Source organism: Lycorma delicatula, chromosome 8, assembly GCF_047948215.1.
Source record: "Lycorma delicatula isolate Av1 chromosome 8, ASM4794821v1, whole genome shotgun sequence".
Lineage (NCBI taxonomy): Eukaryota > Metazoa > Arthropoda > Insecta > Hemiptera > Fulgoridae > Lycorma > Lycorma delicatula.
In genome coordinates, this window is record NC_134462.1 from 27625147 (window position 1) to 27697235 (window position 72089).

The 72089-nt window shown below is 32.6% G+C and overlaps 2 protein-coding genes across 3 annotated transcripts; both read left to right on the top strand.

Annotated features, from left to right (window-relative positions):
- The first annotated feature begins 2288 nt into the window (after positions 1–2288).
- On the top strand, positions 2289–33821 carry LOC142328783 (cytosolic non-specific dipeptidase-like). Of its 2 annotated transcripts, none has more exons than XM_075372811.1 (9): positions 2289–2721; positions 6510–6684; positions 9660–9935; positions 12318–12541; positions 17649–17841; positions 20115–20216; positions 23545–23694; positions 26259–26360; positions 33075–33821. In XM_075372811.1, the coding sequence occupies exons 1-9, from the start codon at positions 2675–2677 to the stop codon at positions 33126–33128; spliced, it is 1323 nt and encodes a 440-aa protein (XP_075228926.1). In that variant the 5' UTR covers positions 2289–2674; the 3' UTR covers positions 33129–33821. The 2 variants fall into 2 exon arrangements, with proteins under 2 accessions (XP_075228926.1, XP_075228925.1); XM_075372810.1 differs by having other exon boundaries at positions 2291–2721; positions 20115–20336; positions 33075–33819.
- Positions 33822–43763: 9942 nt separating this feature from the next.
- Positions 43764–64919, top strand: LOC142328880 (cytosolic non-specific dipeptidase-like). The gene is made up of 9 exons (XM_075373013.1): positions 43764–43833; positions 47184–47358; positions 49584–49871; positions 51935–52161; positions 54549–54744; positions 56403–56624; positions 60912–61061; positions 61228–61329; positions 64762–64919. Exons 1-9 carry the CDS (start codon positions 43799–43801, stop codon positions 64813–64815), a joined length of 1449 nt encoding a protein of 482 aa, XP_075229128.1. The 5' UTR covers positions 43764–43798; the 3' UTR covers positions 64816–64919.
- Positions 64920–72089: the final 7170 nt, after the last annotated feature.

Genomic DNA, 72089 nt, shown 5'->3' on the forward strand with positions numbered 1-72089 from the left:
ACTGACTTTACTAGGGCTTGAATGATGGAACTCTCGACTTCCAAATCAGCTGATTTGAGAAGACGCGTTCACCACTAGACCAACCCGGTGGGTTCGCCCCAGCGAATCTTTTCTTTTTCCTGTTTAGCCTCCGGTAACTACCATTTAGATAATTCTTCAGAGGATGATATGTATGAGTGTAAATGAAGTGTAGTCTTGTACATTCTCAGTTCGACCATTCCTGAGATGTGTGGTTAATTGAAATCCAACCACCAAAGAACACCGGTATCCACGATCTAGTATTCAAATCCGTGTAAAAATAACTGGCTTTACTAGGAGCCCCAGCGAATCTACGAGCTTGTAACGTCACGTGACATCTCATTATATTATTGTTTTCCAAAACATTTTTGCGCGTAATTATTATTTTTATTAAATTTTTCGACTTAAAAACAATACGGGCGCCCAAATAATGCATTTATATTGTATGTTTAATTCTTATCACTTGGAAGCATGCTAAGAAATGTGTTGAAAATGGCGGACTCATTTTTGAACATTATACAAAAAAATAATTTTTCTAATTTTTCTTTGCTTTATTCAACTTATCTTAGACCATTTTTGTTCAGAATTAAATTCTCTACGAGTTTTGTTTAAAAGTTTTATTTGTTTATTACACATTTAACAAAGTTATTGTCCGTCAAACATAAAAAAACAGGGTTTTCCCCCAAATTTATTGGTTTTTACCCTAGATTTCTCAAAAACTGTTTCATATACGGTTCTGGGACATATTTTATTAAATATTTAAGGTCAATAACCATACGTAATCACTAATTTTGCCCCTTAATTAACGTCCTAAAAATTTCATTACCTCATTTTCCGGAGTAGCTGAAATTTGAGCGATAACTCGCAAACTAAAACATTTTAGGACATGCGTTTATATGAACTTTTTCCATTATTTTCAAGAGCAAAATAGTTTATGAAAGTCTCGGGAGAACTTCGTGATACTGTATATGGTTTACGAATTTTTCTTCCTTTCTTAAGTTTCTACTTTGTCCTAACTGCTAAGCATTTTGTAGATGTCTAACTACTGTATCCCTTAATGTCACAAATTGTGACACCTTTTATAAAAATTTTAAATGTTATAGCCGCTAGAATGGACTTCGCTCTCTTCTGTATTCGATCAAGATATTCAAGCTTCTTCTTTTTACAATATTTTTCTCATTCTACAGAATTTAGCTGTAATTATTAAATCAACAATTAATAAGTGATGATTCAAAATATAAAGGATTGAAATTTTGTTTCACTGAAACCAGACAGGCATTTTATTTTAATATGTATTAAATCAATATCGTATAATTTTACCTTTTATATATTGTATTTTTTATTATTACTTTTGTAAGTCATCAGTCAATTGAATAATGATTTACAGCAACAAAAAAATGATAAATTAAATTTTTGTTTTGTGCTGATCTTTCTACCCACGACGCAACAATGACTGTAAATGCGTTTGGGTAAGAGATTATGCGTGCGCGTGACCATTTCCCTCAAAGCCTACTGGACCGATTTTGATGCGGTTTTTTGCATTAGATAAGTACCACTTCAGAGCAGGTTCTTAGACATGTTTTACGGCTACAGGCCACTAAGGGGCGCTGCAGTAGATATGTTTCTCTAAAACGGTTGGGCCGATTTTGATGCGGTTTTTTGCATTACATAGGTATTGCCTCAGAGCACGTTCTTAGTTTTACGGTTATAAGTCGCCAGCGGACGTCGCAGTAGATGTTTCTTCAAAACGGCTTCGTGTGTTTTAAAATTTTTAATTTTATCACTTGTAATCTTAACGTAATTATTACATCCTACATTATCAAATATCCGTTTCATATATTCCATTCGTTGTCTACATTTAGGCAGTTTTTCTGCTCATAGATGCCCTTCTACATGGCATAATTTCTAAATTTTCGATTCGATATTTTGAATTTTAAGATTTAGTTTTTAATTTTTAAGTTTTCTCTTAAGAGAAAATAAACAAGAGATCTTTTAATTTGTTTTAAAATTCCTACATTATCTTAAAGAAAAAATTGAGGATTAATTAATTTAAAAAATTTTTTTTAACTTTTCATGTAGTTTTTCTTTTAAATAATTGTGGATTTGTGTTTACGTACTGTTATATGTAACAGAATTGGTTGACACTAAATTATTTATTTTACAGTTATTTTAGATCCAAAATTGTCTGTAAATGCTGTAATAATAAATAAATAAATAGCCTTGTTAAATTTAATATAACACGTAATTATTTACCTGCGGCTTCTGCAGGCTAAACAGAAAAAGAGTGAGGTTATTATTTATATGCTATTTAACAGCTGACCAAAAAACAGTATGAACAATGACTTGTCTATTTACTAAACAGATATCTTTACATCTTCATTTATAAAGATATCAAGTGAAGTTTTGTTTTTAATCATAACTACTGTATTTCAGTTAGGTTTCTGTAATTAGTATTTTTTATTCTTATGCTAGATGAAATACTTTACTGTGCAAACAAAAATATTGATTGATAAGCAACTGGTGACAAATGTTATTAAAATAATGTTCTAGGCCATGCGTACCTGTAATACTATTACAGTCAGCTACGAAATTTAGTTTGTCTTGTACTTCTGCGACTGCAAATTAAAACTTTTGTTTTAAAAAAAATATTTTTAAAATGTCAAAAACAAATGATATTCCAGAAATTCTACAACAGATATTTAGGTAAGTATATTTTGCATTGATTTTTTTAAGTTTTCACCTGTTTTTTAAAAACTATGGACACATTTTATCAGGATGCTTTTGTCATAAAAATATTGGTCTTAGACAGTTATTAAGTACTAAAATGTAATGTTTTTAGTAATTATTTAGAAAGATGACTTGCATTCAAAACTTAACAATCTTGATATAAATTGTTTACATCGTGTTAATTATCAATAAACAAGAAAAAAGTGTTGCTCTACCGTAGTTTTTAAATTTTATCTTTTTTGTAATAATAGAGATTGATTTTTTACCTAACGTACGAGAAGAGTGAATAAAAGATAACTGACACACAAATCATTATCATTATACATCATATTGTATGACAAACAAGTATATGTTTATATACTATGAGATAGTATATCTATCTATCTATCTCTAAAGTAGACAGTTTCATTGAAAAAAAAATTCTGAAAAATGAATATTTTTTATTTCTCTTAAACTACATACCTTATACTAGTTCTCTATAAAATCGCCACATGAATTAAGACATTTAACGTAGCGATACACTAGCTTCAATAATGCACTAGCTACAAAGTTGTGTTCTTCTGCCGCCAGTCCATTTAGCCACTGATTAAGAGCATTTTTAAGTTCGTCACCCGAGAATTGTTTACCACTCAAAAATTCTTTAAATTTCGTAAACAAATGGTAATCAGAAGGAGCTAACTCCGGACAAATGGACTTATATGGTGGGTAATTATAAATTTCCCATCCAAATGTTCTCGGAAAATCACGTATCGGACCCGCAACATGTGGACGTGCATTATCGTGCAGCAGTACGACGCCATCGGTCAGTCGCCAATTTTGAATGGCGCGTCGTAACTTACGTAGTTTCGCAGTAGGCTTCTGCATTTATAGTCGTTTCACGTGGCATGAAATCAATCAGCAGGGTGCCAAACCGATCCCAAAAGACTGTGGCCATCCAGTTTGCGTCCAAATGGTTGTGGCTTAACCTTTGTTGGTCTGGTTGGTGATTGAGAATGACACCGTTTTCGGATTTTTTCACCATACACAGCAACCAACTGCCTATGAATTTCAGCCGGCTTAACGCTTTGATGGTTTAAAAAACAAATGACCACGTATTTCACAGTCGGTAGCAACATAGATTTTCCTACTCATTGTAACTTAATAACTCACACGTAATCAAAGATAATCCAACGCGTAATCAAGAGATATCCCTCGTATAATCTTATGGAAATGACTCGCTTATTCGTTATACTACGTTAGACGTTATCCTCACAAAAAATTTCGTAATTCAGTATTGTACAAGTGTAATGTACATTATTTTCTGATTTAATAACTGGTTATTTTATATGATATTATTGACCCAGCGTATCAATCTGTCAATTTAATATTTAAGGTTAATTGGAATTGGTTAGCAAGCGCTAGGTTATGTTTCCTGATATCGCACGAACTTCAGAAACTCCTTTAATTTCATTTTTGAAATTAAATTCATTGACGTTTCATTACAATCAAAAAATGAAATCAGTTGACACAAATTTCGATGAAGTATATTTAATAATGTATAATAAACATTATATACTAATGGATTATAGATTATAACAAAATAAAAAAACTATTACCTTCGCTGTTGCGGGAATATGTAATTTTTTATTTTAATATCTAAGTCAAAAACTAAACAAAGCGACACGTTTTTTTGTGTATTTACTATCAGTGCGGTGAAAACAACATATGCAAAGATTATTGATTTTTGAATGCGCGTCATCTTAATAATAAATTATCATCTAAATAATTACCATATTTTTTCTTGGAGTTCCTTCAAATTCAGAAGAAGTTTTTAAGAGAAGATAAAAAATATCAGATCATGTTTGACGGCCATAAACTAAGAATAAATAGTGATATTTATTAATTTATGTTTACCTATATTATCTGTTTATTTATGAATGTGCTTTCTTTTTTACAAATAATTTAATTTATTCTAAATAAAAAGTAACAATATCCACTTACACCAAACTTTAAAAAGGATTTTTTCACCTAACACAGCGCAGTACTTAAAATTATGAAAAAGGATCTCATTAAGCTTCCTAAATTACTAAACTGAATTACTGACTTCTTTAAAAAACCTTTCCACCAATTTATTTAAAATGAAATGATTACCAGATATTATTCTGTAAATTTTCTGTATCCTGGTTTAACATGTACAAATTGTGTACTATATTTTAAGTTATTTCTATTAATACCTGCATTGTTTTTTTGCATTGATTTTATTTATTTAGTAGTCACATACTTGTTTTATTATTGTTCATATGTCATCAGGGTAATTTTTGCCGTCACCTTTTTGGACGTGACTGAAATGGCTGATGCTCATCAGCCATTTCTTGGGGGACGACGCTCGTCACCCCCAAGAAATTGGTAATGTTAAGCGAATAATGAAATGGCAGAGCGAAATGGATGAACCTACACCTTCCCTTGTACTTTCAACCTTCTTGTACCACCAAAGAAAATAAAAGTCTGTTAGCTATCAGTACGAGTACAACCTTTCATCTTCAACCCACGAGGATGTTTCAAATGTGAAAAATATGGTCTTAGTATAATATCTGGCTCGAAAAGACAATCCTAAAAATGTGTACCAAAAAAACACTTTCTTTTCCAGCCGCACAAAGGGAATATAAAAAAAAAAAACGCTTAACTTTCATAACCTGATTAAACTAGATGTTTCTTTTGTCACCGCAACATCAAGAAAAGCTTCTGCAAAATGGCAAAATTTAATATTTCTGTGCGTATATTTTGTACTAGGAAGAATCTTTTTAATGTAGTTGTTTTTTTCTTTCAATTGTTATAATTATGTTATTTTTTATTTTGTTATCCGAGAAGGGGCTCTTTATACGCTCTCAGACTTTGTTAAATTTTATTTATATATTTTTTTGTTTATTTTTAAATAAATTGATCTCATTGTTAAGATTCTGACTGTGATATCAATAAGTTTTTAATGATATTTTATCTGTGTTATTAATTTTAAGTTTTAGTTTTATAATAATTTAGTTTTAATCCAGTTTTAGTTTTTTCTTTTGTTATAACATGTTTCTTCCGGGCGATGATAACGTGAAACCGTTTTTCACCCTCAAAAAATAAAAATAACCATTTCACTAAAGAAAGTTAGGAGTGAAATGGTTTCCTGTTGCCTTCTTCACTTAGCTAAACATAAAGTTACATATTAGCCTGCCAAGGCTGGTAAAATGCTAATATTTAATTATACAAGGGACATCTTAACTCTGTTCTGTGTAGGAACAGGCTATGTATTTCTTTTATTCATGTAAGATTCTAAGCCATTGAAAAGCATGCTTTCAATTACTTTCCAAGAAAGATGAAAAATATACATGTTTATAATTTTCAGGTCTTATGATTGTACTCATATAAGGGCTTAATTTGTCACTTTTTAGTTGTTCAGGAGTAGTCTTGTTTGGAATAGATGTTAATGAATCTACTTTTTGTTTCCTACAATATTTTAGGATAACATATAATATTTTATCTGTACCATATAATTTATTAGTGTTTTAGAAACCTAATTATTAAATGATAATTTTACTTCCAAATGGTTTGGAGTTGGATTTCCAAAAAGGGTTTGGTATTTATTCCTTATGTTCACTGCCAACACCATCACATCATTAAAATACAAAAAAAACTACTTTTTATAACAAGGAAAATATCTGTTGTGACAAAATAAACAAGTTTTATATCACAAGCTTCTGTGTGTACTTCAGTTACTTAAATTTTATTAATTTTTTATGTAGATTCATAGATGAAAATAAGAATAACTGTATTGATAAACTAAGGAAGGCAGTGTCAATCAGATCTGTATCTTTTGAAACCAGCAAAAAAGAGGAACTTGTTACTATGGCATACTGGTTTGCTGAGCAACTTAGATATATTGGTGTCACTGTTGAAATAGCAAATCCTGGTTTACAGGTAATTGTGTTTGTATTGAACATATAATTTGATTTTTTAAACATGTTTTTTTGTAAAAATTTTGTTAAATGGGAAAAATGTGGTTATTTATTCACATAGACTGTTTAGCTGTTAATAAAATATTTCAGGCACATTATGGTTCCCAAATGGAGAACACTGGACTACTGGAGATAAGACTAAAACAAACACAGTCTTTTAGCGATGCAACTACAGTAAAACTTTTAATAGAGATTACTTTTTTTGTTTACTTTATCAAAGGTTTTATTCTGATAATGTCCTTATAAGTATTTTTAGAGATTTTTGTACACATATAAATGTGGACAAATACAATGAATGCATGTCGTTGATAAAATGATATAAAATTTGATTTTGTTGGTTGTAAAGATGGATTTGCATTAATTTTAGATCTACGCTATTCCAAACGTTAATTACAGAATTATTATGAGGCAAAGAGCAGTAATGAAAGTATGTGTGAGGAGTTAGGCAAGAATGCCTGCCTCACATTGATCCTGTTTAACATTTATATTGTACAGGGTGATTCAAAGAAACGGGAAATTTTGAAAATTGTGTTGGTAGCCGTGGGTGATTGGTACTACTTGATAAGTGGCGCCAGCCTCTCTAACCTAACCTGTCATTTAGTTGTCATGGATCGTTGGAATGGTGCGCAACGTGCATTTGATATCAAATCGTTTTACAAAAACAATGACAGTGTGCAGGGAGCGCGTAGAGAATTTCGCCGTCATTTTAATCTGGGACGGCACGACCGTGTTCCATTAGCACATGCAATTAAAACATGGATATCTAATTTTGAGAAAACTGGTTCGGCAATGAAAAAGAAACCTCCAGGCCGTGAGCGAAGCGTCCGTACACCACAGAATGTTCAAGCTTTACAAGATGCTGTCACACGAAGTCCACATCGGTCAATCCGTCGTCTCTCAGCATCTTTACCATTGCATAGTTCAAGTGTTCGAAGAATGTTAGTGAAGGACTTACAATTCCATGCATACAAGTTGCAGATCGTCCAGGAACTGAAACCGAACGATGCAGTTGTGCGAGCACAATTCTGTAATGTAATGCAATTTTTCAGAAGATAAATGATAACGAAGAGTTTGTTCACGACCTGTGGATGTCAGACGAAGTGCATTTCCACCTCAGTGGATTTGTTAACAAGCAAAATTTCAGATACTGGGCACAAGAAAATCCTACGCAGCTACATCAGCATCCGTTGCACAGCCAGAAAGTGACCATGTGGTGTGCTATGTCATCTTACGGTGTTATAGGCCCTTATTTTTTTGAAGATTACAACGGTCTTGCGATTACAGTGACGTCAGGTCGTTACGTAGCCATGCTTGAAACCTTTGTTGTGGAACAACAAAAGAGATTTCCACCGATTCTTAACACAGCCTGGTTTCAACAAGACGGAGCAACGTCACATACTGCACGAATATCGATGGCATCTGTACGCCGATTGTTTGGACAACGTATCATTTCACGAAATGGTGACATTAGATGGCCTCCAGATCGCCTGATCTCTCAGCTTGCGATTACTTTTGGTGGGGTCACCTTAAAAGCAAAGTGTTCCACAGTAGACCTGCTACAATGGAAGAACTGAAGGCAAAGATCCGAGAAGCAATTGCAGAAATTCCAGTTGAGATGTTACGTCAAACCATGAACAATTTAACGAAGAGACAATTTAGAAGAGGAGGTCACCTGCAAGATGTCATCTTTAAAAAATAAACTAAAATGTATGTATCCTAAAATGGCAACATTTGTACAATTACATGAAATAAAATTCATTTTCTAAAAAAAATTTTTATTAACGTTATTTAATTTTTTAAATTTCCCGTTTCTTTGAATCACTCTGTAGAAGAAAGAAGAAAGAGAAGGCATACGTATAGGAGAATTATATGGTAATTTTAATGGGGTAAACAACAAAGAGGATTTAGTGATAAGAACAAGTGAAGGAAGAAGAAAAAGCAAAAAAATTACACATATTTGGGAACTTAGGTGACAGAGGCCTTCAGTGAAGCCTTTAGTTAGTACAGGGAATTACTATGTAGTAAAACTCTGAACTTACAGTTAAGGTAGTGGTATGTATGGAGTGTTCTGTTGTATGGAAGTAAATCATGAACAATGAAAAAGAGGGAAAGGAATTGGATTGAGGCTTTTGGATATGGATTTGGAGAATAGAAAAAAAAGATGAGGAAGGAGGTTAATGATATGTAGGTTAAAGTGAGGTATGAAGAAGTAATGAACAGGATTAAGGAAGAAAGAGTATTTATGTGGAAAGAACAAAAGAAAATGAAACTAGTTAGGTCTGTGATAAGAGGAAGTGGAATCTTGACAACTGCATTGGAAGGGTCACTTGAAGGAGAAAGGAAGGAAGAAAGAAAGAAGAATGAATTAATAAATGAGATGAAGTGAAAATTATAAGGGGGCGAAAGTCTAGATTGAGAATGATAAATCTGAATTGTTCATTTATATGTATATTTGTGAGCAGTAGTCTCATAATTGTGGACTTATATAATTCAGTTTACAAAACGTTTTAGGATGTGTATAATTGTGAAATTAACAATGTTCATTACACTCCCCAAGCGGAACCTATTTGATCTACTTTATAATTCATATTTCATGTACTTTGCAGTATAAATGTAGTGATTCAACATTGTAGATTTAAGATTGCACAATATAATTTTTCAAAATTTACTGTTTACTGATTATACTAAGTTTCTAATAGTTAAAGGTTGTTTTGCTTTTATTATGTACATAAGTAAGAAAAGAAGTAAAGTTGATTCATTCATAGAAAGCAAAACAAGGTGAAATTCATTACCAGTAAATCACAACTTTCATAGTACAACATAGGTATTGAGCAAAAGGCTACCTTGTAAATGTAATTAAATAAAATACAATGAAAAATTTCTTTTATCCAATTTGTTGTAATTACCAAAAACTTATAAGCATATTTATTTTTTCAGACACTCCAAAATGGTACTTCAATTGAATTACCACCTATTATCTTAGGTGAAATTTGTAGTAATCCAAATAATAAAACTGTATTATTTGTTGGTCACTACAATGTCTTGCCTGCCAATATTGAAGATGGATGGATTTCAGATCCGTTTACTCTGGTTAAAAAAGGTGAACTGTTAGTGGGTCGTGGTGTTGTTGAACTTAAAGGACCTTGTATAATTTGGATTTGTGCCATAGAAGCTTATCTTAATGTGAATGGAAAACTTCCAGTAAATTTTAAGGTATGCAGTTTTATATTCGTCAGTCAACAGTAGAATTCATGTAAGTAGTCTCTTACACAAGTATATGAGAATTTTTCCAAACATTTACATATTACATGTTAGAAAAGTTAAAGCCAGTTGTTTTAGAACACCCACCGGGTTGGTCTAGTGGTTAAAGCGTCTTCCCAAATCAGCTGATTTGGAAGTCGAGAGTTACAGCATTCAAGTCCTAGTAAAGCCAGTTATTTTTACATGGATTTGAATACTAGATCGTGGATACCGGTGTTCTTTGGTGGTTGGGTTTCAATTAACCACACATCTCAGGAATGGTCGAACTGAGAATGTACAAGACTACACTTCATTTACACTCATACATATCATCCTCTGAAGAATTATCTAAACTGTAGTTACCGGAGGCTAAACAGGAAAAAGAAAGAAAGTTGTTTTAGAACAATTGGATTTCAGTAATAGAACTAAACACAATTATTTTAATCTTATCCGGAGAAACAGTCACCTGAGCACACCACAGAATCCTATCAAATAAACTATCAACATCAAATAAATCATTAATATTAACAATCAGACTAGGAATTTACCTTACAGTTCTACAAAAATGAGAATATTATCAATCACAAGAGACGAGCAGACAAGCAGACAGAGACGAAAAGACGGGCAGATAAACAGACAGACGGGCATACAAACAGACGGGAGGACAGAGATACGGGCACAAGCAGACGAACAGACTGGCAGACGTCCAGGCAGGCAGACGTGCAGACAAACAGTACGGCAAACGGGCAGACAAACAAACGGGAAAACGGTCAGACGAGCAAACTGGAAGACAGGCATACAAACAGACTGGCAGAGAGGCAGATAAACGACAGACGGGAAGACACATATTCACGTACACGTAAACGTATACACACATACACGTAAATATCTACGTACTCATATACACATATCGTACTCATATACTCATTTACATGTAACAGCCGCGTACACGTACAAATATACACACATGTACTTACACGTATACGCGTACACTTACACACACACACACGGGCGCGCGCGCGTACTCACGTAAACGCATACACGTACTTACATATACCCGTACTCACGTTCTCGCGCACACATGTACACGTACTTTTAAATGATCCTGATTTCGAACTTGAACGGAATAACTTGTGTTTTTACATAACCCCAAAAGTAGAAATCCATGGTCTGGAAGTTGTGGGAGCTAGGCAATCCACCCTTCTCGTCCAACCCATCGCTGAGGAAATATTTCGATTAGAAAATCCTGCATAATTGCGGGAAAATGTGGAGGAGCTCTGTCTAACTGGAAAATGGAATTCTCCGGTATTTGGGGTATTTGCTGGGTCCTTCTAACATATCTAGGAAGATGTTCCCCGTTATTGTTTTTTCATCAATAAGAAGGGGCCAATTTGTCCAATAGCACACTACACAATCCACCTTTTCACTGTCATGCTGATGTTCAGTCATGTGGAGGTTAGGTGCTCTATATACAAACATTGTGCCTATATACTCATCCTGAAACATTACTTCATCACTGAAAATGAACTTGTTTAAAAAATCGTCATTCTGCTTTAACCAATACAGAATATTTACAGCAAAATCAAATTGTTTCAATTTGTACACATGACTATATTCACGCCTAATACATGTAACAGGCTCAAACATAACAAGCCACAACACACACTGAACGTTCCTCTGCACCACAAACATGATGAATGATGTGCATGTACTGCTTGTGTGTACTGGAAACACCGCACGCATGCGCTAGCTTTTGTACACATGAACATGGGAGTGTTTCTCTTTCATTTAATGTACAGTTTACCTCTCTACAATGCTTTGATCCAAAGTTAAAACCCCACTATTATTTTACAGACACACTTGAGTGTATGTGCGCGCGCGCGAGCATGTGTGTACACTTATTCTAGCGTTAATTAACCAAAAAATGAGGTAATTATTACTAGAATACCAAAGAGTGCACTATCAATAGTATATTACGAAAGATAGGTAGATAAATAATTTAGTATATATTATGTAGTTAAATGCTCTGTGAAGTTTGCTGTAAAGAAGGCAGGTGTTAGTTAATTTGTATAAAAGATATATTGTTAATAATTATTATATGCTTAATTTCTTTAAAGCAAACACTAGTTTTCATACTGTTATATTACAAAAATAATATCCTTAAATTTTAATTTCATTATTAGTTATGACATAATTTTTATTTTATCACAAATTAATATACATATAACATAGAAAGTGACAGTACTACTAAGAGTTCTTTTATTGTAAAAAATATTATTATATTTATTATTATTGTAATGAAAAGGTTCTACTTTTATTTAAAATACAAATTAAGAAAATGTACATTTTTTTCAGTTTCTAGTAGAAGGAATGTCAGATTTTGGAAGCACTGAAATGAAAAAAATTATACAAGAAAAATCTTTTTTTAAAAATGTGAATTTTATTTGTAGTTGTGATTCATACTGGATATCAAGAAAAACTCCATGTATTTGTTATTCACATAGAGGTATTATATGGATTATTATTGAAATTGAATGCTGCAAGAGAGATTTGCATGGTGGTATCCATGGAGGGACAATGTTAGTATAACCTTACTCCAGAACTATTTCAGAAAAAGTTGTGTAACATTTATACAGTAGAAATCTTTGAAAAATAATTTTAATTTTGTTAAAATCATGTTTTTTAACTATGTTACTGTTTTTTGAACTATTTTACTCATCCCACCCAAAGAACAGGAACAATGCTTTCTCTTTCTGGTTCTAGATGTCCTTCACCTGATTCACCAAAACTCTGTACCTCGCCATCTTTTCATAATATTTTTCCCTGAAGGTGACATAGCAATGTCTATAAGCTAGGTAATCTTTTTCTGCTTGTGTGTTGCCAGGTGTGTGACAATATCTGGTTTGTTTTGTTTCACTGAGTTATCTATGAGGAACATACATTCATAATAAGCATTTTCAAGCACAGATAGAGTAGTATGCAAAAATACTGTACAGAATTTTCAAATATCTTCAGGTACAGAGAATTATGCTGGTAGTAGTATTTTTGTCATATTTTTGTGTGATTTTTCTCAGGGCAAAAACCTGACAACTGCTAATTACATGTATAATATAGATTCACCAGTTTTGACATACAGACAGTGCAGTCTAAGGTAACCATAGGAACTTTTTCACTACATGCTTCCTGTAACTAAGGAATTTCCCATCTTCCATGGCAAATACAAGGCCCTCAGTCTCAACACACTGTGAAAAAGGATGCATTATAGTCTAAACCCATTCATGAGTAACACAATTAATATCATGCATGAATAACATTTTACGAACAAAATCACTGCACTGAATCTCACACCGACGAATCCGAATATAAACTGCGTATTATCGATGGTCTCCCAGTCTAACCCCACCAACATTCCTGAGCATTACTCAGTTTATGTGAATACGTGTACGCACACTAACATAACGCTTTCTGTGGGAAAAGTTTGTTTCCATTGCGAGCATGATGTCATACTATGATAAAATTTATTTTTAGCAAGAATGTGCGATTAAAACTGAATCATCAAAAAGTAGTTTATTCTTATCTAATTATGCCATGATTATCCACAATCAGTCTTCTCTGAATAAATCCATTTAACCTCGCATTTTTAAAATCGTTGTCAACGTAATAGAAAATTTATAAAATAAAACGTATATAATACAAACAAAGTAACCAACTTAATTAAGCCCTATGAGCCTATTTTATTCAAAATTTATAATGGTTACAGGTGTAAGCTAAGAATGTATCTTTCTCTGAGGTTCTGCAGCTGTATTGCATGTAGCTCAAGGAATATATGACTCCTCTCCCTCCATTTCTTTCTAAGTAAATGGAACTGCTCAATCAAACTCCTTGGATGGGGAAGGAGAACTTAATAAACAACATGCACATGGTACAATATAGCCCCTCTAGATCTGCTTTTGTCCCACTTTATAATAGCGAAACTGTATGTAACTAGCGGAACTGCAAATGCGTTCATAGTCTTTTCTTTATTAGGACTGATAAATTGGGAACTCATGACAGCCTAAATTTGACTATGAAGCCAAATGTTAAAGCCTCTCTAATATGGACATGATTCAATTCTACATCCTGCAAGAAACCTAGGTATTGGTTTTACCATATTCCATAGCTGCCTTAAAACCAGGAGCATCCATCATATGCACTCCAACATCCCTCAATCTGTAGCTGCTGACCCCTCTTCATGTCATTGACCCAGCATTTGTCCAGACCAAACCCCTTGCATAGGTTCACACTGAACTGTTCAATCGCCTTAACAGCTGCCTCAAATCTGCTTCAACGCAGGATAGACATTTAATATCATTCATAAAATGAGATGGCTGAAAGTATATTGAACTATCTGAAAATCCTTATTAACAGAACTCAACAGTATGGATAACTGGTTCAATGCCAGGTAAAACCAAAAGGAACCCAAAACCAAAGGGAACCATGAAAGATCTTTTGATGCATGTTTACATGACCACTGCTCGTTGAAGACTTATTTAGGTTACACGGATTAAAACATGTTTTGCCACTGTCTTGTGATCCTCCCCTTAAAACTTAATGATGATGGAATCTACCTTATACAACAGCTCCAAAAGTTAGGACTGTGGCACTAATCAAAAGCCTTCTTTTAATCAATATGTGCTATATACAAGCCAATTTTCCTCTCCTTTGCTACAATCAATAACCAACTGCTTCTAGCAACCCCGATTACCCGGACAATATCCTTTTTTCTTCGCTATCACCTGGTTCCTTTCCAGATGTTATCTTGACCTTGGGATGCGAGAGGTATTAATATCTTATAAATGGTAGGAAGGCAGGTAATAGACGTTTATTCAAATGAGTCATCCAATGCCAGAATAGACTCTGGAGTCAAATAATTCACCTCGTTCATGAAAATTTCTGGCATTGGGCTTGTACCTAAAAGTATCTCTGAGGAATAGTTGGCAAGTTTAAAGTGTGCAGATGGAAAATGCTTCTACCAAAGGTTTTGAGTGCTGTCTATCCCCTGGTGGTTTCTAACTTAAATCAGTAGAAGTAACCATATATTACTGGGATTTTGTTAATTCTGTTTTCCTCACAGATCCAATTCACTCCAGCGCAGTGTAAAGCAGAATCCAACCATATTGTTCACCAATAATAATTAAATAACACCTTCGTGTTTGGAACCAAATTTTCCTGGTGTTTCTGTTAACATGGAATTTGCACTCAAATAAAATTCAGCTGACTATTACTAAATAAATGATTCGGTTCTCACCCAAGATTAATTTTAATGAATGTAAAGAATGGTCTCTTTATGCTGATCTCCTTATTACAAATAAACTTATAATAACAGATCCAGAGAGTAATTAAAAATAAATAGAAAAAATGTTACATATATATAAAAACATAAACACACACATAAATAACAGTAAATTTTGTAAATAATTCATTTTTTAATTTGGGCATCTGTCTTAATAGCTTTTAATTCAATTAAATTATAACTATATATATATACATATATATATTGTCGCCGAATAGCTTCGACGGCACATGGCACTTAACCTTGTAGTCGCCCTGAAAAGGGCCGTTTTTGTTGTCGATTGGCTTGGGCCGCTTTTTGCGTTAGTTCTGAGAAGAGCTGTGGGGTCCGGAAGCTGGTCTCCGGCGAAGTCGGGGAGTTGCGCCTCGTCCATTGAAATCAGATCGGGGTTCCCCTCAGCGGCAGTTGGATCCCCACTACAGCGTGGCAGTGGTGGCCCCCAGTGCCCCGCAGTGTCGGTCGTCTTTCGCCGGCGCGGCTGTCCCCGAACGATCCCACGCTGAGCCGGCTCCTGCTGCTGAGTCCGCTGGCCAGGGTGATTGAAGCCCTGCGAGCTGGAGCGGGAAGGTAGCGTCGGCGTTCAGCGGCTCCCTCGGCGGGCCGGCCAGGTCTGCTGCTCCGGCGGGGATGTTGGCATCTGCCGGGAGGTCCCACGTTGAGGTGGCTGAGGAACTTCTTCTGTCTTCTTCCATCTTCTTCTTCTTGGTCTTCTCTAGTTGGTAGTCGACGATGAATTGAAAATTCACTCTCGTGCATGCTCTTTTATTGGAGCCTGAGAGTGGTGGGGCCGCGGCGCCGCTATGGTGGGAGAACTACGCGGCGGGAGAGACGCTGTACCAGCGCGTACGTATACTGTGCGCCAGGTCACATCTGAATTGCTACCGTGTTCGTCCGCCGATATTAATTCAGGCATATGTATATATATATATTTGAATAAATATTGACCTTTTTTCATATTTGAGTGAGTGGTTTAAATTTTTCAAATAAATTTCATTAAACTACAAAATTTAATTAACCTCATAAATTTTATTATTGATTTAATTATTTTACACCCTTGTTCTAGAGATAATAAATAATTATTTTCATCTTATTTTATAGAGAATAATAATTTTTCTTTAGGTAATGAATATTTAACGTTTTAATACAACTGAGTAAATTTAAGCAAGGCATTTTTGTAGGTTAATAGGATTGTTATAAATCACTTAAGTTCAGAAATTAGAATTAACGTGAGATTAAATTTGAATAAATATTGACCTTTTTTTCATATTTGAATGGTTTACATTTTTTACATAAATTTCAATTAACTATAAAATTTAATAAACCTCATAAATTTTATTATTCTTTTATTTAATAATGTTTACAGAAGATTTAATTATGTATTATTTATCATTTACATAATTATTTTAAGTGATCATTGAAGTCTATAAGAAAAAAATTATAAATAATTAAATATAGACCATTATATTAATTGCTGATTTGGAAATCAAAATAAGTAACTTTAATATTAATACAACAATAACACTTGTAAATCATATTATCTTTGTTTATATTTTTTTTCTTCACAATATGGGTTTTTTTAAATTTTTACAATTTATTGAAAGGAGGGTTTATTCATTATGCCCCTAACCTTTAGGGTTGGCTTTTTATACAGCTAGCACATAAAAATCAAAGATCCCAGAAAGGTCTAGGGGCATTTCCTGTCTATGAATATCACACAAATATCAAAGATGCTGTAATTCTACAGCATTCTGCTGTCTATGTACCCTCCTTGTGTAGTCAGCAGGCATCTGTTCCAAATTCTTGCAATACAATTGGGCAACGAAGGAAGAAGGAAATAGTATGGTACCTACAAAGGATCCATGAAATGAGACAAATAATGCTGTCCAAAGGAAAGGTACAAGAATTTTTCCAGATTGTAGGTAACAGCATAAACCACTTAACAATTTTTTATTGAATGACTCAATTTTTTTATATAATTTTAATAATAAAATCAGGTAATGTCTTATTGAATGACTCATATTCTACTTTTTTTGTTTATTGTAATAATAAAATTAGGCTAGCTCAAGGACTTTTTGCCTATTTTGCAATTGTATGACCTGTGAAATAGCCACACATTGAGATTTGATCAGTCACTGAGATCTGAGGTAAAACTTAGTTAAGATGAGTTTACTACTGATAAAACTCCCAATCCCATCCTCTTATAAACATTGTTTTATTTTATACATATTATTGTCATTTTTTGAAAATCTTTTGTAAAAATCAAAAAACTTTTATAGGTTAATCCTTGTATCTATTTCTTACTATTATTATTTTATTTTGTTTAAACATTTTTTGACATGTATTTACTTTTATAGAATTGAAGCGATGCCAGATATGGCCTATATGTTAGATGGTCTAATTGGAGAACATGGATATTTATTAATACCAGGTATATATGATGCCGTGGATCCTGTGACAAATGAAGAAAAAAAATCATTTAATAAAATTAATTTTGATGTGAATCTATATGTTAGTCAGACTGGTTCCAATTTATTAACAAATGACAAGGTGTGTTGGGCAATTTAGTACTTAAGTGAAAACTTTATGCATAATTACATAATCCTGACACCATGTTATGGGAATTTGCCTTTCTCCTTGATATTTGATGTCATAAAATTATGCAAAAACTAAAATTTTAAAAATTAAAGTCTGGTCAAATTCATAAATATATTAGTGTTTTTTATGTTTTCAGTCATTTGACTGGTTTGATGCAGCTCTCAAAGATTCCCTATTCATTGCCAGTTTCATTTTTATACACCCCCTTCATCCTACCCCTAACAATTTGTTTTACATATTTACATACATTGCTTGCCTGCACAATTTTTCCTATCTACCTGTCCTTCCAATATCAAAGTGACTATTCCAGGATGCCTTAAGAAGTAGTCTATGAGTCTGTCTTTTCTTTTAGTTATATTTTTCCAAATGCTTCTTTCTTCATCAATTTGCCGCAACACCTCTTCATTTGTCATATTATTGTATTATAATATATTTAATGAATTTGTAAACTGTACTGTTTATTTGTAAATGGTTATGTTAACTGGTTATTGAAATAAACTGCAAAAGAAAATTTTGTTCAAAAGCTATTTATAAAACGTTTTTAACATAAAATCTAAAATACATGGACATTTCCATTATTAAAGTTAGCAGTAGACAATGAGAAAAAGTGTGTGTAAGAAAATAGGTAAACAAATTACATAATAAGTAGAACAAAAAAATAATAAATAATAACTGGCAAATAAATAGTACTTTAAAAATATAAAAAGAGATTATTTTAACATTATTTTTAAAGTAAGAGTAAAGTTAAGAACAGCTCTTGTTTCAGACAATCCCAATATAAATAATAAAGCCCATGAACAAAATTTAAGGTTAAGGACTGTTATGTGTTATTTGATTGAAAAGTTTCTCCAAAAAATGTTTAATAAATTTAAAATACTTAAGGGCTGTTAGATATTGATTCAGTTACATCACTGTTAAACAACAAATTTTTTTCATCACTATTCTAATTTTAATCTTCCTTTTAGGTTTCCCTTTGTGTAATTGTGTAAAATAATGTTTTCAAATTAGAAACAATAGTTTTTTTTTTTTTATTATAGTTTTTGTTCACCATGAAAATTTAAAAAAATGTCATAGTTTATATAGTATTTTGTTGGTCACAAATGTTTGGTTATATTAGTTTTTTAATATATCTAGATAAACTTAGGTAAAAGAAACATTTAACTTTGAATATTTTCCTATATTTTTATTAGAAAATATATTAGAATTGTATATAAGTTTATATATAATACTATCAATAGAATACTATCAATATCATGTTGTAGCCTGACCAATTTTCTCATTCTTTCTCTGTTTATTCCCTCCTACTACATTTACTTAATTACCAGCATTTGATGAATTTAAAAAGCTGACAATGCGTGAAGAATAAATCTTGGGAGTGGATGAGAAGGTGGTCTAGAAGGACCATGCACAATTAAGTTGATTATGTAGCTGAGCTCATCTTGATGGGAAAAAAATTCCAGGAGCAAGATTCCCCTTCAATCTAACAAAATATGTTAGTTTATTAGTCTCGGCTACTTTATAATGGTGTGAGAAATCTCAACACGAAATTATACTGAATGAATGGACAGTAACTGAAAACATAAAGTGTCAAAGATGAATGGAAAAAAACGGTTTGAGCTACTAAAAAAGCGTTATACTGAGAAGTATTTTGATGTATCCTAACACCTGGGATTTAACCACATTTCTATTTTGCTTTTTTGACATCAAGAAGGTAAGAATTTCTGATGCCACCTGTGTAATGACACAATACCTTCCAAGCAAACACCAGCCTACAGTTAGTCACAGCCTTAGCTTTGACAACTTCATTTTGAATGCCTATCAATGCATTTCTTACAGTTTACTGACTGGCCAGTAATGTAATATTGACTTTCCATCCTGACTGTTGTAGCACTTCAGCTTTCTGCAATTTTGCATTACCAGTATTCACATCCTATTAATTTCAAGTTATTCACAGGAGTTTCTGAATTGTAACTAAATTTTTAGTTATTCCATAATCTCCTCAGGTGATATTATTACTTAGCATACAAGTGTAAGGGTTGCTATAGCTTGAATTTCCAATATTACATACCTTCTCCATCTCTGTGGATGGTTAAATGAATGATCCTCCATGCAAAGGCTGTTCTCTTCTCCTTTCTACTTCAGTAATCTCTATCCAGTCTAATTTATAAAATAGAATTCCACATTTCTAAAATAATTTGATTATTATGTATTTCATCAATTTTCAGATGAGTTTACTTATGGCAAGATGGAGATTTCCAAGTCTGACAATCCATGGAATTGAAGAAGCATTATCTGATAAAGGAGAAAATTTTGTGATACCCAAAAAAGTAACAGGAAAACTTTCTTTGCGTACCGTACCAAATCAGAATTCACTTAAAATTATGAAACTCTTAACTAATTATTTTGAAAAAAAATGGAAGGAAAGAAATAGCCCCAATAACTTCAGAGTAATGAAATAATAGGATTTTTATAACATTGATATTATTGTGACTATGAAGGAAATATTTAATACAATGTGTGTAAGAAAGAGTATATTTTATTACAAAAGTATGAGAATAAAAATGCTACCAAGGTGTAGAGAAATTTATAATTCTAGCAAATTTTTTTAAGAAGGATCTTTCAAAGTGTATTAATAAAAATATTTCTTTACATTCAAGTTTCAATAGAGAACACTATCTGCACTTTTGAAAATCATTTATCATTAGTGTTACTGTAAATGAACAAAAAAAAAAACTTGTAAAAATTGAAAGGAAGAAATTTAGGGCTGTTGTAAATTCAACTTTGAGTTTATACTTCCACATGTTGGACAATTGTGGTGGTGGATGTAGCTTTTCTTTTTTCTCTTCTCAGTTGTGTGGAGTGTTCACTTAAAAAAATCATTTTTATTCATATTTATTTAACTGATTAATCCTTAATCACTGATGATTATTGTGGTGCTCTCTTCTGGAAAAAAAATTCCTAGCCTCCTGAAGGATTATGAAAGGGATGGATGCTCACTGCCTGATGGATAATTGAGATTTCCTCTGGGTGTGGCTGCTTGTCTATAATGCTGTTTTGTCAAAAATAAATTTTCTTTTTCATCCACCTCTTTTCCTTACCTGTAATCTATTCTTCCCAATTTTCGGTTCTGTAGCTCCATGCTGCAGATTGCAATACATCCTTGATGTAATCCAGTGGAGGAGGCTGCCTGTGGATTAGTCCATGACTCCTTGTTTCTGTCTGCTGACTTAAGCTGATGGCTGAAGTGCTTATCTGATATGAGTGATCATAAAAAATTTTCTTAATTCCTACAATAATTAATATTCCCTCAGTAATATAATGAGAGCATTTCCCTCCTCAGACTTTTACGACACTTACAGACTTTCTTATACACTCTGTATTAAATATTTCCATCGTAGTTAGTAAGTGTTTGATTATTGTACAGTACTCAAGATTTCTCAAAATACAAAATTCAAAATAGTCAATAGACTTATTTTTAGATATTAGTACAGGATTTACAGTACATTAGTAAGTATAAAAATTTTATCACTCTTGAAATTTCAGTTGCTTAAATTTGCCATAATATATTACAATATCTGACTGAATGTACTATGAAAAGAGGAGGTTATTAAGTGGAAGCATAATCTATTAATTCATAATAAAGTGACTGTAGAATATTTTGTACAATAATTCAGAGATATCTTAGTATTTTAATGAATAGGAATGATAACATAAAAAAACTAATTTTATTACTTTTACTTCAGGTTATAGAATAAAAGTAAATTGGGAGAGAATAAATTTATTTTTGGGAATTGATAGAATTAATCAAGAGAAAGTTGTTAAAATTTTTAGGGGTTATAGTTGATAAAAATTTAGGCTGGAGATAACTGGTTGATTGATTATTTGGCAAATTAACTCTGGTTTGTTCCTCAAAGAGTTTCAAGGCTAAGCTTGTCATAATTTTTAAATATTTATTAAGTTTACATATTTTTCAGTCTGAAGTTTTATCATCCCTTGAAACTACCTCAAAAATCCAGAACCAATTTTCAAGATTCAAAAATGGACTGTCAGATCATTGTTTAGCACCCGTAATATGAATCATGAAAACTGATATTTAGATAAGTAAATGTGATAACTTACACATATACGAGTATTTGTTTAATAATGTGTGATTTTATTAAAAATAATACACTTATTCGTAATAAATAATATCTGTATTTGACAAGATAACAGAACTTTTTCCTTTCATTTTCCCGAAAATGAAAGGAAATTAGCCTCTGGGAATTACCAATCAGGTATTACTTAAGAGGATGAATGAGGATGATATGTATGAGTGTAAATGAAGTGTAGTCTTGTACAGTCTCAGTTTGACCATTCCTGAGATGTGTGGTTAATTGAAACCCAGCCACCAAAGAACACCAGTATCCACGATCAAGTATTCAAGTCTGTGTAAAAGTAACTGCCTTTACTTAAATTGTAGGCAATTTTACCATAATAGCTCTTTATTGATAACAACAATAATCTGTTAGTTCTGATCTTATTTCTTGGATCCATTTTAATTGTTCAGTGAAATAAATTCTCTACTAGTAACATTAATTGAAATCATAATTATAATACATTTCACATAAGTCACATCTTGCGAGTATGTCATTAGTGAGGAGTGATTTTGAAGTAAAATTTCCTTAAACATGGCTAGTTAATGAATACTTCTACAGCATCAGTAAATTACTAATTACTGATACATAAATGGACTCTTACATTGTTTTGTTTATTATATATTACTGAGTTTAAGTATATATAAATATCAGGTTAATTAAATATTTTTTTCAATTTTTGGTTAGGGAAAAGAATCCCAACTAAAATTTAATTGAATTACACCAAATTTAATGTATTTATATAATGTACGTATTATATAATTATATTTCCGCTTTTAATGAATTTACTTACAATTACATATGAAGTAATAAATGGAGTGTATAATTCATATGTACAAACAAACTGTACAAATCACAACTGTCTGGCGAATGACTGCCCTGAGCCAGGTGCTTGCTCAATTCCCCCTATGCAATCCTTTTATAATGTTTCTAAAGCATTATTGAACAGTGTAACAATTATGTTAGGTGACTACTTCTATATCCTATTTATAGGATCTGTATGAAGTGGTCTAAATGAAAATTACTTTTTGTCTTTCAAAATGACTACTCTTTATTAATTATTTTTTGTCTCTGTTTTTAAATATGTTAATAAATGAGGATGGTGATGAAATATTTGTGAAATAAGATAAAAATCAGAATAATTTGGGATTCGCTGATCAAGGAATGGTGGTAGAAAGATAATGCAAACTGAAAACATATTTAAATATTTCTTCATAAAGCTTAATAACTATATTACTGCATTATTAACAGTGAGGAGATTGTGTTTTATTTTTTTTTATAATTATAATGTCATTTTTTGCCTTATCTATACATTTTTAAGCTACATGGTATTAATACAAACTTTAAATTCACTGGAGAAAGTTGAAACATATTCTTAAAATATTTTAAGAATGCTTTACTATTTTATGATACTGTACTAAATGTATCTTTTATATTATTTTTTTCATAATCTTGTTTATTTTTGGTAAAGTATGATTTTTTTATGTTACATTCTTTATAATTTATATTTTTATTTTTTAAGATAAATTTGAAAATTGAAGAAAATCCTTGGATCACAACTTATCATAACCAAAATTATAGCGCAGCTATTGCTGCTACACAGATGGTTTACAACGTTAAACCTGACATGATTCATTCAGGAAATACCCCTCTCCATTTAAATGATTTGGAGGTAATTTTATTTTATATTATATATATATATATATATATAGAGAGAGAGAGAGAGAGAGAGAGAATCATGAAATTCTTCTGGGATTTTCATAATGTATTCTACTCATGAAAATAATGGAAAAATTTGTCATAAGTTAGAATGTATGTCCTAAAATTCTTCATTTGCGAGTCTCACATTTTAGCTACTCAGGTGAAATGGGGATGTAATGAAATTTTTAGGATGTTAATTAAGGGAGAGAATTGGTGATTACTTGAGGTGCAGTAGTTTTTGAGAAATCTGTAGAAAATATGTGCAGTTTCCTGGTTTAAGCCTCTGTGAAATGAAACTATTTCATATGACAGGCATGTTTTAAGAAATTTTGGTCCTGAAAAATATTCAGCAATTTGCTCATCTATTCCAATTCGTAATTCCATTAAAAATATGCTTCATATAATTTATATTATTAAAATACATTATTTTTAATTCTGTGAACAGTAAAAACTTGCACATTTAAAATAAAATACAGATTGAGCTGTACAGTGAAACTGAATTAATAAAATAAGAAAAGAATAAAATACAAAGTTGTTAATCATAATTGATTGCAGAAGATTTAGCCTTCGCCAAAAATAATCTTACTATATTAGTAGTATTATGAGCTATGTTTCCCATGACACTGATCATTACTGATTATTGTACATTGAGGAGGTTCTTCTGTTATGTCTTTTTTTTTGTGTATTTTCTGCCATTAAGGTATTTTAAGGGAAAACAACAAAAAGTTAAGTTCATAAAAAGAAGCTTAGGTAAGTTTAAGTGTTACAAAGACAGAAGGTTGAACAGTTGTAAGAGGAGAACAGGCAAATGTTAAGGTTAAAGATAATGTAGAATGACAAGTGAATCATCTAATGTGTAGCTGCTGAGAGATGACTGATAATAGTGGTGATATCGGAAATAGGGGCCATATGTAAAGGCTTGTATTAAAAACTTGCCCCTTTAATGTATTAAATCATGCCCCTTTGCATATCCTTTTTTCAGAAAAATAGCCAAATAACATTGTAAAAAAAATTTTGATGTTCTGCAAATAAGGAATCTTACTGAAAATTTAACAAAACTGGTAAAATATGTTTTACTGTTAACTAACAGGAACTTTTTTCATTCAGTCAGTTTGCTCTAAACTATAAATGGTGGTAACTTAAAAAATAATTCAAAATTGTGAATATTTTGCAATTTGATTTTTTTTATATTTTTAAGTAAATTTGTTATACATAATGCAATGATATTTGTTGATTAATTCATGTTTTGAGTATCATAAAATTTTAGCCTGTTCATGCTCTTTATAACCAGCTTTATAGAAGAATTCTCAGTTTGATCCATTATATATATATATATTTTTTTTTTTTATATATGTTCAATTCTTTACTTTTCATAAAAATATACCTACTTCAATGATTATTATTTTTTTTTTAGAAAGAAAATTCTTCTGATCTCATTTTAATTTTTTTCAGATAAGTTAAGTGATTCTTTAGATAAAAAAATAATGTACATAAATTATTTATAGACTTTCTTTTTTCTCTTAGCATTACTACAGTAATTCAGTATTGGATTATTACAGCAAATATAATTAACAGTAGGCAGTCTTGAGAACTTCCTGATTTCCCCTTTCACAAGGGTATATAAGGGGGAAAAAGCTGTTAGCGACATTGCCAATGTGAATTAAAAGTTCGGGGAAAATACCATCAATACCTGCCGATTTCTTTTTTTTTTGTCTGCAAGAAAGCACTCTACAACTCAGCAATAGCAAAAGGAGCACCAGACAGCTCTTGAGTTCTTTCGTCCAAACACGATATTGATGAACTAAATTCATGTCTCACCCCACAGTATTGTCAAGTTATTTCACTACCTTTATTCTGGTATTATTGAAGAAAAGTTATTACCTCTTCTATCTTTTCATTTTGTGTTTTCTTTTCCAACCTTTTCTAGAGCAGTTATTGATCATTTCTAGACCAAAATTTAGGTTAACATTACTATTCATATGAGTTGGATACAGCACATATAAAAGGAAGATCACAAACAAATATAAATTGATTCCTCATTGAAATTTATAGTGTGCTGTGCAGAATAAGGTGTCAAATTTCCTGATTCAGTGAACCATAAGTGTCATGTAACATTCTGCAGATTCATTTTGTAGACAATTGAGTGTCACCTAAGTCATAAGAAAAAATATAAAATTAAGCAAAATGGCTTAGGGTTGGAAATTATGTTTTAAGGTATGTAGTTTTAGAACAAAAATTGTTTAAATCTAACATTTTCATATTAAAATTTTTAAACCAGCTAGTGTTTATTTTATAAGAGAATCCTTGTATGTAAACGATGAGTCTAAAGTGAATCTTTTAATCAGTATTTATAAAAATTATGTTGCGTGATAAAAATGTAAATTGATAATTTAGCCTTCATTATGGCTAAAATGATAAGTGTTTTCTGCCTAAAGGCAGGTTTTCATTACTTTTTGCTATCTCTCTTAAAATTTCCTTTTAGATTTTGTGCAATTTTTTATCCTTTTAATAGTTTATTTTTAATTTTTTTTTTAGAATGCAACATTTGGATCTGTAATATCATTTCCATTAGTGCCATCGCATATAGGAGCTTATTCACAGAATGAAAGTCTTCATACTAAAAATTTTATTGATGCAGTAAGTGTTTAAATTAGATATTGTTTAATTTACGCAGAGTTTAAATAACACATTTTTCTTTTGCAGCATTTGAATACTTTTCTCTCTGAATAGAGTAATATTATATTAATTTCTGATTATTTTCATATGATTCTGGATTTAAGGAGCAAATAATTAATGCCTTACTTACTTACTTACTGTTTGATTTTAAACTGTGCCCTATTACAACTGTGGTTCCATTGCATTCAAAATAATTTATGTAAATCATTAATGATTTTTCTTCATTTTTGTTTGAATGATATTTTGTTTTCATGTGATCTATACTTTTTGTCATGATCTCTGGAAAAATAAAATCATTTAAAAAAACTGCTAAATAAAGAATGATACTGCTGTTATGTATTTTAAACAATAAAGTTAGAAAGATCTTGTTACTGCTGTCGGCGGTTTTTTGTTTAGGTAACCAGTAATGAAAAGCTACTTGAAATTTAGAATTTACATCTTGTATATTTTACAATAAGTGGTCTATAACAGCAGTTAAAGACCTTTTGGTGTAAGTACCACCATTTGTCACTTTTTACTGACAGTGCTGACATAATGAACTTGTGCATTATCTGTTGTACTATCTTCTGGTAACTGGTAAAGTTTAAGTGTGTCAAAAGTTCAACTTACACTAATTCTAAATTATTTTATTACACTGATAGACAAAATAAATTTTTTAATGTTTCTATAAGTGTGATACCATCTCTTGAATTGCTTTTTTGCATACATTACAGATCTGTAAATACAATTTATTTTATCACCTTCAGTTAAAAATAAATTACGCTTCAAAAAAATTAAGGGAAAATATGGTTAAAATCTGTAAAATTTATAATTTTTTATGGCCATACTTGTGTTAGAATGATTTTGCTGATGCTTTTCTTTTATAAATAGTCTCTGGCACATCCTGAATTAATTAATCCTGAATTAACATCCTGAATTAACAGTAATGGCTAGCATGTTAGTATTCCATTTCTCTTTATAACAGCTGTCCATCACCGAAATATCTTTGTGAAACGTTCACCATGTTGGTTACTTATGTCTCCAAGGTTGTCCAGGAAAAAATTCCAGGTGTGAGTGGAGGAAATGTATTTTCAAATAAATATTACATCCCATAGTTCTGTATGAAGTAAGAAGTTGATTAACAATGGTAATTGTCAGATATTTGTTTACCGAGTAAACTTTAGCAAACCTCTTTAAATGAAGCCCAAGCTGCACTTTCTACATTGTTTAACATTGAGTTAAATACATTATCTTTGATTAACTCTCTTATTTGAGGATAAACAAATATTCCTTTTTAACTTTTTTTTCACTTACAATCAGGAATTTCTGCCTGATGTGCAAAAATCCAGACTATCGTTCTTCATTGCTTTTACAAAATATTTCATTAGACCTAGCTTGATATGAAGAGAGGGTAAAAATATTTTTTTGGGTTGAAAAAGAGCTCATGAATAATAATTTTTCCATTTGGAGTTAAGTTGTCTCGTTTCTTCCACTCATTAGTAACATTATGTTTATCCCTAGCTCAGCTGTTCCATTCACAAAGAAAACACACATGTACTTAGTATAGCCTAACTACATGTCTAACAAAATAGCTAGCTCTATAACTTTCAAATCACCACATATGTTCCAGCTATGTATTTTATAATTTATTTTTTCAAGAACGTCTTTCATCACATTGTAAGTCTCATTCAAATTAATACCATAAGCAATTGGTATCGAAGGATATTTATTACCGTTGTATAGTAGAACCACTTTTAAACTATATTTAGATGAATCTATATAAAGGCGCCAGTCCTCAGATTTATGAACTTGTCCTAAGTGCAACATAAGCTCATCAATATTCGTGCAATAAACCAAATTATTTTCATCAATAAAGTACTGAGAAAGTTCTTTTTTTCGGCTTTGAAAGCCAGAAATTTTTGTATTTTTTGAAGTAAATTCCAACCTTCCAGTCTTGAGCCTAACAGTTCAGCTTGATTTTTTGATAAATTTAAAGCCCTAACCAAGTCATTTAATTCACCTTGTGATATAAGATTATTGGAAGATAAATTCAAAATCAAAATAATTGTCTTCTTCAGTACTGTCTTCTTCATCGCTGCTTTTTAAACATACATTCACAGGTAGCTCAAGAACTGGAATAATTTCATTGTGAGGTACAGGCCTGATTGCAGATTGCAATGAAGGATATTTTACAATATGTTTAGATTTTTTTAGAAATTCCAGACACACTTGTTAAACAAAAGTAACAATTGGTTACATGATCCTTTGGTTCACGCCAAACCATAGGTACACCAAATAGCAAAGCCTTCAGAGTGTACCTTTCAGCCATCCTCTTAAATATAAAGAAGAATCAGTGCATACTATATGAGGAGCCCATATCTTATACTGATCGCCAATATTACACTGAAAGTACAAATGATATGCTTTTTTTATTAAAGGCGTAATGTTTTTGCTATTTGATTTTACAGTAAACTCACCACATACATAACAAAAGGCATCCACATCATTTACACAATTTTGAGGCATTATGACACTGCACTGTTAACAAACTTAAGAGAGAAATAAGACTGAACACAGCTGTGTTTTCAGCTACATGTTTTGACCTGCACAGACATGATTAATCTTGTCCATGAAGGCTCACTCTTCAGTACTAGATATGATGTCATAATATGTTATGTATCTATGATATGATTTATTTCTTTTTTAAGTATTGTTTATTTATAGCCTACAAATTATGTTAACAAAGTAAACAATAAAAAATGAGCTAACACAATACAATATAGGATCTTAAAATGCTAATTATACATTGAAAAAACCATGTAATTAAAATTTAAAAATTTTTCAAAAATTGTGGTTGATCAAAAGAGATTAATCATGTATTACATGTTAGGAAACAAAAATTATGTTTATCAGTGTTATTATTAAGTTTTCTTATGTACTAAGTTAACTATTAGATCTAGAGTTTTAGACTTGTATTTCAAAATTTATATCAGATCTGAAATATTTATTACATCCAGAGTATTAGTTGTGTATTTAAAAATTTGTATTTCACAATCTAATGAATATTAGTTGAAAACAAACTGTGTGAGATGTATAGCTAATGACACTGATGTTGCAAATTTTATTGCCTTACTCTTTGTTTTCCTGAGAAAAAGGGTATAAGCTTTTATTTTGAAGACATGGCAGAATGAGTGGAGAACTTTACCTATGGGAAGCTCTATATATGAATTAATATTATGTTTAAAGGAACATTATATTTCTTTATAAGTTCTATTTTAGGGAGATGGTTGCTCAGGTTGGATCCAAGCATGAAAATTTCATGCAGTACTGAAGTAAGTCTGACTTAGCGGCAGATAAATCTTATGCCTGCAGAGAGATTTTATAGTCAAAGAGCCATTTTCTACATTTTATTGACTTGTTCTAGTGGGAGGGGGGGTAACTATATCATCTATGAACTTTGACATCAGAGAAAAAACCTTTCATTAACTGTGATTTCACATTGTCAGATATATGAAAGTCGCTTCATATGGGAACTTCAGTAACTAATATGTTAATATGTAATATGTTAACTTCAGTAAAATTGATCTTCAGTTGTTATCTTAATATTAAAATTGCCTTTCCTCTCTGTGAAGATAAGAGTTTCTGCAATCTAATGAAGCCACCTAACATTCCCTGGACTATTTTTTACCATAAGTTAAATTTTAAGGCTAAGAGACATTTATTAGACAGTTAAATCATTTTCACAGATGATGCCAATTAAAGTTGTTTTCTGTTGATTTCAGTTAATTTCGTTTGTAATGTTAGTTTCACTCTTGTCTATTGATCTCTATTTCTTCAGGAATTTGGGTTTTTTATTCATCTATTTTAATAACCATGTAACAAATTATTTTCTTTACAGCAATATTTTCACTTTTCAGTTCATTTTACTGGTTCTGCTTTTTGTTATTTTGTTTTTTGCTATTCCAGCAAAGCATATTAATGTCATGTCCAGTGGGGTGGCTAATAGCTTGTGAGTTGTAATCATAGAGGTGCTGTTACTTTTAGGATATATATATATATATATATATACTGCATTAGGGAAATTATTTTCATAATTATTTACAAGGAAAATGCTTAGTAAAAATAAAATAAATGTAATTGAATATTATTTATTAATATTACTCGTATTAAAAGTGATTTAAAAATAAAATCCATCCTTTTTGTTTTGTTTCAAACAAAAATATCAATAATTTTTTCCTTGATATTTATCTGACTATTGAAAAATGTTTTATCTGTTGAAATCATTTCAAGTGCATTTAACCTGTCCTGATTCATAGTTCTTCTCAGAAAAGAAGCTTATCTTTTTTGTGTTGAAAAGTGTTGTTCATACACTGATTAGTCGTAAGAATTGTCAAGGGAATTTTTATCAAAACAGTAATTCCATTAAGAATACAATCTAAATAATTTTCTATTATAAATTTTAACATGTCAATTAAATTACAATGAGCCAGCATATCAGATCTGTTGTAGTTTAATTTAAATTTTTTTTTTATTAATCATGGGATGTGCTTCAGTGGTCAGTTTTATTTCTTCTGTAGGCAATTTATTTTTAAAACTAACAAATTTATCCTTGTTATATAATTTAGTATTTTATTAATTGTTCAGTAAAAGAATAAATTTCTTTCATGTCAACACATATGCAGACACATACTTCCCCTTTGACTCAGCAAATTTTCAGACCTCTGAAAAATTATCACAGTACTTTGAATTTCTTATTTTCAAAATGAATTTATTTTTAAAATTTCCTATTTATTCATATATTTTTAAAACATACTTTCTTGAGATTAGATTTCATTATAAATTGTTTCAACAAGTCGTTATCTGATGAAACAGCTCGAACCAAAATATGAATATTTTGTTATTTAAATAACATACTAATTCTGTAGCTTCTCAAACTTTTTCTCCAGAATATAGAATCCCCAAAAGTATTCAAATACTTCATTTATTAAATATTGAAGAATAATAACAATCTGAGACTGTTCAAACACATCTGATGTGTCATCACCATTGCAGCTACAAATGAACTTCTTCAACTTCCTTTTTATTTAAGTTTGGTACATTTGGAAAAGGGAGTTTATATCTCATTCTGAAGAGACTTAGGTAGTTCCAAAAGACTGTATGGGTTTCTAAACAGTTTTATAAATGTGGATATAATTTTGACACAAAATTCAATATCCTTCGATGAGGAGTGGGATTTGTTGAATTAGGCTATTTCATCTGTCCATATAAAGAAATTTAAAATTTCCTCAAATTAAAATGCAGTCAATTTTTTTGGATAAGTTTTCACAATTTTTTTGATATGTGATTTGAGTCATAATTGTCTATAACTCAGATGATATTTAAAATAAAAACAAAGAAAATATTATATTCTAAAATATAATAGCATATGAAAAAGAGAGTGATAAACAGCAATGGACCTGTTTGAAGGACAGTGTCTCACTGTAATAACAGCTCGTGCCTGAAAGGAGCGTGAGTCTGTAAGTAGTGTACATTGCAATATGATAGAATGATACTTAGAGCAGTGCTTGTAGGATTCTTGCTCTCCTAAGGGTGTCTCAAGAAGAGCTTTTATGTGTTTTTATAAAAAATTAGAGTGTTATATGGAACATTAAATAACTTAATAAATAAATCTATACACTGACAAAAGTGGGAAGGGGCAGTTCCCGCAATGCCTGCACATGAGCTGCCTCATGTGCAGCTCATGTGCAGGTCTTGACATTATGTTTTTCACGACAAATGCTGTTATACTTAACAAAGATCCTTACTAATTTTTATAAAAATTTTTTTGATAGATAACATTTTAGGCTAGGTGACATTCCTTCAGTAAAAAATATATCATTATTCATACCCATGAGAAAGTATGTCTTTTTAATGCACTAGGTTTGAATACAGTGAGCGCTCTCTATACTCTCTATTTTCTCATTCTCAATAAAGAGGCATTATCATCTTCCCTTTATTGGAAGAATATTCAAATTTGATGTCGATTTACACATTTAAGAATTAAAAAATTTATACATTCCAAACAAATTATTTTCTCTTTACAGGTGTGATTTAAATCTTGATTACATTTTGAATTGATATGGGTGGATGATTTTATTCAATAAGCTAATGTTCCTAATTAGGAACAAAAGGGCTTTTTTAAATCATCACCATTAAACCCAAATAAGTTGAGATAAAATTTTAACTGTGCTTAATAAACAATGCTTTAAATATTACATATTTATCAATATTTAAATATATTCAAATTATTTTCTCTTTACAGGTGTGATTTAAATCTTGATTACATTTTGAATTGATATGGGTGGATGATTTTATTCAATAAGCTAATGTTCCTAATTAGGAACAAAAGGGCTTTTTTAAATCATCACCATTAAACCCAAATAAGTTGAGATAAAATTTTAACTGTGCTTAATAAACAATGCTTTAAATATTACATATTTATCAATATTTAAATATATTCAATCAGATTACTGATTAAAAAAATTACTTTACAATAATACATGATTGTACAAAGGACTTATCACATTGTGAACATGATTATTATGATAGCTTGTAACGAAGGGATAGCTATGTTGAATAACATAATGATGATAATAATAAAAGAAAAATGTGATTTTAAAAAAGTGATGTATTCTAATTTTGAAACTTTGTTTTCAGATAAAGGTAGTTACTGCATATTTACATCAACTAGCCACTGAAGAAATTTTATAATTATTTACAAGAATAGCTGAAAAAAAAATCATCAAAGTAATTAAATAATTAAAAATGTAAAATCCATTTTATGAATTGTTTTTTAAATCAATTCAAATAATTAAAAATTTAAAATCCATTTTATGAATTTTTTTAGAACAATTTAAGTAATAATGTATTAATAGTTGTACAAATTTCAAATACTAAAATTATGAAATTTTTCAAACACACAAAATTTTACAAAAACAATATATTGTTTTTATAAAATTTTAACATGAAAGAATATATTATTTAATTACATATTTAAGATGTTGCCTAATTTTTTTAAGATAGCACCATTAATAACACACTATACCACTAGTGAGTTATTAATTGTGCTATACATGGCACCATACACCATTGAAGAGGGTGCTGCTAATTATTTTACCAACTATACACAGATAGTTGAAATTTAATCTTTTGATAATACTCATACAATATGAAGATCTTCACTTAAGATGTAGAACATGGAATGTTACAGGTGATTATTCTTAATTTCTTAATGCTAATGATCTGCCTCAAAATCTTGAATCATTCGTTCTTCCCCTTTTAGATATAACACAACTCTATCTGTATTCAAAGATAATCATTTAAAGAAACTAGAAAATTTGATATTTTCTAGGACATTTTATACAGATAAAACTGTTACATTATGCTTCTTAGGTAATGTTATTAATTGCGTGGATGCTTTACAATTAATGATAATTTATTATAATTATATTTTACACTTCATAATGATATTTCTATTACCCATTGTGTGAAGTAACTGTGTATTTTGTTAGAAGAAAAGTTCTCATATGATCAAATTGATTTCATTTTCAACAAAAAAAAAAACTGTACTGCTTTGCTGCGAGGTGTCTTAACAAAATTCTAACCTTGTTGTCATTAAATATCTATTATCCTTGTATGTATTCCCATCTGAAAAATAATATGATCTCTTTGGGTTATCTCCAAAGTTGGAACAAGTTCTCAAGGAACAAAATGAGCTTTCACATCATTCTTAGGCAACTATAAATATGAATCCTGTAGACTGATTTAAGTAAATTAAAAATTTTAACTTATCTTTGGGTTTTAAATTTACAATGTTCAGTTGTTATAAGAAAATGTTTACTGTTACTTAAAAATCTAATGTGGACACCTCATAACCTCCTTGTATGCCTATTAAATTACATAAACACTTTTTTTTTAAAATGAAAAGTACATAAAATTTCATTTCATTTACTTATGATATTTTTTCTTTTATTATTATTATTTAATTATTATTTATTGTAAACATGTTTTTTCATTCAGAGGTTAATAATTATTAATAAATTAATATATCTAAATGAAAAAAAAAATGATGAAGTCTGATTCAAACTGATGTGCCTTCCCCTAAGATCCAAATATTTCATACATTAAAATTTTTTTTGGCTGTAACTCTGGAACCAATGAAAACAAGTGCCGCTTATAATATCATTGAAAAGCTTTCAATGAGGGCTTATTACTACAGTTAAGAAAGTCCAGAATTGTATGTACGTACAGACTCATGCCGAAACTGGTCAAAATGGATATTTACATTGAAATTTGAAAACCAAACTTTTTTGCAACCAATACTTCATTTAGTAGAAGGAAGTAAAAAACAACATTCACCTCCATCAAACCAAGCAACAGAACTGCTTTCATATAACACAATAATTTAGTCTATGAGAAATATGGATATTGTGCATTTATCACCATCTTTAATAAATTATTATCAACCCATTTAAAAATCTTCTCTCCCCCTGTTTATTTTTAGATAAATTAAAAGATTATCTTTTACAGAAAAAATATTACTCTGCAAATGAATTTTTAAATAATAGTAATTAAAAATTATGATTTATTTTATCTCCGTTAACATACACAAATCATATCTGATCAAATAATTTTGGTCAATACCTTCTGAATTACCTACTTTCTAGTTCATTTATTTAGTACCTTTACTTATTTAATTTTCTCATATTTATTATTATAAATATTAGAAAGAATATATTCAATAAAGATATATATATATATTCATTCATCTACTATGTTTCTTACTTTATATTTTTTGATGCACACTGATTAAAGTTTTACCACATCCACATCCACATCATGTAAGTAAATAACAAGGACTGTTCCTTTTTTATCTCTGGAGTAGTACATTTAGTTGTTTCTGATGTGACCTATAAAATTTATTGATCAGATTAAATTATTATAATTGTTCAACAAACAAGACAGTACAGTAATTTATAAAAGAAAAAAAATACAATAAGCATTGTCATATAATTAATTATTAAAATATAGCATAAATATTTAAATTTACACTTTTTGCTGGAGCACTGTCCCGGGTGATTCAAAAAAGGACTTCACAACTTTAAAATCATATAAAAATTTATTGAAAACTTACAGATTCGATTGATAGCAAAACCCATCAAGATTTGCAGTCAGAAACTGCAGTTCAATGTCATCCTCATAGAGAGTACAGTAAGGACCCTTCTAGTAGGCATACAATTTACTGTTGGCACCAAACCATTGTTGATTTTTTTTTTTTTGATCGGTGAAAAATGCTTTCAGTTGTCATCGCCTGGAATAAACATAATAAAATATTGCAGAAGAAAACATATTTCAATAATTATTAAACAGTCATATAAAGATGTATGGCCTTAAGAAACAACAAGATATTCAGTAGCATGATCATATTGTTGCCTAGAATATCTTGAATGTTAACTCTAATTTAAATTTGACACAATACTGCATAACACACATGTAGTCCATAAAGATGTGATGTATTGTTAATTAGCAGTTGCAGCGAATACAAACAGATGCATCAGTTTGATTTATTATGTGTGTTCATTAGATTGTGGATACCGGTGTTCTTTGGTTTTTGGGTTTCAGTTAACTATACATCTCAGGAACAGTCAACCTGATATTGTACAAGACTTCACTTCATTAACATTCATACATAACATCCTCATTCATTCTCTGAAGTAATACTTTAATGTGGTTTCGGAGGCTAAACAGGAAAAGAAAGATGATTCATTAGGTGTCAATGTGTAAGATTAGTATTCCCTATTCATAAACTGCAATTAACCTTCTCTCTATGATTATTCCAGATTGAAGAGCTCCATGGCAGCACAGTATCATTAATGTATCAGAGTTTATTATCTGCTGTAGTAGTCCAGTCACCTTGCCACCTTCCTCAAAGAGTGTGTTTAATAGAATTAATAAAACTGGTAGTAGTAACATGAGTGGTGAAACCTTTTTTGAGACAGATTATTCTGTTAAAACACATACCTGAAGCTGCTTTGGAACAACTCCCAAGAAATCAACTCGACATGCGTCATGTGAGACTGGCATTCCACAAAATGACAGTTTGGTGCATATTACTTAAACGATTGCACTTGAAGACATGCAAAAACTAACCATGGTTCAACACATTAGAGATGACAACCAAGTTGGTCAGCTGTAGTTTTGTGTAGAAATGGTGGATAGAATTACAGACAATGATACAGTTTTAGACAATTAATTTTTAGTGATGAGTCAACGTTTCTCATCAGTGGCAAGGTGAACACCTATAACTGCTGAATATGGAGTAGTGAAAAAACGTATGAAACTTTGTAGTACATTTGTGACAGCCCAAAGGTCAATGTTTTTTGTTCCATGAACAAAACAAATAAAGACTACGGCCCGTTCTTCTTCCAGGAGGCAACTGTAAAAAGTATTGTTTATCTGGACATGCTTAAAAATTTTCCAATTCCTTAGTTAAACAATGATGACCAAGTACTATCAGCAAGATGGGACACCGCCTCACTACTGCCTAAAAGTCTGAAATTTTCTTGATACTCAATTCCCGGTTGGTGAATTGGTTGTGAAGTTGCAATTGCACAGCCACCTTGCTTCCCAGATTTGACCTCACTAGATTTTTTCTTCTGGGGTTTCATTAAAGGTTGGATTAATGTTCCACCCTTTGCCTGCTGATCTGGTTGAGCTCAAATTTTGAATTAACATTGCACCTGCAGAGGTAACACCGGACTTTCTGGCTACAGTCTGGAATGAAATCCACTTCAGGTGGGATGTGTGTTACATTACAAATGGAAGCTGTATCAAACGTAAGTGGAATGTTGGGTGATATATTTGATGTATTTTTCTATGAAACAAGACCTTAACCAAAATATTAAATCAAAATCTTTTAAGACCTCAACCAAGTTATCATAATAATAAATCTTTATATGATTTTAAAGCTGTGAAGTCCTTTTTGAATTGCCTGAGATACAATATACAAAGATATAAGCAATGTTCAATATATAATACCAATATGTAACAAGTTACTGTAAATTAATATATAAATACCATATAATAATAAAAAAAGAACATACAAGTTTAGTAAATAGCCTAATAAATTTTAAAAGTGTCTCCATTTAATATTTAATAATTTTAAAGTATAATACATTATCATTTCTTTTTATGAAAAATTGTGATTTAGTTTAAGTTTTTCCAATCAGCCAAAAACAAATGATTACATTATTACGTATATTTGTCTCTGAAGTATAACATCATCTCTTGGGCTCTCTCAAAAAGTGAGAACCAGCTTTCAAGATAAAAAATTAACTGACAGTTATTGTTTTCTAACCTTTAAGTAAGTGAGGAGCTCACCTCCTCACTCAATGTGGTCAGCCTCAATGATGACACCCCCACCTTCTGGAGAGGAGAATGAGGGTTGGTCCTTGACCATGCATACGCTTCAGAAACGGTGGCTTCACTTGTACAGGAGTGTGTAGTGCTGGCAGATGACTTAGGGAGCGACCACAGGGGATTGTGGGTAGAGTTGAGTGGCCCACTTCCAGTCAGAAGGCAAGCGACGTGGTACGTTGACAGAGTACATCTTGAGGAGCTGAAGGGGGGTCATCCCAGGAGAGCAAATCGACGGAATAGTGGAATCGCTCTTCCCCAGACTACCGGCCGTCGAGTGGCAGACGACGCCAATAGGAGAGCCAAGGCGAATCTCGCTTCAGGAGCTGGAGGAAGCAGCGGCAGCGCTCAACCCCAAGAAAAGTCCGGGACCAGATAGAATCCCAGGGGAGGTGGCCAAGATGGTGGTGGAGGCATTCTCATGGACGGTGCTGGACTGTTTTAACCAGGCCTTCACGCGGGGTGCTTTCCCATCATGCTGGAAGAAGGCACACTTGGTATTTCTACCCAAGCTGGGTTGAAATACAGACCAGCCAGGATCTTTCCGTCCAGTGTGCTTACTCAGTACACTGGGCAAGATGTATGAACGTGTCGTGGAAAGGCGGCTCTTGGCAGAGGTACAGGAGCAAGGGGGGCTCTCCCCTCGTCAATTTGGATTCCGGATGGGCATGTCAGCGGTCCACGCAATTCGTGAGGTACTCTGTCTACGCAGCAGCAAATGGTACGCGGCGGACAAGAGCGATTCCGGGCTTGATACTGTTGGATGTCCGGAACGCCTTCAACAGCCTGCCATGGGAGGTCATCGGGCAGGCGTTGAGGGCGAAGGAGTCTCCGGACAACTTCAAGCGATCATTAGTAACTACTTAAGTGACAGGGAAGTATGCACACGCTCACGGATACTGGCGAACGGGTGTTTCAGATGCGAGCGGGCGTCCCACACGGCTCTGTGCTGGGCCCTCTCTTGTGAAACATCACATATGATGGAGTTCTTTGCCAGGCTTATCCGGAGGGGGTTGAAGTCTTCGGATTTGCCGAAGACCTGGCCTTACTGATCAAGGGAAGGGATGAGGCAGGTGAAGGCCAAGGGAAGCATTGCCTTGGCAATGGTGCACTATTGGATGGTGACTCACGGTCTGGAAAATAGCACCAGAAAAGTCGGAGGCGCTGGTGCTTGGAGGTCGACGCCAGCTAAGGGAGATGCGCTTCACCATCGATGGTGCACAGATGCACAGATAAGCCAAGTCTCTACGGCCAAATACCTCGGGGTCTGGATGGACAAGCGCCGTTCATTCGGACCTCATGTAGAGGAAGCAATAAAGAAGGCAGAACAACAGCTGAGGGCTATCTCGAGGCTGATGGCGAATACAGTAGGGCCACAAGAGAAACGTCGACGAGTCATAGCTGCAACCGTGATATCAGTCCTATTGCATGGAAAATGCAACAGGACCTAAATGCAATAGGACCTTTTATATTCAGGGGCCGATGCCCCTGCATGGAAAAGGGCAGTAGCGGTTCAGAAGTACAGGAGGAAGCTGGAGGCCACTCATAGGAGGCTGCTTCTGCGGGTGACATGTGCCTACAGGAGGGTCTCCTATGACGCGATCTGCGTCATTGCGGGAACGCCGCCAATAGACCTATTGTTTGAGGAACGATGCTTGCGGTTTGAAGGTGTAAGCAAAGAGAATGCAAGGGCGCAGATCATGGCCATCTGGCAGCAACGGTGGGAGGCGAGCCAGGTAGGACGGTGGACTATGCGTCTGATTCCGGACGTGAGTGCTTGGGTGGGACGTAATCATGGTGAAGTTGGATACTGCCTCACTCACCTACTTTCGGGCCATGGGAACTTTGATAGCTGTCTGCATCGCTTCAAGAGGAGGAGAACGCGGCGGGTTGCAGGTACTGTGCGACAGCTGACACAACCAAACACACCTGTGTCAGGTGGGAGAACGAGAGACGTCAGATTCCGGTGGCTTTAACACCAGATAACGTCGTCAGACACATGCTCCAGAGTGAGAATGGATGGAGGGTGGTATAGAGAGTGGCTCGTCTCGTACTAACAGCGAAGAGGCGGGAGGAACCCCCTTGACGTGCACACGGCCCTCGATGTCAAAGAGGTGTCGAAATGTGTTTTATTTTTGTAGTTGTTAATGTACTTTGCCAGGTTAGGAATTTATGATTGTATTATGTGTCTTTGCTCATGTTGTTGTTGGATTATGCTGCCGGATATACCGATGGACATGGAGTGGGGGGATATTGTGTGCGGTGCTCTACCGCTGACGCCGAGGGAGACTTGGCGCAACGAGTAATGAGGGGTCATGGAAATGCGTGGGGGATCGAGGACAGATACAAGTCCATCTTGACGCGTGTAGGGGCCAGGGAGGCAGCCTCTATGCCTAGGGTGTTCGGGCCTACTCACGCGTAAGAGTGGGTGTGTCGGAGCTCCCCGATGATGGCATGGGGCACCCTCGAGGTGTGCATGGGGGGACGCGTAACTGTGAAGGGCAAATGAAATGTGTGTCTTGATCAGGTACAATAGGGACTGGAAGGGTGCTCTCCTGCGGAGAAAAATTCTGATCAGGTGATTAGTATGTTTTCGAGGAGGCATGGGAAACCTCCATGGGATGTCCGAGTTCGGACGAGCTAGGGAGGACAAACTGCGCTGCCATGAAACCCTGAGGCGACTGTGTTAAGCTTTTTAGCATGAGCTGGTCGTCTTGGGGGAGTTTAAAAAAAAAATAAAAAAAAAGGAAGTAAAAATTGATTACAAATAATCCTCTACTTCCTGTTTGAAATCTAAACTAACCTTTAGGTATGAATCATGTAGACTGATATTTAGAAAATTAAAAAGCTGGCAAAGTATTACCACTTTGCCAGTCAAAGTCAAGTCAAGGTCTAGATTATAATATAGGCACCAAAGGTACTTTAATTTTAATAGTCTTTTAAGTGAAAAAGAAAAATACAAAAAAATTAAATAAATAAATATAAAGATTAAAAGAATCAAACCAAAAAACAGAATTTTTTAGTGGGGAGTAAATTTTAAGAAAAGGTTTTGTAAAACTATTTATATATTCAATATAATTATATTAAGAATTCATTCGGTCTATGATGGAAAAAATTATACTTTTAAAAATTAAACTTTCAAAACGGTCTATGATGGAAAAAATTATACTTTTAAAAATTAAACTTTCAAAACTTTTCTGAAAAATATTTAAACTGAAGGCTGAAGGGAGATAGAATAAAAATTTCAATTTTAAGAGGTGGGATTTGATTTATTGATTTTTTTTAATTTACTTATACATTAACAAATTTGCTTTAATGAAGTTTTCTCTTAAATGTCAGAAAAAGATTAAAATTGGTTTTTTTGTCATATCCCTGAAACAGTACGACACACATACATAATCTTTTTTTTTTTTTGGTTTAGATTTAACTAGTTGGACCCTAAAATGCAAAGATTTGCAAATATGTTTACCATATTTTCTTTTCTTATAATAGCTGTTCCAGCTATATTTGCTGGGAAAGTACTCATAAAAGGTTAATTTATTCATGTATTTATATTTATGAGTGTGCAATCCTTGCTAAAAAGGCACAGCAAATTATTCATAACAAATATCAATATCAAGACAACAGAACTGTTTTTGTGTACTCAACATAATACCTTGGCTTTCAAAAAAGGTTTTATTATGCTTCTACTGAATTTTTAATATATTTTTAAAAATCTGCTTATCAATTTATTTAAAATACAATTAAAAGATTTTCTTTTACGGAATCAATATTACTATAGATAACTGAAATTCTGCATCCCATTCAATGTGCATAAAAATGTGCTCAAATAATTTTCATCACTGTCTTATTTAAATAACCAACATGGACTGCAGCTGCGTTTATTTTTTATTTTACTATTGTTGTGTCTTTTACTGATGCTGGTTTGATCAAGGTTTTTATCAAGTTTCCCTTGATCCATCCAGGAAAATGCTGGTGTATTTCCTTTTTTTGTCTGTGGAGTAGCATATCTACCTATTCCTGATGTGATCTATGTAATTTATTATTATGTATTTATTTATTTATTAGAAATGTTAGGAGTATACAAGTTGAAGACCTCCCAGATCTTACTGCTTCTTGTTCTCAAAAATCTCCTCTCTTAAAATTAGTATACCATTAATATATATATATATATATATATATAAGGTACTAGCATCAATAATGATGCAACACCAAGATCTGAGCTAGGTCACCTCATTATTGTTGTGGAATAGGTATTAATAAAAAAACTTCTCAAAGTTGTACTTTTTATAATAAACTGGCCAGCTATATATTAAAAGATTTAAGGATGACAGATTAAAAGTAGAACTAAGAAATATGTCAAATTAAATGATGTAATCTGTTCATTAAACCAACATTAACTATAGTTACAAACAGTACTATAACTGTTTGTTTAATGAATAATTTTTTTATACATTTTTATCTAAGACAAGTCAGTAATGAAAACTACTAAAACTATACACTTTTGAAATGATAAAATAAACCAAATTTTATGAATGATATATTTTAATAACTTACATCAAAACATTTTCAGTTATTTTTTTCGAACAATCTTCACTCGCTAAAAAAAAGTGACTGAAAACATTTTTAAAATAAGTTATTAAAGAGCAGCATTTATAAAACTTAAAATTTATTGGTTTCCCCTACAAAAGTTTATAGTTTAAACTATTTAATATGTTTAATGTGCTTAATTGTATTATTTGATGCATTACATATTTATTTAACAATACAGGTTAATTGCCTGATTACAGTTACCTATGAAAGATGAATTTGTCAATTATATGAAATATGTCAAGCCTGAAAGAAATTCAAATCTAGAACTTTCTGGATGAAAGGCAGAGATGTCATTACTTTGCCTTGGATTTTGACATATTGGAAAGAATTATTGCATAATATTTTGTAATTAAATGTTTTATAAATAAAAATACTACTGTATGGCTTGGAATACCAATATTGAACAAATTAGATATTTATTCTTATTTCAAATAAGTCTAAACTATAATTTCAAAATTAATAGCTTATAATTGTAATTAGATATTAGTGTGATATTTGTAAATCTTAGTACAGAAAATAGAAGTAAAATTATGTGTTTTTTCTACCATTTATTTTATTTACCCAAAGGGACAAGGAGAACTTACAGGGACTACACACAATGACAGAAATCACATTTTTTGCAAATCACCTGATAAGAAATTTACAAATACACTAAATGTAATAAAAATCATGTTTAACAAACTAACACAACACAGATTAAAGATATTATTCACAACAGGATATTATATCAAAGGGCTTTTCCTAATCATAAAATGGATATAAATTAGGCTTTAACAAGTCCTGCATCGTCAGCTATTCTTCTAGATCTTTTTCAGAGCTAATTCTACATTTTCTACTACTACTACTACTACTACTACTACTACTAATAATAATAATAATAATAATAATAATAATAATAATAATAGTGTTATTATAGTTAGAGATGTCCATCTTATAAGAGTATTATTAATATTGTTTTTTTTTTTTATAAAGTGGCATCACATTTCTGTCATCCTGTTCAATGACTTAAAAAATACATTTTCTGAAGTGTTAATTACTTTTCATATTATAAAAAAATGACTGCCAGTTTTACTAATGCACAAAAATTTATGTTTTGAAATTATAAAACAAACACTGTTATGGCAGTATCTCTCATAACAATAATAGTAATTTTACATTACTACTCATTACAGTAGTACTTTGATAAATAATAACACATGCTTTGTTTATCTCACCTCATTAATTTAACATTAGTGATAATGTATTTCTATTTTAAGATAAGTTCATTGTATCTTATACTGTTAAAAAAAGTTACAAGGTGTAACATAAATTTTTCAATATAACGTGAATATTGTTATAGTGAACTGCAGAAAAAATTAGTTAATATCTCAAAAATGGAAGTGCCTGTGTTATTACAAAATATATTTCAGTAAGTTGAGTTAATTTTATTTTAAATTTTTATTAAATGCATAGTTTTTATTGATGGAAAGAAAGATTGTCCTATCTCATTCAAAAACCTTGGCAAGAATTGAACCCAAAAACTTCAATTTTACAGTAAGACTGAAATCTTGAATTTTAATTAATTTAATTTGGACCTTCACACTATAACTAAAATATATCATTACAGAAAGTTACATTTATTTTAATTAATTTCGTTGAATTAATCTTCTGTTAAATGTTTTCTATTTTTATTCATAGTTATAAATAAATATGTTTCAGAAAAGTTTGTACAAATATTGTCAGGGGCAGGCACACGTTAATGAAAAAAAAGAAAAGAAAAAGGAACTGTCCCATTATTTATTTGGTAGGATCCAAGAAAACATCATAATACAAACAAACATCATAATAATACATCATAATAAAAAAAAAAAAAACAGTTAAAATTTATTTTAATACATTAAAAAACACACAGTAAGACAAATATGTGAAATAATACAAACAAAATTTTACCACATTTATATTTTGTTCAGATACAGGGAACTTTCAGACAAATCAGCTCTGATTGGTGCATCTTGTATGTAATAAATAATAAAAATAATAGGTGTTGAATGAAATTGTGTTCACAATATCTGTCTGTAACTCATTTTAAATTATTAAAAAATATCAACAATTCACTTTCGAATCAATGGAACTTGTTATTAGTATCTTTACAGAGGAGGTAGTTTTTAATTAATCTTTTCGTTAGTGTCCTTAACTGGAAAGTTTAAACTATTTTAAAACTTAATTCCTTGATTAAATCATTAAAAAGTAAAAAAAAACTGTCGTTCAAATAAATAGAAGTTTTTAATCAGTAACACTCCCATCTTGATTACCTGTGAAAATACACTTATGCATTAGTTTAATTTATTTAGAGTGGTTCACAATTTCTTAATGACTTAAAATTCTTATTACATTTAGATCATGAAGTTAAATGGGTTCACATTAATTTAAAATTTAAAAAAAAATCACAATTTAAAAACAAAGTTTTAAACAGGAAGATCTTTTAATTAAGTTGTATCAAGGTATTTAAGGATGTTATATTTCAATTATATAGTCTTCATTCATCTTTTTGTATCAAACTGAAATGACAAATGAAAATTTTTAGATTATAAAAAACGTTTTTGTGAGTACTAATAAAGAGAATATAAACATTAAATATTAAGACAAGAGTCAATATGAAATTGAAAAATGTTGAAATAAATTCAGTATGTTATAATTCTTAGAATTTTTAATTTATAAGTTACTAGCTCTACCCGCCACGCTTCGCTGTGGCACATTGTGGTTGCATGGATGAGAAATGTGAAACAAAACAAAGCATACGTTTCATAGAAGTTTAATTTTGCAATACTTGTGGATATACAATATTTTTTGTTTTTCCACTGTCTGCGGAGATATAAAGGCTATCGGGTTTGCCGACTCGGGAATACGCACATACAGTTGCCCATGTGAGAAGCAATCCGCATCTAAATCTAAACCACACAATTCTAAAGATTGACCTTGAGCATTATTGATTGTGATTACAAATGCCAATCCAATTGGGAATTGCAATCTTTTAAATTAAAATGGTGTATCGGTCGGGATCAGGATCATGGGAATGATCCTTTGTTTACATTTCCAAATTAAAAATAGATAGATAGATTTATTAAAAATAGATGAAAACAATCTTTGATGCGGGCTATATATCGTGCTAAAATTTGAGCTCAATCGGTGCTGAACATTTAGAGTTTTTGAAGCGTACACAAACGAACTTAAAATTTGTATATATATAGATTGTAAACATAAGGAACACTGTCTGTTACTTAACAATATTTTTAATTTTATTACAAAACAAAGCTTAAATATTTAAAAAATAAAAAAACAACAATAAAGATATGACTTGCGTAAAAGTCAGTACTATTTTAATATCAATACTATCTAAATCCAGTAACTTGTCCTCATTCAATGCCAAAGTGTTTCCCTAAAAAAATCAATAGCTTTTAGTTTGGCTTCTTTTTGAGAGAGACACGCTTTCATCAGATTTCTGGAGTTGACTGTTAATATTTTGTTTCTTTTGAAAACTGACTTGGCAACATGAACATTACATTTTTAAATGTTTTTTGTTTAGTTGAAAGTGTCAGACACTAGGTGTTTTAAAAGTTTCAGCAGCTGCTTCTTTTCTATAAGTAGTTCATGATTTAAAATTACAGAATCAAACTGTCTGAAAACACTGAATTATCATCTGCTTGTAACAATAGTGACTTGTTTCTCAATAAGTTTTTCAATTTTCTAAAACTCTTTATCAGATAGAATAAAACTGTGTTCTGTAACAGGTATGAAACTATGCTGAAGGCAGAATTGCAATTTCTTACATATACTTTTTTAAAATAGTGATAGGCAATTACTATACAGATGCAGGAGATAGGAGGCTATAAGCAAATGACATTGTTAACATAGCATCACCAACCAAAATAGAGATATCTTGATTGGCTGACTGGAAGTATCCACTTTTGTAAAAAAGTCCAATTTTACTACCGTTTTTGTTGTATAATTAGATACAGTTTACATTACAGAAAATGTTGACATCAGATCCTCAATTTCATTTGAAAGTGGAGTTGTCTGGTTTTGCTTCTGACCTACTCAGTTAATAGCAGATATATTTATTATTTATCACATTAAAGTGATAGATTGTAAAATCTTCCAAATTTTCCAAACTTGTGTTGAACTGGTTTGCACACAAAATAAAAATTGGGAATGTTCTTAAAAAATATATCTTTTCAGTAAGTTTGTATGAGCTGTTGTTCTTCCATTAAATAAAGTTTAATAATCTCTTTCGATTTAAAGAGTTTTTAAGTAGTATTATATTCATAAATATAATTGATTAAATGACCATTCATTTAACCGTATGACTCCATTCACTATCTATTAGTAGTCTTGATATGAATTCTAAGCAAAAATCCATAAAACCCACCACCAAATTTTGGGAAGCGGAGCGAAGCTGAAAGTATGTTACTACAGTATTACAGAAATTACTATTGATATTTGTTTTACAGTCATTTGTAGCATATTTATGGTATTGAATTAATGAGGCTACATTAAACGAATCTTGTTTATGCCATTCATCAATAGGTCTGTTTGTTGAGTTGGTAATATCTCAGATTTTAAAACTTTGATTTTTAAAATGATGTTAACAAATTAAGAAGAAAATAGTTAATGAAATAATATTCCATGTGATAATTAGCACAGAAAAAGATAAAAATAAATCCATTTATTTTTCTTACCTATATTTCCTTTTAAGAATAATTTTTTTTTTTTTAATTTCAGATACATAGATAAAAATGAACAAGTTTACATACAATGTTTAACAGAAGCTGTTAAAATTCCATCTGTGTCTGGAATCCCGAATTATAGGGAAGATGTTTTTCGAATGGTATATTGGATGGAAGAAAAGTTAAAAGTTCTTGGCGTAATTACTGAAGTTTGTGACATTGGTACACAGGTTAATGAATGAATGTGTCCTTTATTTCAAAATCTATGAATTTATTTCTCATAATTAATTTGTTCTGATAACACTCTTATACAAAATTTTGTCCAGAGCACAAAGAAGTAGTTTTTATATGTATTTTTCCCCTTGAATTCAAAAGTGTAAACAGAATTTTTAGGTCGTCTTTAGATCTCTTATACATCAGTAAAAATTTTTATCTCAGCTAACGCTTTCGCTTTAGGCTTCTTTAGAACATCTTCACTCTTCTTTTACTACATCGCTCTCTGAACTAGCTAACCAAGTCCGCGGAAGTGCGAACCCTGCGCCTAGTCCAGTTTTAATACCAACGCTTGTGACTGTAAATGCCTGAACAATCGACTAATTAACGAGTCAATACAATGCTAAACTCAAAGCGCAGTCACCCGCCGCCGACAGCGGATCCGCCACTCGACTTCAACAATCACTGCTTTTGAATTAACCGAGGCTCGTTGCCAAAACGCCAACCACCGGCCAATCAAATGTCTCGGCTGAAACCCTAGCCACTCGGGATCCTACTCCGTTTAAACACCTTCAGCCGATCTACATAATGTAAGGAAATTAAGGAAACCAGCCATTATCGACCATTCCTACGAACCTTTCAATTAACTCGGAGATCCAGAAACGAGTTCACTCACTTTCTCTAACTACTCTGGTACGTTCAGCCTCGTACCGGGGAAAGACGTGGAGAACATGGTCCACCGTGTGATCAACCCCGCAATCCGGACATGAACCTGAATCTACCAAACGAAACCTAGCCAATCTTCCCCGAAAAGCACCATACCCAGAAAGGAATTGCGTAATATACCGATTGGGGAAATCCACTTAACCGCGCGAAAATCAAACACAATTGGAAATATACCATGCTTGTAATGAGCAACAAGGCAGTCATCTCACATGGCCTGCCAAGATGTAAAACCCTGGTCTTCAATTTCCCGCATATTCCGAAGTAAGAAGACCATCCTGATTGGAAATATAATGTTCCTTACGTTCTGTAGCAAGAATATCTATCAGCTTAATGACAACAATAACACAGACTGCCTCCTATGACACAGTCCTGTAACCGCCGACAACACCTAAAAGAAGGAGACACTGGGCTCTCAAAAGAATGTCCTTATAACACCTAAAGATCATGCGTTGAGCCCAGACAGGCGCAGCGTATAACATAACAGCCTCACTTACACCCTTGTAGAGGTACGCATGGTTCAGAAATTCAACTTAGTTTCACCAAATACTGTTTGTTGTTTTCTTTGCAAGTGGGACAGAAGAGATCGAAAAAAATCATTACGTTCAGAAAGAGTGGCCAAACTAAACAGCATTACCTCCAGGAAAGAATAACGTGTTAATGCACCACTTGTTGATTCAAAAAAAAGTTTATTTACCTGCTCTACATATAAAGCTGGTGTTCATGAAAAACTTCGTGAAAGCAATGGATCAAAGTGGGTTTGGATTTGCTTACTTAAAAAATAAGTTTCCAAAGATTAGCGAAGCAAAACTCAAAGGAGGAATCTTTGTAGGACCTCAAATTAGAGATTTATTTAAAGATGACAACTTTCATAGTACGTTAAATGAGGTGGAGAAAGTCTTTAAAAGCATTTGTCAGAAGTTCTTAGAAAACCATAAATCCGAAATAGTGGATTCACTACAAAGAAATAGTGGATGAATTTTTTAATTTTATAAAATTATGGGATGCAACATGTCACTGAAAATTCACTTGTTGGATTCGCACTTTGATTTCTTTTCACCAAATCTAGGAGCAGACAGCAATGAAAATGGTGAACGGTTGCATCAGGATGTTTTGGATATGGAAAAACAGTACCAGGGCAAGTGAGGTCTGAGCATGCTAGCTAACTATTGTTAGATCCTAAAGAGAGATGTTCATGACGCAAAAAATCAATAATTACTAAAAATATAATAATTAGTTCATCGTAGAAAATCAATAATTACTACTTTTTAGGTAAGGTTTTATTATATTAAGAATGCATTTTAAATATGTAATGTTGTAAAATTAAAATAGTTGTATCTAAAAATCCTTACATGATAGACTGATTCTGAAACCATATATGAATTCAGCGCGAAAAATGCTATTAGAGTCACCCATTTTCACTTCTCGGACAATATATAAATCAAATTTTATATATCTGTAATTTTTAGCTTTAATACATTATTATGCACAATATACGATGAGTATTATATACTTTCAGGTAATATCTACTACAGAAAATAATTCTACAAAAATTGCATTGGCTCCAGTGCTCTTGGGACAGTTAGGAAATGATCCTAAAAAAAAAACGATTCTAGTTTATGGCCACTTAGATGTACAACCAGCTGCTAAAGAAGATGGTTGGGATACTGAACCGTTTAAATTAATTCAGAAGAATGGTAAACTTTATGGCCGTGGTGCTTCTGATGACAAAGGTCCTTGTATTGCATGGCTAAATGCAGTTGAAGCTTACCAGAAGCTAAATCATGAAATACCTGTAAATATTAAGGTGTGTATTTTTTTACGTTTGAATTTTCATACTTATGATGTAAATTTATTGTTTTAAAAACTTTATAAGTTTTTAAAAACCACTACAGTAGTATACTTAAAATCTTTGTTAGATGCAATATCAATTATGATATGAATTGAGGCAATACGCTTATGAGTGATGTTTATTGTTTCACTCTTGTAAACTTATTACTTTCCCGTCTATATACCAGTTATATGTTAATATAACAATATAATATTACAGAAGTATGTTGATCGGTCAAAATTGGGCGTATCCAGTTTTCACCGAATCTTGACGAATTGACCCCTAAGGACCCCAGAAAACCAAAAAAATGGCATTGAAATTTTCGCGACAAAATGTGCGTTTGTATGTTGGCATGTAAATCGCCTTGTATCTTCAGAACTACTTGACTGATTTTCACCAAACTTGGCTATAAAATTTCTATAGTAGGGGAATTGATGCTTTTAAATTTTCAATTCAAAAGGTCAGGGGGTTGGAGAGACAGGAGGAAAAACGAAATCGTATCTAGATTTTGCATAATTAAGGTTATTTTTTTATTTATAATTTGTGAATATTAATAAATAACTTTTGTAAAAAAAAATTTTTGTTAAATTCACCCCCACCCCTAAAAATGGTTTTAATTTTGAAGAGTTATAGAAGGCAATACAAGGGGTGATTTTCAATGCAATTTTTTTTAATTTTGTGAACAATTATAAAAAAATATCTTTTGTGTAAAAACCTTTTTGCTAAATTGCACTCCCACTCCAAAAAATAGTAATAATTTTGAAACGTTGTGGAAGGTAGTAATACAGTGGGTCTTTTTCATTGCAGTTTTTTCTATTAACATTTCGTTGGATACACGAATTTGTTCCCAACAAATTGGGGTCTTTACACAGCCACTCCCCTCCCTAACCAACATCTCACTTAGTGGTCGGACTACTGCTGTAGTCGCGTACTATAATGTGACCTCACAGGTGAGCGGTAGAATTAAATAAATTAATCATATTTAAAGGGTAAAAATTAAATTAAAGTGGCCGCTCGTACCGCCACACCCGCGCGAATGAAATACGGTATGCGCGCACGCTTTAGTTAGAATCATTAAATTAAATAAACAAAAAATATTGTATTTAAATAAAATGATAAATATTTTAAAGTAAGTTTGTGTGTGTGCAAGCCGAGCATTAAAAAAAAAGCCGCGTGACTGGAAAGTCCAGCAACTGTGTTGTCAGCTTTTTTTTTCTTATATTTTATATGTTTTTAAATGAAAATCATCTTTGTGAAAAAAATTAAAACCTTATTCCTATTTTATTGCTTATTTAACTAGTTGCATCTTATAAATATTTAGTTGCGTGTTTGAGGTGATCGATTAAAACTAACAAGCTTTGACATTTTCTAAAAAATGGATAAAATTGAAGTTTGAGCTGTTATAAAGTACTTTGTTTTAAAAGGTTTAACCCTGATCCACAAAAAAAGTTAGATTCAGATTTAAAAGATTTTCCCTTCATTTTCAACGGTAAGAAAGTTGGTTGCTGAATTTAAAAGTGTTCATACATCCATTCAAGATTATGAACCATTGGGATGTTAAAAAACCAGTAAAAACAAGGCATCACAGTTCTTGAAAATGATGGCAATTTTTTATGACGTTTGGTGGGTGTGTAATTTGTGCTGCGTATTCTCTGTCAATAACTGTGTTTTTGACTTTGTTCTGTGTATTTTGTGCAGCATATTTTCTACAAGTGTGGATATCCAACCACAATTAGCTATGAAAGAATTTAGAAGAACAAATTGTTTTGTGAAAGTCAGATTGTACATACAATTAGTATTTAAAAGCCTTTTTGTGTTATTTCTTTTATTATATACAGAGTGATTCAAAGAAAGCTGTCACACGAAGTCCACATCGGTCAATCCGTCATCTCTCAGCATCTTTACAATTGCATAGTTCAAATGTTCGAAGAATGTTAGTGAATGTTAGTGAATGTTGCTTGATTAAAATATTTTATTAGTATTTTTAGTTGTTAAATTCATTTTAATCTCAAAAAATATTAATGATAATATTGTTCTAGTTTATATTTGAAGGCATGGAAGAATGTGGAAGTGTTGGGTTAGAAGGTTTTCTGAAGAAACGTAGCGATTTCTTAGAAAGTGTTAATTGTGTATGTATATCAGATGCTCGATGGCTAGGAACAAAAACTCCTTGCTTAATCTATGGTTTAAGAGGAACCTGTTATTTCAGTATTGAGATTGAATGTGCCAGTAAAGATTTACATAGTGGAACGTTTGGAGGTTCTGTGTAAGTAAATTTATTGCTTAAAGAAAACTTTTTCTTATTTTTTTACTGAATTGTGAAAAATTGTTTATTTGAAGGTAAATCAAAAATTTTAAAGTTATAAGACTGAAAATTTCTTTATTTTTCTTAGTTACTTTCTTTATTTTTTTTAGTTATGTTTCATAACCACATTAGAAAGTTACAAAGAGTTACTGGAAAAAAAAAACTACCAAAAACAAATTAAAAAATGAAGTATTATAAAATGAAATTTTTATTCTCCTTCTTCTATTCTGTATGAAGTTATTTCTAGGTAATAAGTATTTTTTTATTACTACAGTTATGCGGTTGTTTATAGGCTGAATTATTATATTTACCAGCACAAATTGCATGTTCTAGAAACTCACCAGGCATGTGTTTTGAAACTCAACAGCCCTCTCACAAAGCTTCTTACCATAGCTGATCTTCATGTCCTTGGATACATCCAGCACCATCACTACATCCTCTAAGGGTTCTCCAAACACTGACCCTTCCTTCTCTTCACAACAAGAGAAAACCTCAGCTGGCCATCTTTTCATAACAAGGTCAGGGAGGTTCTCCTCTAAGACCCCTTCTTAGGGGTTCTTAGGAGTAGTTGTTCTAACAACTGTCTACTTTCAGGGTGAATAATATGAGTAGCCACTTCCACTAAATTCGCAGCACACTGTTACTAGCCTCATCTGCTTCAGAAGCCACTATTATCTTGACAGAGCTCAACAGCGCTTGCCCATACTCCTTTATTTCTCTTTTTGTGTTAATGCTATCTTTGTTAACATTATTTAACCCAGTAATTAAATCATGCATCTTAAGCAACTCTCTGTATAATTCAGAAGTATCATCCTCCTCTCCTCCTTCCTCTTCACCAATCTCCTCCATCTTTTGTTTAGGGAATCTATCCAATGAAAGAGTTCGTTTCAATGACTTCACCAACACTCTGATGGCCCATGGCTTCATCACCACAAAGAGTTCACCCTGTTCTTGAACTTGACTCGGGGCAGTCTGACTCGACCGACTAGGCCTTACCAGCGACCTCGGCAGACTCCTGTGCGGTTTAAACACCTCACCACCTTTCATATTGCTTATAACTCAAAAGCTAATATCACTCTAGTGTTAAGGACACAAAAAGACGAAATTTGATACCCCACAGGTTCCTATTTGAAAAAGGGGAAAAGGAGGTAAGAAAAGAAAAACAGGGAAAAATAAAAGAAAGAAAAGAAAAATAAGTAAAGAAAGTAGAAAGGGAACTGAGAGGGAGGTAACCCCCTTAATCAACAAGCTGTTACTACACTAAGATAATAAATTAAATATAAAATTTAAGTAAAATTAAATTAACATTAAAATTAAAGATAGATAATATGTAAGAACAAAAGTCACAATGTCATGCACACCTGTACTAAACAAAGCAGTCCACCAAAGATAACACTTTCCACTGTAAACAATAAGTAATAAACAAAACAGATAACCACTACCCGTATTGTCTTACCAAAGTAGTAACACATGAAATTTGCCTACTGAGAACAAGCATAAAAAAACCACAATAGTCACAATAAAAAGACAATTCAATATCAAATATTCAAAAAAAAAATTAGGAAAATCAAACCAAAAACTTGCCACAATTACCCATCCTCAAATCAAGAAAAAAAAAATCTGTTAAACCAATCGAAAAGCCTAGTAAACCACGGAGCACAAACAGAGACGTCCGAAGACTATCAATCCAACAACACTGTCAGAGGTACCTGAAAACCAGTTATTCAACGGAAATAAAAAATATCTTTCTTGCACCTTCTGAATAATCATTTACATATTGCATTATAAAATTCTTTGTACTTTATTTACAGAATAATTATTTTATTAATAAATGTTGAGTAAACTTATTGTCTCTTACAGATTTTCCTGCAGAGATTCATTTTAGTATTTTTAATAATGTATGATTACTTAGAGTGCCTGGGCTACAGAAAAACCAGTCGTAATCTGTTAAACGTAGGAAATACCCCAAGATTTATTCTATATACTCTCAAGGTCAGCGGAATACTCATGCACAGACAAGCTGACTCATAATGCAATTATAGTCAGTCGAGATGTAGACCCCACAACAGAAGGTTCAATGTGTGCTTTGGTTAGTGGAGTTTCGCCATTACAGTAATCATAAATGAAAGTGACTGCAACTGCAATGAGCCGGCTTGCCTGCGCATGTGTATTCCGCTGACGTTAAGAGTACACAGAACAAATCTTGGAGATATTTCCCGTAGATTGAGTGTATGTTTAAAAAATTACGACAACTGATTTTGTAAATATAGATCATTGCTTTTGGATACCTTTAGCCCGGACAGCCTGTATATTATAAAATAATTCAATTGAATATACATTGTTTATAGTTTTGAGGCTATGTCTGACTTGGTATTTCTTCTGGATTCGTTAGTCGATTCATCTGGTAAAATATTAGTACCAGATATTCTTGAAGACGTTTTGCCAACAACTTGTGAAGAATTGAAAACTTACGAGAACATTGATTTTTGTGTAAAAGAATTTAAAAAGGCCGTGGGTTGTGAACAACTTTTACATGAAGATAAGGTAATTGTGCATGCAATTATTATTTAATTTGCAAATTCACCACTAATAATTTTTGTAGTTAATAAATTTATTATCATTAATGCATAAAATTTTGTTTAGCACATCAGTAACTTGTTAATGCTATATAGACTACAAAATTTCATGCAACTTAAAATATATAATTATTATGAGTTTTGGTACAATCTGCATTTGTAGGCAGTAATTAATTTTACTTTTAAAAAAAACTGGTGTTAAATAAAGCCGATACATTCATCTTTGAACTATTTAAAAGGACCTTATGCCCGGAAATGATTCTTTTAAAAGAAATATAGGAAATAGTTGCATTACTTTTTTTTCTTCTTTTCTATTCAGTATCCCCCAGTCAGGCAGTGAAATAATCTTCAAAAGCTCATCAATCACAGTTGTACCAATCACAGTTCAACCATTCCTGAGATGTGTGGTTAATTGAAACGCAATCGCCAAAGAACACTGGTATCCACGATCTAGTATTCAAATCTGTATAAAAATAACTGCCTTTACTAGGACTTGAACACTGGAACTCTCGACTTTCAAATCAACTGATTTGGGAAGACTTGTTCACCATTAGACTAATCCGTTGGGTTACATCAATTTCTCCTAAAACCTTTTTTCTTCAAGAATAATATAATCCTTATTTTTTTGTAAATTTTTAGAAAAACAGTTTGGAGGTTTTCCCTGTAAACTTTAACTTTTGCCTTTTTGCTTTCTTAAGAACAAAACTTTCTCTTATCCCACTGAGTCAGAATGTGTCCTTTCTGTAAACCTACAACCTTTGCTGACCGCACAAAACTCATTGAATTATCCCGCCAGTTTAAGCACTTTACATGTTTTGTTTTATATAGTAACTTTAATGCATATATAGTACAAATTGAATTTTGGTGTTCATAAATGTTGTTTAAGCTTCTGAAGAAACTGATGTTAATTGAAACATTGTTTTCTTGAAGCAAATGGTCAAGGAAAGTTTAATTAAACCATCATCAGTTTCTGCTGCATCTGGAGCTATGTTTAGTTTATTTTTTGAATAATCATTTTTCTTGGTAATGTTTGAAATGTTATTTAATTTCTATAGAAATCTGAGTTTTAAAGGGGTAATTTAAAAAGGTGTGATAAGTCCTTGACTCCACCACTGAATCCCCTTTTGGAAACCACCTTGAAAAACTATATACGCTTGAGCTACTCACAATATAGAGATACATAAAATCAATATTGGAGATATACAAATTTACATTGCACACACTCATCAAAAATTTCACAAACAATAATTAACCTGTAAAACCGAATCCAAACACTACTACTACTTACATTTAGCAGCATGAAAAGAGTATATTAATCATTATTCATTGGCAACCTCTGAAAAAGCGTAGTTTGAAGTAAAGTAAAACTAAACAGACTGCTGGAAAGTTTTTTAATTTTCATTCTGTAGGCGATTAAAACTTATATATATATATATATTGAGTATAGTTGATGCAAGAATAGATTGTATCCATTAATCTTTGAGCTATATACTAATTTGAGACATGCTGTCTCTTCAGTTGTCCACAGCATGCAAACAGTAACTAAAAAAAAATATTTTATCTTATTTCATAATCTGCCTAGTTTTCAGTTCTTGCGAGTAATTTGATTATTTTTATATTATCCAGATAAAAATATTAACAAACACTTGGAGGTATCCAAGTTTATCTATTCATGGTATTGAAGGAGCATTCTCCGATCATGGGTCCAAAACTGTTATTCCAAAAAAAGTGATAGGAAAGTTTTCTATTAGAATTGTTCCAAATCAAGATCCTGAAAAGATCGCCAAGCTTGTTATTGATTATCTCGACAAAAAATGGAAAACACGGAAGAGTCCAAACAATTATAAGGTAATTAATGTTTTACTATAATACTTACTTATATAACTTATTTAATTATATGCTATGAATCCATTGCAATGAAAAATTGTGACTCAACTTAACTTAGTAATCATGTTCACTTTTTAGTAACTTAGGTTCTTAGGCTATTTATTTTTTTTCATCACAATGATGAAGTACCTTGGGACTTCCTCAAGGGTTTTATTGAGGCACTTCGCCTCAATAAAACCCTGACAGGGAGTCTTACTCCTTAAGATTTTGGAGGTTGGCATTCCCATGGCCCTAGCCTATGCAGCTTTCTTCCTACTACACTTTGATCTGCTGAATCATATGAACAAAGCAAAGCATATTTTGTAATACTATTCCACAGGTTAGAGCAGGTCAAATCATAACATTATTATTAAAATCAATATTACATTCTTACCTTTTAATTATATCATTAGAAAGCTTGAGAGTTTCTGTACGGTCGGTAGCTGGTCATAAAGCGTCACCTATCTGAAACAAATAAGAAAAATACGTTTCTTTTCAATTTTGAGTAGTAACAAAACATGGATAAATCTATATTGGGTGAGGCACTTTGTGCGTGCGCGCGTAAATTAAGATCGAATAATTTAGGTTTGGATCGGGTTGGATCTTCGAGGTACGTCTATACTTTATTTACACATCTTAACATAAATTATTTCTAAGTAGGGATTAGAAGGTTGTGACGTTCACGATATTGGGTGAGGCACTTTGTGCGCGTAAACTAACATCGAATCAGGTTAGGACGATTTGTATTTATACAGAATTGTATTTATGCAGAAACGAAGACGGGCAAGTTAAGGAGACTGTCTCGGAGACAGACGCCAAGCAACAGAAACAATTGCTTCCAGGTATCAAGAGAACGACGCCGGCGGTTTCCGACAGCAGAATTGTTATAGTCAAGGCAGCGGGTAAGACAAACGTAGATTTGCTTAATAACTGAAGGAAACAGTAAATAGAGTAGAAGTGGGAGAAGTGTTGTCTTTGCGCAAAGGTAATAATGATGAGCTACGAATAAGAGTCAAAGAGCAGAAAAAGCGGAGGAGTTCAGAACGGTCCTCCGAAATAAAGCGGCGGACCTTCAAGTAGATTTGATGTCGAAGAACAGCCGAAGGACGGTGGTCCACCTGAAAAATGTAGACATTGATAAGATGGAACAGAAAGTGTCGGATGCGGTAGCGCAAGTAATAGGAGGCGAAGACGATTTTAAGATTGCATCAGTTCGACAAGCGTTTTGGTGATACCAAAAATGTCACTATTATAGCAACCTACAGGGCGGCGACCCCAACAGACATGTGTACTGGTAGACAGAGGCATTAGAAACTCTTTGTAAAAAGATCTCAGGGCAGCGAAGACTATATCAAAGGGCAAGACGAATGCATGATACCGAAGGGAGTATAGAGACACATTTAAGGTACGTAAGGTGTTGAGCAGAATATAGACTGGGGAGACAAAGAAAATGAAAGAGAAAAGCTGGTGAGATTTATGCATGACCGTAGATGATCCTTGGGGTCAACCCTTCAAAGTCGTAACAGGAAGTCTGGGACGTAGATTGTCTGCATTAACGGAAGCCCAGATTAGACGAAGTGTTGAAGTCTTCTTTCCCCGGTTACGGGACCCAATGAGGGAAGAAATAATTGCGGAAGATATAGTTCCATTCGAAGTACACGAACTAATTACTACAGGGAAAAGAATGCGGCCCCTAAAAGTCCCGGACCGGACAATATCCCAATCGAAGTGGTGCGAATATTGATTGAGGTGGCTCCGGTAATGTTGCTAAACGTGATGAATTATATGCTATTCAACGACTACGTTCCAAACTAGAAACTAGAACTAGAAACATACCGACGATCGTTTATATCGACGTACATAACTGCTTTAAATGGGAGTCAATTTTTGAAGCATTAAAAGCAAAAGAAATTAGTGGTTTTCTTCGCCGGATAGTACAGAGATATCTAAATGATAGAATAATGGTTTATAACATGAGAGACTCAACAATAACAGTTGAGTCTACGTGTGGGGTTCCTCAGGCCTTTGTTCTGGGCCCCGTTTTGTGGAACCTGGTTTATGATGAAGTGCTTGGGATTGAATACCCTGAGGGGGTCACCTCAATTGGATTCGCGGATGTCCTCGCATTGGTCATCAGTGCGAGAACGGAAGAACAGTGAATGCAGAAGGCGTTAAGAGCTACACATATGGAAGTAGAATGTACGGCAGGGAGGGACTTGAGAGTTTCGCCCAACAAGACTAAACTGTTAGTGATGGCAAGTCGGAGGAAGTTAAGGTTAATTGACGTGAGGGTATCCCAAGTGCTGAAGTCAGTCAAATATCTCGGAATTTGGCTAGATAGGAGGAGGTCTTACACTGTGCATAAGAGGGACATGAGACATGACGGAGCTTACGGTGAAAAGGCTTAATAGATTGTTGAGCAATTTTGGGGGCCCTCGAGCCTCAAAGAAAAAGTTATACATCCATGTGGTGAATTCGACAATGCTATACGGGGTACCGGTTTGGTTCCATGCACTTGAGGTTGATGGAAGTAGACGTATGATGGAGAGTACGCAGAAGAAGATATCGTTGAAGGTCACCAGGGCGTACAGATCAGTATCGACTCAAGCAATTTTTGTCGTCATCGGAGTTCCCCAATACAACAATTGGCAGCAGATAGGGTTAAAATATATCAGGGAATAGAGCGAAGAGTGGCATACCAGAAAATGATGATAGACTGGCAGGCAGGATGGAATCGATCGAATCGAGGATGGACCTATACATTCATTAGAGATATCAAACCGTGAGCCAAGAGGGAATTTGGAGAACTGGACTATTGGATTACTCAGTTCCTGACCGGCCACGATTGCTTCCGCTTGAATTTGCACGGAAAAAGGAGAATGGAGGACCCGGCATGTCGGTATTGCAGCGAAGAAGATTCGTTGTCTGCGAAGGGCACGTTGTCTTTAGTTGTAGGAATTGGATACAGGAGAGAGAGAATTGTGAAGCAAGAGTAGACAGACTTTCTGTAGATAATATCATACGGACTATGCTTAAAGGGAAACGTGATTTTGAGATAGTAAGGAGCTTTATTACGGCTTTATTGCAAAGGAAGGACCAGGAAGCGAGGGGCTAGGGATAGCCCTCCGTGGAGCCGCCGTGGGCGGCGGCGATGAAGCGGTGGGACTACTAAGCCTAAGTGGAATGGTGCCTTGGTTAAGGGAATGAATAAAAGACCAAACCGGTGGGGGGACAGAAATGGTTCTCCCATTAAAGTTGCAAACAAACAAGTTAAGACCGAGTCCCGTCTGCTTGGGCGGGGGGCCCCGGGAACGGCACAGCCTGCCGTCCTATCAGTTAAAGGCAGTCCCGTCCTCTCAGTTAGAGGCAGGCAAGAACCAATAAAAGTAAAAATCCAACCGGCGGCCTGACCTGCCATGCCGGACGTACAGCCGGTAGGTGTGGAAGGCCGTTTGAGTTAAAGGTCATCCCAATGTGCGGAGAGATACTCTACCGTAGGTGCAGTACAGGGGGCGACGAAAAAAAGAAAAACGTTACGACGATATGTAACAGATACAATAAATTTAGGTTAGGACAATTTGTAACCCATGCGATTAATTTAGGTTAAAACGGTATAAAATATTAAGTTATGTCTTACATTTATTTAAATAATTATAAAAAGAGAGAAAGCCGTTTTTACGTTTTTCAAAATGTATTTCTTTAAATTTTAGTTTTTAATATTGTACACTTTTATTGGTTTTTATTAAATCCTTGTTTTACTATTACTTGTAAGAATCGGCTTATCTAAGAAAGTTTAAAAAAAAATTAGTGAATGTACTAAAGGTTAGGTGAGTACACAGTTGTTAGTGTACACTCGTTTGTCTCTACAGGTGCATTTCGCTTGAGCTCCGCGGTAAGTCTACTAGTGGACCACCTCTAGTGAGCCATCTCTCTAGAATAGACGAATAACCAAATGATATGTTCCTATGTAGCTCGCATTAAAGCACAACCAAATCATCCTACCTTTGCTGCGATAACAACCAATCATTGCGTTGCTTTGATTTTACTTTGTGCAGGAGTGAGTGCTGATATATGTTATATTGTCAATTTTATACATCTAACTCTGTTATGTAATTTTTTGTTTATGTAGAGTAATCTGTGAATAATTCTTTTATGGTCTGAGGTCAGATGATTCAATGAGTCATAAATAATTGTGTCTGATATTTTTGTTTTTCTAAATGTTATGAGATAAAAGAAAAAAAAAGCCTGTATTTATTATGTACATTTCAGACTTCTCTTACATTTTCATCAAAACCTTGGTTATCTTCAGTGTCACATTATAATTACACAGCTGCAATTAAAGCTACTGAATTTGCTTATAATAGAAAACCAGATATGATACGTATTGGCGGCTCAATTCCTGTTACACTTACATTTCAGGTATAATTAATTTTTATTCAATTAAAATTAAATGTAATTGCTTTTATTTTATTTTTCTTAAATTATAAGAATGTTCTATTCAATGCTAGTCGTGCTTATACTAAAACTAAAGTAATTCAAATTTTACCATTTTTATTATTTATAATTATCTGGTTTTCTTTTTCAGGAAATTATGGATAAGAATGTACTTGTATTACCCATTGGAGCTGGAGATGACAACGCCCATTCTCAAAATGAAAAGATTAATATTGCAAATTTAATTCAGGGTGTAAGTATTCTTAAACAACTTTTTCAGTCAGATTGTATATCACAGGTATAAAACAATTACGTAATAAGATCAAAACATGGCATGATCAAAACAACCCAAATCAAAATTATCTCATGATCAAAACAGCTTTATTTGAAGAGTTGTATCCGATGAACTGCTCTAATGAAAATTGTGTTTTTACTATACTAAAACTTATTCTTTTCTGTACTGTTGTCAAATTAATTGTAAGCTCATAACAGCAGTGCCGAAAAGAACAAGTTTTAACATAGTAAAAAACCACAGTTCTCAGAGAGTTCATCAGATGCAACTCTTTAAATAAAGCTGTTAACAAGTAATATCAAAATACTGTTAAAAAAGTATATAGTGATTTATTGTAAATAAAAATTTTCTATCTTTAAGTCCATTATTTTTAAATTGTTGAAATATTTTAAAACACTAACAGAAAAAGTTTACTACATACTTTAATGAGAAAGATAAATTCATTTTAAATATAAACTTTTTTTACTGATTTTTTTTTATACTCTCATTTGATGGAAAACCACAATGTGTTGTATGTTTTCAAATCCTCTCCAATGAAAACATGAACCCAACAAAATCGATTTAACACTTCGAAACTAAACATCCAATCATAAAAGCAAACCATTGGAATTTTTTGGAAGAAAATTCAACAAGCTTCTGTTTGTAAATCAAGCCATACTAAAAGTACACTAGAAGCATCTTATCTTGCAGCATTAAGAGTAGTTAAGATGTCCAAACCCTATATATTCACATAAACCTCATATTGCCTGCTGCAATTGATATGGTGTTTTAATGGACATGGAAGAAGCAAAAAAAATTGATAAAAATTCTGTTTTCTAACTACACAGTATCAAGGTGAATCAATAACATGGTTGCCGATGTTTGCAATCAGCTAATTCAGTAAGTGAGTTAAAGGGAATTTTTTAGTATTCAATTTGAATCAATAGATGTGGCAAACATGTTTCAATTCTTATGTTTTGTGAGATAGGAACAAATCAATAAAAGAAAATATGTTGTTTTGCAAATCAATATCTGGTCATGCAACAGGACAATGTCTTTTTGTTGTTTTTATGATACTACTAAAAAACCATAGATTGGACAAAATGTATTGCAGTATGTAGTGATGGTGCAAAGGCAATAACAAGAAAGAAAAGTGGATATCTGAAAAAATTAAAAGATTGTCTTATACCAAGAGTGGAATGGACACACTGCTTCCTTCGCAGACAAGCTCTTGCCACAAAAATGTGCCAGAAAATCTCAAACAAATTCTTTATAAAACTGTGAAATTGGTTAATTTTATTAAAATTTGACCATTACAAAATAGGTTCTTTGCTGAACTATGCAGTGCAAAAAGATTTTTTTTTTCTTTTTCCTATAGAAGTCAGATGTTATCGTGGGGGAAAGTGTTAATTTGGTTTTTGGAGTTGTGAGATGAATTAATAATAATTTTCCAGACTAAGCAAACACTGTTCTTAATGATGTTAAAGAATAATAATTATGTTGACTTACTTAGCTGATGTATTTCTGCATTTAAACGACTTGAATGTGAATTTACAAGGAAGTGATAAACATTTTATTAATGACAGACAAAATTCATGCTTTCATTAAGAAGCTCAATATCTGGGTTATTCACCTTCAAAGCAAAGATTTTGATATGTTTCCACTCACTTCTGATTATACTGAAAAAATTTGGGTTAAGAAGACAGAACTATTCAATACTATTTGGATAGCCTGAAGTAATGAACTAAAATTTCAGTTGGCGGATTATTTCCTAGAAGATAAAAATGATTCCTTGGAGAGATGGGTACTGAATCTATTTAGTAAAAACATTGCTGCTGCTATGTCACAGTTGCGATTCACGACCAGCTCAGCAAAATTCTGCCAATAAATATTAAAACTGCAATTCACATCTGAAGATATAGGTACATTTTGGCTTGCTCATCGAATTGAATATGGAAATTTAATCACAGAAGCATTGTAAATATTAATCCCTTTCACCACATCTTCTCTGTGAATAGGGTTTTTCATTTATGGATGAACTTAAAACTAAACATAGGAATCTTCTTTTATCACCTTAAAATGATTTGTTTGCGTTTGCGTGTTTGTAACTAGATTCACGTGTGGAAAAATTTTTAAATGAAAAACAAATGCAACCATCTCATTAATTTATTTTTTTTACATGTGTACTTATAAGTAGTAAGTACTTATATGTACGTAAGTAGAATGTTTACAATAAATGATTTTTTCTCATAATATAATTTCATTATTGTTTATAATGAGTAGTTTATATGTTGTAGGCTAATTTCATGACCTTCCTTTCATATCATCACGACTGCTAGGTTGAGAAACTCTGCTCTAACTCATACATAAAATAGGGTGACTAGAGTAATGTTAACAGAAGTAATGTTAACAGAAGTAAAAATGGTAAAATTGAATAATTATCAGTTATAGTAATTGAGTCTTTAAAAATGTTTACTAAAGTCTGCTAACTACTATGATGATTCCGAAGTATGTTATACTAGATAAATCTTCCAGAAATAATTATAAAAGTAGACAGTAAAAAATCTGAGAATGGAGGAAAGCCATGATGGAGAAAAATGAATTTTTATTTAAATTGAAAACGACCCTTAAATAATTTTAACATACAGTATGTGTCGGCTGAAATTATTACAATAATAGAAAATTTTAAGATCTGCATTAAAGTCAACAGAAAATTTTAAAATAAAACTGTAAAATTTAAGATTTTAATCAATGTTACAATATTAAAAATAAATTAACTATATGATTTTCAAAAAAACCATATGCAATTTTCAATTCTCAAAATTGTAAACATTTTAAAAACTATGAAATTCTGTAGAAAAAACTAACTGTCATATGATACACTGAATGACCTTAAGAATGTTAGAACAGCAGTGAACAAAAACCCAAGAATTAATTCAAGTTTTTATTAAAAAATATGATTGTTAGTTCTGAGAGATCAGTTTTTACCCTACTGCATTAATTCCATCTCATCACTAAACATAACAGGTAAGTTTCATCAGAAGATTTCTAAAAGATGCCTACCTTTTTTGGTAAATGAAAAGTCTGAAACTTGGGTTTAATAAACCAAGTATTTGGATAATAAAATTGATATTAATAATAATTATATAATGGTACATTCTGATGCTTGAATTATATTTAATTAAAGTTATTTTTTCGATTTTTCTTTTTACTTCATGGAATAATGAATTACATGCAGGAAACAACTCATGATCACCTTAAAATATTGCAGTTATTATGCATATTAATACTTTCATTTCAGTATTTTATAAGAGTTAATCCTAAGATACGTTTTATACTTTTCTTATATTGAAATTGAAAAATGTTGTAATTAGGATAAATCTAAACTTTTTGTGTTTTTATAAAAATTTTCAGACAAAGCTTTTGGCAGCATATATTTTTGAAATCAGTTGCGTGAAAGAACACTGAAGATCAACAGATTTATATAGATTTAATCTGTATTCATATATATACTGTTACGTAAAATTTATTTAGTTATATATGTTTGTTAATTTTATTGTTTAGTTAAATATAATAAAGAATATAGTGTAGTAACACGTAAAAATATAATTTGATTATGAAAAAATGTAAAACCTTAATAGTGTGATCTACTATGGGGAAGTTAGATCGCTTCCAACACGCCGGAAAGTGGCCGGCAAAGAGTAACCTACTATTTATTCTAGTTAGAGGAGACCAAGGACTACTGGAAGCGCCGGACGAGCAGCTTCACTATGATTCAACCATATCCGGGCGCCTTGTACCTTGCCATACTACAGATCACCTGGCACAACTCCGCCTCAGTGATCTCAGAAAATTGTAAGTCGTTATCGAAAAACGCGACTTCCCGCCTGACACGGCGGTGGTATGAAACCTCACCCACCATAGTGTCATCTGGGAGCAAATCATTCAGCAAAACATTAAGGGTACGGTCCTTATCAATTACTACACCCTCACGGATTGACAAAGCTGACAAGAGAACATCTTTCCAGCGCTTATGTCCAAGGGCTCTATACACAACGCCCCAAGGATCTCTGCTCCCTTGCTCCTAAACGCAGGAGCGCCAGGAATTACACTTGGTGGACCTGATGCTATGAAACTGAGGCTGGCACCAAAAAGTATACGCATCAGGTACTTTTGAGCCGAAATGTACCGAATGGGGAGATCACCCATTCGAATCCGATTTCGTCGGGAAGCTGCCAATCGGCCCTTAAGCAACATCATTGTGGTTTTCTCGGGGCTGAAAATCATCTTATGTTGGGGACTCCACAGCTGGAGTGTCTCACAAGAATGAGCAGTTCGGAACTCTACTTGGTTACGTGAATCCCCGTCAATCAGCAGAAGCGTGTGACAATCACATGGCAACTTAAACACAACATGGAATCGAATCCTACAATCCAAAGAAGGGAATTCAGTACACTGCCCTGAGGACATCCTTTAGTTAGGGTCTTACGAATCTCCGAGCCACGATCACGCAAGGAAACAGTCCGATGGCTGAAATAACTTGAGTGCTCTTCTAATTCATTTCGTTTATACTTACGCCTATCCATCTGAAACAAGGTAGAGGGCCACAATAAGTTGTTAAATGCGCCGGATATGTCCAGAAAAATCCCTAATACATATTTACATGGACTACAGGAAGCTATATCCATCACCTTTAGTATGGCATCCTCAGTGCACTTAGCCGGTCGGAAACCATACTGGTTATCCAGTACCTTGTGAATGAGAGAATGTGACATTGTAGATTTTGAATAAATAGTTTCAGTAGCTGGTTTCCACACCACCCTTGAGGTACAGCAATTGGCGCGTTTTTTTATAGTGCTATCCGCAGTAGGCCTAATGCACTTTCTTATCTCTACAACTAATTGTAAATAGTATAATTATATATAAAAAATATCCACATACATACATGTAGGTGTATTGTATTGTAAGCAGGTTCATAAATTTTTATCCGTAGCTTATGCCCAACCTATATAATTAATATGTTATACTATGCGTTAAAGTAGGCTTCAGTATGGGATTGTGGTATAAGGAGGTGCTTATCTCTCAGAAATTATTTCAGATATTATTTAGACAGAGGGCTCTTTCTGCTGAGATAATTATTTTTATAAAGTCTCAAAATATTTCGTTAAAAGTAGCCAATACTCATGTACATAGGTATAATACACACAAGTATAATTATAATTTTTGAGATCAGTGGATATACTTCCTCCTCTGAGACCCTATAAAGAAATATGTCGTAGATTCTATATATGTGGCTCCCCATATATTTGGGACATGTTTTCAGAAGTGCATTAAAAAAATTGGCTTCTGGATAGTGTTGATATTGAATTGTTTTTCTCACATATAGTCTAGTTTCACCCAACACCCAATTTAGACTTTACAAAATATTATTTGTCTATCATCTAGCAGTAGTCAATAGTCTTAATTTGATTTAGTACTTTTAAATTACATTTTTGATTTATTCTGCAAATTACTGAGGCAAAATTTAATTATTAAGCAAAGTGTAACCACTATGCTATATGATTTTAAGTACAATGGAATAATGAACACGTGAACGGTTATGATATGCAAGTGAAAATAAATAAGAATATTTAAAACAACCTCCTACAAGGCTTCCCAATTCCCAATACCACCGTATTGGGAAAGAGGCTCTCCCAATCGATTTAGTGGTGAAAGTTCGGGCGCAATCTCCATGTGGAGATTGCGAAGAGGCCGAGGTATTTGGGATGCGGTTTCGAGACGGGCCAGGACCGGAGCGGAACGGCGATCACAATGCACCGGATATAAATTTCGTTCAGTTGCTCATCTCCCGCCTGCGGAAGAGGCTGCAGAGCCCCGCGATGGAATTACGGCAGCTGTAATGGACACCACGATTAAGGGAAGATGCTTGTATAAATTTATGCCGGATCTGGGGGGATAGTATGCCTCGAGCTCGTTTTTAAGGACAACGAGTTCCCGGGTGCTCACCAACCACGCAAACTTGAATCAATATCTGAAAAATTGGCACTCACAAGCGGCGAGTCAATGTGGCGAGAGCCGCATTGTCGGACCGTGTGGGAGTTCTTTGATGCAGTTGCTTTGTTCAACCAGAATCTGTAGTTTGCTTAAGGGAAATACTCTTACCGCATTGCCGTGGGAAGCAAACCCTCAGTATGGCTGACCACCAGCCAATCGGTTTCAAGCGCTATAAAATTTTGTACAGGTACTTTCTGGCATTCAGTGACCTAGGCGTGGCAACGAATTGTTGCCTAGACGAAATAAATTTTATTATGGATGTCATATATATTTTAAGTAATTGACAGGGTGTGCCTACCCATTTTAGCACATATATGACAAGTGAGCGGTTAGGATACGTAAGCCGATGGTGATGGCACCACGCTTAGTCCGCTCACGCTGTTAGGTAAGCTCTAGAAGCTATGTTAGGATACTGGTCGCTAAATTGTCCGATGCTCAGTTGCCGTTATTGGCACATACATTCAGTTTTATGCTTTAGGGCGACCGAATGGGGTGGTAGCGGGTGAAATTCCAAGCAAAACAAATCTTGCAAAGGTAACTCTCAAGTATAGTTAATTTATTGCTTTATGTTCTATCTTTTAGTTTTAATAAGTCAACTAATCTTAGAGAAGCGTTAACAAAAAAATATTTAAATGAAAATATCCCTTTTGGATATAACTTTAAATAGTGTAAACAAGAGATAAATGTTAAAAATATGACTGCCAAAAAAAGATTGCTCTTTAATATAGGATAATTAAAGAGCATGCAGGTGACAATCGATTCAGTCATTGAGCTATTATGATGGAACATATATATATATATATATATATATATATAAATGTTAAGTTCGTTTGTGTACGCTTCAAAAACTCAAAATGTTCAGCACCGATTGAGCTCAAATTTTAGGACGATATATAACCCGCATCAAAGATTGTTTTCATCTACTTTTAATAAATCTATCTATCTATTTTTAATTTGGAAATGTAAACAAAGAAAAACCAATCGGATCAATGCAAGACCAATCACAAAGAGCCCGTATGGCCGTTGCCAATGTAAATCACAACTGATTAAGTAACAAATTTCTTTGAATTATATTTAACAGCTAAAACATCTCCATTTTATAAAACAAAAAAAAAACACCAAAACAAAAAGAAAAGCCACCAAGAAGGATGACTTACAGTAAATAAATTAAAACACCCAACTTTCTTATAGCCCAGATAGACTTAAGACTATGCAAACAAAAAAAGTCGAAATAACCAAATACACAGAAAATAATATCCCTACATAATGACCAAAAAATCCTTAGTTAGGTTAAATATTCACTTTTGTCTGAATTTACAGAAAGCATTTACAACGAAGCATTGATAAATATTGAAGACAAGTGCTTAGCTAATGCAAATAAAGTTCTTAGTCAATTGGGAATGTCAGCACCCACCCGAGCTGCGATTGCTTCATTTGATGTGGATTTACGCCGTGAACAGAGTTACAACATTGGTGATCTTCAGTCATATGTCCAATCAAACATTCCCAAATTAACGCGTGAACAGAAATGCATTTTAAAGTCCATGTGAGAAGCAATCCGCATCTAAATCTAAACCACACAATTCTAAAGATTGACCTTGAGCTATATTGATTGTGATTGCAAATGCCAATCGAATTGGGAATTGCAATCTTTTAAATTGAAATGGTGTATCGGATGGGATCATGGGTATTCGAGGAATGAGGACATCTTCACCTTTGAAAGGCCCCGTTAAAATCGTTGTCTCCATGGGGGACAAATGAGAGTGAGTCGCAAGCAAGCATCCACACATCGCGACAATTTGAAGTGAACCTATACGAGAGAGAGAGAGAGAGAGAGAGACAGTGACAAGGACGATTCACATGTCGTGAAAGTTGGGTCTGAACTGGATTGAAGAAAGGTGGCAACAAGCTGAAGAGAAAAACTTTTCTGGAGTAAACGTTGCAGAAACAAAGCTGCGGAAAATGCAGTTGATAAAGCGTCACAAAAATTCGAGAATTAACTTGCTTGAAGCTATCTTAGTACGACTTGTCATTTTTTTAATTAAAATTACAATAAAATATTTAAATAGTATAAGATCAGATACAATATGATTTTAAGTGCCACTCTTAAATAACTACTTAGATTATACAACAATAATAACATAAAATCTAAAAGAATTTTTCATCAGAGAATTAATACATAAGATAATTGTTATATTCAACTATCATCAACAATAGGTAATAATATAAATTACTGTAAAACTAGAAGTTGTCATTTACAACTATCATAACATCATTACTTTCAGCAACAACATGCTTAAAAACAATACAATATAAGATATTCTAAATTTGACAGAACAATTAATTATTTATATAATAGAATAAGTTTAGATCAAAATAATATTTGAAAGAGATATTATGACACATATTTACTTTAAGAAATATAGCATGAACTTTAGATCCGGAATTAAACATCCGGCCCGGCGGACCAAAAACAACTAGCTATGTTGGGTAAAGTTAACAAAAAACACACAGCTAGTATTTGCCAAAAGAAATTGGACTTTAATTGGAAATAAAACAAATGAACTTATGTTAAAAACATAACCTTAAAACATAAAAAGAAATTATGAAATTAACATAACTTAATGATACTTAAAATATCAGCTGAATCAACATATGAATAATGATGTTAAATGAAAAAATACGTGAATATACATTTTTTAAATATACAATGTGACAAAGCCTGAAAACAAGAGAACATAAAACACCTTATTTTCAACTATATACTTAGAAAAACAAAACATCAATAAACATAGTATGACTGGAAAACTATTACATTACTGACATGTGCTGTAATATTGAAAAATTAGCAATGAATAGATGTCATTAACTTAGAAAAATAAATTACAATAATTTCAGTATAAAAAGGAGTTAATTACAATATAATCACATTAAAGTAAGTAATAATATAAAGTTCATTTTGGTAAATAAGCATTCTTGAAATTATAAAATTCCATGTCCTAAAACATAACTGCACATCAGGAGTAATTTGCTTTAGGTTAATTTACGAGAAGCATTATGAATACAGTTCATGAGTAGAAAAGGATTAATCTCGGCGATTAACAAGTTACAAAATTTAAATGATAGAGTTAATTACCATAACAACAAATTGAAATAATTAAGCACGTAAAGTAGGTTGCAACTGAACGATGACACAACCATATATAAGTCACCGCCGTGACTGCACTTAAGTGAATAAAACGTTTTTTAAAATAAACTTGAAATTGAAAGGCATAAGGTATGATGAACTGAATGTTCCACAAATGTTAATGATAAAATAACGGTTGAACGTAATAAATAATGAAAATTGAACTTGCCTGTAGCACACAAATAATATCAAGATACGAACTCGTGAATGAAGGTAAATGAATACATACAGTAATCCTGGGTGTAGTCCGCACTGGTGTATCAGGAATACACGGGTGTGACGTGGTTTAGTGGTAGAATAATACGTACCATCTCAGATATGTAGCGACGAGTTTGGAGATTCTGCATTGAAAATAATCCGCAGCTCGAGAAGATTCGGCGTCGATAGAATTGGCAGCTTGTAGTGATTGAAACACTTTCCACAGAGACGTAATGTAGAATTTGAAGAATAACTTAACGAAGAAACGAGGCAAGACAAAACATTGAGATCGGTGAAATTACGAGACTCTGCCGAGTAGAGCTAGAGAATATTTCGACAGAGAAATACCGCAACGTTTATGCGGGTATGAATGCGATGAAATTATTTAAACATTATACAAGAGAGGCAACTGCAAGCTGATCCATCCAAGGCTGGAAGGATCAGCGTTGCGGAACCGCACAACGTGAAAGTCAGGACTAGAATGCCAAAAAGCTGGCGTGGATGGGAAGTAGGGGGAAGCAAATCTAGGTAGTAGACAGGAGAGTGTGTGTGTAAAAAACAAGAGATGTGTGCATGTTTTAGTATGGGAACGAGTGAATAACGGGTGTGTGAAAAAGGTAGCCATAAATAATTCGAGAAATGAATACATGCGGTCACTAAGGACGACAGAAGCAGAGAGTCTGGCCGGCGCCAGAAGTGTCTAACACGAGAACAAATAATCAAGCAGGTACAAATATGACAAGCCCAAAATACGAAACATGGCCCGTGCCTGTAACAAACAACAGGACCCAACCCTAGCTTTGAATTCATTGGAAATAACGGAACTTTATGCATGGCGTAAACAGACATTACACCCCTTTTTTGGCAGTCGTGTAGAAATACTAGTAAGACAACTTCACATGTATACATATAAGATTTCCGAAACATTCAAAATGAAGTGTTGAGATACCGGTTGTTCAAAAATTACTCATTCATCTGATAGATTTTTTTAAATTTATATATATCGTGTGTTTCAAATATTGAGGTTTTAAAGCTATGTATTATTTCTCAAGTTTCATGTACATTAATTAATTATACATGAAATAAGGAGCAACTGATGAAAGTGTTTTAGCTGTGTGCAAGCTCTAAAGTCTACAGATTATGGTTTGTGAGCTAGCTTTGCAAATTAAATGATGTATCATGGCAATAAAGACTTTCTTTATCACATCATATTCAGTGATGAATCAACATTCATGATGTGCATACCAGAGGATCAGAAAATCCTCATGAAATATTGCACTGTAAACAAGACCCCAAAACTGAA

Bases quoted from the DNA above. Each gene is read 5' to 3' on its own strand.
- LOC142328783 (XM_075372810.1), top strand. From the start codon at position 2,675: ATGTCAAAAACAAATGATATTCCAGAAATTCTACAACAGATATTTAG. The intron at 20,337-23,544 runs GTAATGAAATAA...TTATTTTTTAAG, and splicing joins ATAGCCCCAATAACTTCAGA to ATAAATTTGAAAATTGAAGA. The intron at 23,695-26,258 runs GTAATTTTATTT...TTTTTTTTTTAG, and splicing joins TCCATTTAAATGATTTGGAG to AATGCAACATTTGGATCTGT.
- LOC142328880 (XM_075373013.1), top strand. From the start codon at position 43,799: ATGGAAGTGCCTGTGTTATTACAAAATATATTTCA. The intron at 54,745-56,402 runs GTAATTGTGCAT...TATATTATCCAG, and splicing joins AACTTTTACATGAAGATAAG to ATAAAAATATTAACAAACAC. The intron at 61,330-64,761 runs GTAAGTATTCTT...AAAAATTTTCAG, and splicing joins TTGCAAATTTAATTCAGGGT to ACAAAGCTTTTGGCAGCATA.